At 37.7% G+C, this 60,948-nt stretch overlaps 2 protein-coding genes across 2 annotated transcripts; one reads left to right on the top strand and one right to left on the bottom strand.

Moving 5' to 3' along the window:
• The first annotated feature begins 719 nt into the window (after positions 1-719).
• LOC132544641 (protein lev-9-like) lies at positions 720-39,987 on the top strand. The gene is made up of 13 exons (XM_060208262.1): positions 720-1,210; positions 16,122-16,280; positions 28,340-28,537; positions 29,126-29,317; positions 29,584-29,766; positions 31,409-31,597; positions 32,092-32,265; positions 33,857-34,030; positions 35,076-35,160; positions 36,104-36,195; positions 36,877-37,053; positions 37,693-37,878; positions 38,099-39,987. Exons 1-13 carry the CDS (start codon positions 1,159-1,161, stop codon positions 38,377-38,379), a joined length of 2,142 nt encoding a protein of 713 aa, XP_060064245.1. The 5' UTR covers positions 720-1,158; the 3' UTR covers positions 38,380-39,987.
• A 2,432-nt stretch (positions 39,988-42,419) lies between these two features.
• LOC132544667 (putative tyrosinase-like protein tyr-3) lies at positions 42,420-47,560 on the bottom strand. The gene is made up of 5 exons (XM_060208290.1): positions 47,338-47,560; positions 45,979-46,116; positions 43,511-43,645; positions 42,995-43,129; positions 42,420-42,466 (listed from the first exon to the last, which is right to left on the bottom strand). The coding sequence occupies exons 1-5, from the start codon at positions 47,558-47,560 to the stop codon at positions 42,420-42,422; spliced, it is 678 nt and encodes a 225-aa protein (XP_060064273.1).
• Between the last annotated feature and the right edge of the window lie 13,388 nt (positions 47,561-60,948).

Here is a 60,948-nt window from a genome sequence, read left to right as displayed (position 1 = left end):
TCTGTTAACTCCGCCGCTGTTATCTGTTGGCAGTGTTGATGGTGATCCCGGAGATATTGCGCTGTTCATTGCCGTAATGGCTTGTATCAACACAGTTTTACACCGGCATAATTGCATGACACTTTTATCGTCGATTGTTTAGGTTGCTGTTTGTTTTTATTGACTGTAGCTAGTGGTTCGCTCGCCTTCATGTCTGATTCCTAATTTCTATCTCCATATCTCCCTTGCCTATTCTACGCCGAGATTAAATTCCCCAATGACAACATGAACGACGGACTATCAACAAGAAACATCACATAATCGGACATTGATTTCCTTCTTCAAAATATTTTCTATAAAATGAAAAATCGATTAAATGTTTGTTAGCTTCACGTACTATGTACCATATTGTCCCCTGGGTACCGCCCCGTCCAACGTGACAGAGGCACATGTCAAATGCCTTCACATCTAACACGTCCCAAGGGGACGGAAATACTACATCTCAAAATCAGTTTCAAATTCGTTCCACGCCAAACCCCATGAATAAGCCGTCGATGTACTGTTAAATCTCCTCTATAAACACTGGTGGGATTCGTCCAGCAGAAACGTCTAAACCAAATCGCAGAGATGCCTTTACATGTATGTGTTGTAAGGCTTTGAAATATACAATATACATTTGTATGTATCAAAACACAGTGAAATTGACCAGAGACTAGGAATGCGCGACAGTGAGGCTTACCAAAGAGGCGGAATGGAATTAGTCACTCTGTCCAATATTTCCTGTAGGGGAGCGATGTTCTCAGACAACTTAATTACAAACCACATATCTGTGCCGTTGTTTTAGGGAAACTTTAGACTGCAAAGTTAATTCCAATGACGCTGATGACTATTTGGTGGAAACAAGATTTCGTTCAACTCCCGTACTCCAACTGTCAACCACATGTACGTTAAGGATTGTCCATTATAGATAGAGAGCACGAGAGAGCGAACGTGAGTTTAGTCAATATAAGCACGATCTACAGAGAAATGTGCAAATCTAATTAGTTTCCTAGGTCGGGCATGTGTCAGGCGAGGTCTAAATAGCTCGTCACAGATTCGCTCCATTCTGCAGTGTAGTGTAGCGTGATTCAGTGGCTGTGAGCCACCGTAACACATAACTGCCTATTGTACACAGGAATTATGGAATTACGGAGTTTGTACCTGCTGTCATTAACACTTCTGTTTACATACGGTAAGTCTGCACTGATACGTAGACGCATGTACGTTTTACACCTGTGCGATGCACGTGCTTGATCCTAACTAGTATCTTACTTCACTCAACATCAAAGCCTTTTTGTACGACCTGTTGCTACTACTATATAGTTTCAGATATATCAGAATATGATTTATGAAATCTCTTTCGACTTTTGTTTTGCGCCAGAAAAAATGGTTACGACATAAACATTATCTCCATTTCACAACCGAATGACCGAGACAAATTCCAACTCATGATGCTGGTTGAACGCTATTTACTCTATTCTTGTTATGTGTAGTGGTTATCTGCCGTCGTCCTAAATACTTTTTTTTTGTCATTTGTAACAAAACTATTTCTCATTTAAACTGTTTGTCTCCCTTACACAAATATCTGTCGCTGTAACAAACCCAGCCTTCGTCATATTTATTTTGTTACTGTATAACAGCCATTATACAAGTCTGGTTAGAATAATACATTAACAGTATGTTCCCATGGGGGCGAACGTTTTGTAAACATGAGGAGCAATGACACATTAACAGTGTTTACACAATGGCAGTGATTATTACATATTATTTTCTATATACATAGAGTGGGATTATAAATTATCGGTGTGTACATTTGGTCGAGATTCTGAATGAAATGTGTGAAAACATGGTGTGATTACACATTAATGCTGTGTATACATTGGTATGAATTATTACACATTTTCGGTGTGTTAAACTTGGATGTGATCACACATTAACAGGTGTATACATTTGATGTAATTACACATTAACAGGTGTATTCATTTGATGTAATTACACATTAACAGGTGTATTCATTTGATGTAATTACACATTAACAGGTGTAAATATTTGATGTAATTACACATTAACAGGTGTATACATTTGATGTAATTACACATTATCAGGTGCAAATATTTGATGTAATTACACATTAACAGGTGTACACATTTGGTATAACTACACATTTACGGTGTGTACACATTTGGTATAACTACACATTGACGGTGTGTACACATTTAGTATAATTACACATTAACGTTGTGTACACATTTGGTATAACTACACATTAACAGTGTTTGTATCAGTGGACTACTCTAGTAGCGTTTGATCATTATCGCTGAACAGATATTGGTAAGACTGCAGTAATAACGTTTATTTTGAATACTCCAAACTTACTCATCTGATTAAAGATAAGACGATGTTCTTCTAGTGCTCGTATACTAAATGAACTTCCGTCGTGGATGTTAATGTAATCAAATATCTGACCACGTGACCTCGTTAGTAAGTCGAATCAGTTTCATGTTTTCCTTCTTTATTTTGCTGTCAGAATTATGACATTTCTTTTTCTGACTTCATTAATTCATCACCCTTACCCGGTAAAATGTGTTAGCAACCTAACACGTGTCAACACCCTTATCCGGTAAATGTTTTAGCAACCTTACCCAGTAAATGTGTCAACACAATTTCCCGATAAATGTTTTAGCGACCGTACGCTTGTCTACACCCTTACCAGGTAAAAGGGTTAGCAACCTTACGCGTGTCAACACCCTTATCCGGTAAATGGGTTAGCAACCTTACGCGTGTCAACACCCTTATCCGGTAAATGGGTTAGCAACCTTACGCGTGTCAACACCCTTACCCGGTAAAAGGGTTAGCAACCTTACGCGTGTCCACACCATTACCCGGTAAATGTGTTAGCAGCCTTTCCGGTAAATGTGTCATCACACTAACCCGGTAAATGCGTTAGCAACCTTACTCGGTAAATGGGTTAACACCCTTACCCGGAAAACGTGTTAACACTTTTATCCGGTAAATGGGTTAGCAACCTTACGCTTGTCAACACCCTTACCAGGTAAATGGGTTAGCAACCTTACGCGTGTCAACATCCTTACCAGGTAAATGGGTTAGCAACCTTACGCGTGTCAACACCCTTGCCCGGTAAATGTGTTAGCAGCCTTTCGCGGTAAATGTGTCAACACACTAACCCGGTAAATTTGTCAACACCCGTATTCGGTAAATATGGACCTTTATTCTATTTTTTGTATGGTAAATATTGGAAAGATTTGCTTTTGTTTGATTTCTTTGTCATTTTTTAACATCAATTTTGTTCTTTGCGGATGTTCTACATTATTGATGTGAGGCAGGATGAAGAAATGTAGCCTTTCGTCCATAACCGTCTACGTTATGTGTATAATCTACGCTCTTCTGCATTTCTCTTCCGAGCTAGCTTTTTCCTCTGTCTGACTGTACATATGTGTGTCTATACCACAGTTTAATGTGATGAACATTTTTGTCTGTACTTTAGTTCGTCGTGTTAAGATTTTTTTGCCTGTACCGGATCTTAGTTGGACAATCTTATATATTACGGAGACACATTTAAAATATGAAAAAAATTCCGTCTTTCTGTCAATAACACAATTTATTCAGATAAAAACCACACACACACAACGGTTGCCATATAACCATGAATGTTGTGAAGACCATTCGTCTCAAACATAGCTTCCCGTCTTTATCACGATTTTACACCATATTACCGAGTACATTTCTCTCTGTAGTTCAATAAAGAATGACAGCTTAAGCCTTTTTGATCTACAATTCACTGGTAGGTCAGGGCCTTCACCAGGACAAGGTGACAGTGGTTTATATATATCTACTCTGACACCAACCATACCCCACTAACTCCTTTTCAGGTTGATATAGTAGAACAATAAATAAAATGTTACAAAGCGAGACTGATCAAGGGATGTGATGTAACTGTGTGTCAGATTTATCCAATGGAATTCCACAAAAATCTTCACTTGTCGGTGTTTGAGACGAATGCTATCTCCAATGAAATATTTGGTCTCGTTGGAATAGTTGTTGAATCTAATAATTCAATGTTGACAATCGAGACCTGCCTATTGTGATTTAGATATACATATATGTATATGTAAACATGTTACACTGTATTTCTTAGTCTTAGTCTTGGCCACAAGGTAAGGACTCAATTTCAATCAGAAAACTTTGAATCAAAATTAATTTTTTGTTTGTTAGAATAAGCCTTGTCGTATCCCTTGTCTCCTTTTCTGTTTGGTGCCATATGCCACCAAGCGAGTACCCGTACACTAACACTAAAAAGCTTGCTTTGCCACCTAAAGCAGCGTCTGCACATGTATTACTGCTGCTTAAACCATGCACGTGATCGTACTATATTTAAAAATGGCATGTCGAAAATGGTCAAAAGCTGATGGCAAGCTTCTGGAATGATTCGATGTGGTATGGCATACAGGCAAGTTGCTGCACATTTCAATGTCATTCCTTTTTTGTCTAATTTCGGTTAATGCAGCGTCTGAACTCGTGTCGACGAGCGTCCCAGGTCTGATAGACATCAAAGACTACAGATAGACACTTCTGTATATCCTAGTAGACAGGCGAACCCCATCCGCCACTGCCAACAGGCTCAGAGGACAGTGGAAGGTCAATGAACAATAGTCGACATTGCTCTTACCAACCATTAAAACTTCATCTGTTGACTGGAAGGCACAAGCAGTATTTGATTTGATGATGGCGGTGTTAGTGTTTAGGTGATGCTTTTCTCTAAACCGTGACCTTCACTTGCATGCTTTATATTAATCTGAATGGGCATAGATATCGTGGTAAGATCCTTCTACCTTTGGTTGTTGCGCATTTTTACGCGCATCCATTGGCATATCGGCTTTTAGTTATAGACGGCAATGCAAAAAAAACACACAGGGCCAAGCATAAGACTATCTCCGACAAAAAGTTATAGAGATGCTCCCGTGACCTTCAGTGTCACCAAGAATGATTCCAATTAAGCAAGTATGGGATTTTCTCTGACAAGAAGTCAAAGCACGTGGATCCAAATTTGACAAACAATTGGAGAATTACGTGCAGCATTGATTCAGAAGTGACAGGGGTTTCCTCAGTACAAGCTTCGGCGTCTAGTCAATGGTATCGGTCGACGAGTGCAAGAATTGCACTAGAGGCGATACTGATATTTTCACACCCAATAACACTCGTTGATTAGTTAGTCTTATATCAAGTAACATGATTTGGTGATTTGGTGACAATAAGAGGCAGTTTGAGTAAAACATTTGTTCTGGACTTGGGGAATGCATTTTTGAGCACGTCTTTTAACATGATACAGTACTTCCGGTTCCATAAAGTTAATTTCCTGTCGGCTGTGTTTCGTAAAAAGCCAAAAACATTCCTGTATATCCTGTTGAATAATCGAATAATCTTATAAGGTTCTTAAATACAGAGAGCAAAATTAAGCCCACTCTAAGGTATGGGTGGTTCCTGACTTCTATCCTAGAGTGTATGTAGTGAGAGCAATCAGGCACCACAGAGACATTTTCGTTGCACGAAACTTTCCTGCTCTCACTACTGTGGATAAAAGCACATCTTCTGTCACCATATTATCATTCTTTATGATTACCAAGGAGAAGTAGCTATCGTCACAACGTTAAAAATAAATGAGGCATTTGTTTCCTTATTGAACGATATAGTGTGGCATTCATATTCGTTCCAGATGACACAACTTTGATGTTAACTCTAAACATTCTCGTGGTACTACTCTCAATATATCATATAATATTGTTCACTGTGTGCACTCTCTTCAAACTCTATATTCTACACTATCGTGTACTATCGTTCGATGTACTCTTTCTATCGTGGTAATATCGCTGATACGAAAAATGTAGTTCACTATGACATTAGCAAAACGAACCTCTCAAACTTAGTCAACTAGTTTTTGTGTCATCGTAACGCTTATGGATGTTAAGTAAATTGCGTTTGCTATGCAACGCATAGTGATGTTTTGTTGTATATTAGTTTGATAAATGTGATTTGAGTTTAAGTAGCTTAAAATGCATTGAAACACATAAGGCATGATTCGAATGTGTAGAAAACTGTAGTACAACCAATGTGTCCTTTGGTTAAACCAGAGACCGTGTAAGCATGCGTCATCATAGGGCAGTATGGCAGTCATTGGTTGGTGTTTATCGACATATGTAACCGTATATAGTAAACAACTTGACTTAGATAGAAGAACGTATCAAAGCAGAGAGCAAAAATCATTCATAGTCCTTCGATTTGTGAAATGTCTTTCAACAACAAGAAATGTATTAGTCATGTCCATCAAAGATAAAGAACATGACAAACTCTTCTTCATATATCGCTAATCTCCACCTTTTTCTGACAGCGAATATAACATTTGGCTGTCATGTTGTATGATATATGAGAGTCAACTTTCCCATTTTAGATAGTAACATCCCTCTTTCTTAGCCTATGGTATTTACATGTCAAAGTTGTTTCGATGTTGAAGTCTTTGTTCCCAATATCATTATTTAGATAAAAAAAGACGTCGATAGCTACATATATTAATGTGACATAATTTTGGTCACCACCGTGACCTCATTTGTAAATATTTTATTTTGTTGTGTGATATTAAGTTAGACCCGTTAATGTGTCTTGTGGTTTCGTCGTTGTTTACAATTTTCTCATTGAATAACGTGATATTAACATATTCCAGTTGACCAAGGTGATGGTCGATTTAGCGGAAAAGGTTTACATTTACGGACGCCTGGTCTTTTTCTCCTTATGAATTTTTAATCTCATTTCATCGATTTTGAATTTTGACTACAATTTCAAGTTTATTTACCGATATTTTCTTCCTTTCGTTTTACTGAAATGGTCGATGCACACGAATCTTATAAACATTAATCTGTTCCCTCGATACGATTAAAAACGTATAATGTTTATCCTTGGTTGTTATCCTTAACCAAGAAATACAGGCATGTTTTCTCGGGCAATGAAACAGAAAATCAGATTGAACAATACATACCTCTTGAAAATGCATCATTGGATATATAACCAGGCCTGTTTTCTGACACACGAGATAACATTTTCTTGTGGTGAATTTATTTATCGAATGAAATGCGTCGTGTAAATTATAGGAACTAGCTATAAACTACAGCAAAACCCCAGCTGGCGCTCCGACAAAAGCAAATTTTTCATTGAAGTAATTGGAAATTCAACACGAAGCTATGAACGATGTAATCAACGCTTTCCTGTAAAGGCAACGGCTTTGGGACTCAGCTAATTAGCTCTATTTAACTCATTATGGAATAGTTTTTCAGGGAAATATAACTTCACACGAACAGTTTGTAATGTTAACTTTTCACTGGCTTCTGATTAAATTTCTGTGAATAAAGGCCGTTATGTTTTACAGAGGTGGTCGAACCTTGATACCGGCGGAATGAATATAACATTGAGAAATTTAGAAGTAAACAGAATTAGGTCACCTAAAGTCGGTTAACGCGCTATTTATAGGTTCATTATAGAGAAAATGCTAAGTGTAAGATTGAACTTCGGTCAAGAGACACAATATTTGCTGTTGTTGCTTGCCTTAAACATCTACCGGGTTCACTCTCAAGCACTAATCTCGTTTTGGTGTGAAACTCAATCGACCCAGAGAAACGACCTCATTTAGAGAATCTTGTGTTTGTCACTAAACCGTTCGAGGAGTCTGGTTGTGATCTGGATCGACAGATGATTTTTATTATTTGTTATTTGTTATATGGTTTATGCCCTAAAACTGTCGCCAGACTGCATCAAACATGGTAAAATTTATGTCGGAAAGTCGTCTGGCAGAGAAATCAGACACAGAATCCATACAAATAAGCTTCGAGAACACTTCACATGACATGCAAACGATTTGACTTCAGTGCAGTGTTTGAGAAGCCATTTCCTGATTACCTTGTACATTTTGAAATGCAGGTCGTATTTAAACTTCCGGTACACAGTTTTCGCCGGAAATTTTGATTCATGGCAACATAAACTTTTGTAAACTCGGCGTTGATTGCTCAAACTCATGAAAATTCGGCATTAATTGTCACGTTATTCTGGGTACACCAATTTCAATTTCATCGTGCCAAAATGGCGACTTCATTAATAATGTGTAACAGGAGATTTAAATCTAAGCTGCTATATTTCACAGGATATGGATCGAAATTTCCACAAATTGGAACTGAAGTTGAATTATGTACATGTCTGTGAACGTGTTTTTAAAGGTAGTTTATAGGGATTCAAGGTCTTATTCACTGTCATATGACTTTCCGATTATCTGATATTTGACAACAATGTTTGACGAAGTCTGGCGACAGTTTTATGGCATAATTAAAAATAAGTTCTATACCGAATTACAGGAAAACCTATTTACCTGTCGAATCAGACCTCTTCCAGGGAAATATCTTGGTTTAGTGAACATTCACAGGTATCTCGAATTCTGGGTGTTTCATTGGTTCACCTCCTTACTTGAGGGTATTGACAGACGAGACTAGTACAATGTACCTGTGGTTCACATACATGAGGGTATTGACAGACGAGACTAGTACAATGTACCTGTGGTTCACATACATGAGGGTATTGACAGACGAGATTAGTACCATGTACCTGTGGTTCACCCCCTAACATGAGAGTATTGACAGACGAGACTAGTACGATGTACCTGTGGTTCACCCCCTAACATGAGAGTATTGACAGACGAGACTAGTACAATGTACCTATGGTTCACCTCCTTACATGAGTGTATTGACAAACGAGACTAGTACAATGTACCTGTGGTTCACCTCCTTACATGAGTGTATTGACAGACGAGACTAGTACAATGTACCTGTGGTTCACCCCTAACATGAGAGTATTGACAGACGAGACTAGTACGATGTACCTGTGGTTCACCTCCTTACATGAGTGTATTGACAGACGAGACTAGTACAATGTACCTGTGGTTCACCTCCTTACATGAGTGTATTGACAGACGGGACTAGTACAATGTACCTGTTGTTCACTTACATGAGTGTTTGGGCAGACTAGACTAGTACGAGTGTATTGACAGACGAGACTAGTACAATGTACCTGTGGTTCACCTCCTTACATGAGTGTATTGACAGACGAGACTAGTACAATGTACCTGTGGTTCACCTCCTTACATGAGTGTATTGACAGACGGGACTAGTACAATGTACCTGTGGTTCACCCCCTAACATGAGAGTATTGACAGACGAGACTAGTACGATGTACCTGTGGTTCACCTCCTTACATGAGTGTATTGACAGACGAAACTAGTACAATGTACCTGTGGTTCACCTCCTTACATGAGTGTATTGACAGACGAGACTAGTACAATGTACCTGTGGTTCACCTCCTTACATGAGTGTATTGACAGACGAGACTAGTACAATGTACCTGTGGTTCACCTCCTTACATGAGTGTATTGACAGACGAGACTAGTACAATGTACCTGTGGTTCACCTCCTTACATGAGTGTATTGACAGACGAGACTAGTACAATGTACCTGTGGTTCACCTCCTTACTCAGACTAGTACAATGTACCTGTGGTTCATTGACAGACGAGACTAGTACAATGTACCTGTGGTTCACCTCCTTACATGAGTGTATTGACAGACGAGACTAGTACAATGTGTATTGACAGACGACCTGTGGTTCACCTCCTTACATGAGTGTATTGACAGACGAGACTAGTACAATGTACCTGTGGTTCACCATGAGTGTATTGACCTTACATGATTGACAGACGAGACTAGTACGATGTACCTGTGGTTCACCTCCTTACATGAGTGTATTGACAGACGAGACTAGTACAATGTACCTGTGGTTCACCTCCTTACATGAGTGTATTGACAGACGAGACTAGTACAATGTACCTATGGTTCACCTCCTTACATGAGTGTATTGACAAACGAGACTAGTACAATGTACCTGTGGTTCACCTCCTTACATGAGTGTATTGACAGACGAGACTAGTACAATGTACCTGTGGTTCACCTCCTTACATGAGTGTATTGACAGACGAGACTAGTACAATGTACCTGTGGTTCACCTCCTTACATGAGTGTATTGACAGACGAGACTAGTACAATGTACCTGTGGTTCACCTCCTTACATGAGTGTATTGACAGACGGGACTAGTACAATGTACCTGTGGTTCACCTCCTTACATGAGTGTATTGACAGACGAGACTAGTACAATGTACCTGTGGTTCACCTCCTTACATGAGTGTATTGACAGACGAGACTAGTACAATGTACCTGTGGTTCACTTACATGAGTGTATTGACAGACGAGACTAGTACAATGTACCTGTGGTTCACTTACATGAGTGTATTGACAGACGAGACTAGTACAATGTACCTGTGGTTCACTTACATGAGTGTATTGACAGACGAGACTAGTACAATGTACCTGTGGTTCACCTCCTTACATGTGTGTATTGACAGACGAGACTAGTACAATGTACCTGTGGTTCACCTCCTTACATGAGTGTATTGACAGACGAGACTAGTACAATGTACCTGTGGTTCACCTCCTTACAGGAGTGTATTGACAGACGAGACTAGTACAATGTACCTGTGGTTCACCTCCTTACAGGAGTGTATTGACAGACGAGACTAGTACAATGTACCTGTGGTTCACCTCCTTACACGAGTGTATTGACAGACTTGAATAGCACCATTTTCTTGCACTGACAGACGATGCTCCCTATGGAGAATAAACACCTTCGGCGAGTTAATAGGTTACCATAAGAACAGTTGGCTGTTAAAATCAAAAGCGCACAAGATCTAAGAGACTTTTTCTTGTTCCTAACACAAATAGTAATGGCGGGAATGTTTCAAGAGAAAACAAATATCCGACTGTTTGTTAGAACATGTGAATATTCCGACATCACTTATGGTTTTTAAGAGGCTTTTTAGAAAATTGAACAAAAGGCACCATATATTACAAATTTACTCAGCGCGAGGAAATGGAAAGATAGCATGTGTTCTCTTATACAGTGTGATCGTCTGTTACATGGCGTGGATGGTAATTGTCTTTCTGAAAGTTGCAAGTTATAAGGACATATCAATCTTACCCTAGTATGTAATACAGTATCATAAAAATGAAAAGACAAAAATGTATTTTGAACATAATCAGCAAAGTTTCCAAAGTAAAATGAAAAAAAAAATCTTTTAAAATCTTTTTATTTTCACCGAAATAATTAGAATATACAGTGCTATGATACTGATATGCAATACTTAGCGATAACGTGAATGATGAATACTTACCAGCTAAAACAAAAAATATTTTCTTTTCCAGAAGAAAAGACTTAGCTAAAAAGTGAATAATTTTTTTTCGTAATCTTGGTAAGAAAATTCTACTAACATTGCATTTCTTTCCTTAAGAAGTATTTGTTATGTTGAACAAAATTACCGGACGAAGAGATTTTTATTAACTCCATTGAATCCCTACAAAAGCATGGATGCCATCAAATACCTTTTCCATGTGCAGTACCGGATGTGACGACTAATAAAGCAGTTGTCAAAGTTCTGAGTCATTTGGTGCTAGACCAAATGATTGTTTACTGGAGTATGATGAGTTGTTGTTGATTTTGTTTTATCTTTTACAATGTCGATAGTTCATGTTTTCTCAGTTTTAATGAGCAGTATTTTGTGTTTTCGTCTTCGTAAATATATAATTGCGTAGACGTACGTGCTGCAGTACTGTACATGGTGACAGGTCACATGATCATTTCATCACTATGACTACGAATATAGAGGAAATAGCAATTCACATTAATTATTTAAACTCATATTTCTAATTTCAAATATAGTCACAAATTGACAGTATGTTAAGGCACGTTTCCCAGATAGTTACTTTTAAAATCAATTTCCCCTGTAGTCTGGTTGATATATAAAATTTAATGCTAGAGCAACAGCGTATATATAGTAAAGATGGCGTCTCCGTACATAAACCAGCTTTTGTCGGGAGCATTACAAGGCCATAGTAAATTATCGTCGTATTGATCAGGTTGAAGGAAAACATTTCCTATAGGTTTAAAAGTGAAATCTATATATAGACACTTTCTTGAACAAGACATGGAACTGTTTGCATGTCTGTGCAGGTTAATATGGGATCATAAATAATGTTAGAGTGTTTTAAACAATGATTTAAAAAAAAACACATCTGATATTTTTAATGGAGTACACATTCTGGTTAATTGATGTTTAGTGGTTTGTATATACGTGTTTATTTGTATGATATTGTGTATACGAATCTTTCTCCTTACTTGGACAGGTACACGTATCAAAGTTATCGTAAGGGTGAGATTAAATAGAATCTGTTATCCCCCTTTATAGTGAAATATCGGATTCAAACCCAAGGGGATTATTTACTTGTCAAACACGAGACTTGCCGAGAATTTGATAGCTCAGTAATCGTCCCCCGAGGGTTGAGATCCCCATCTCACCATTAAGGAAGCGAATGATTATTTTTCTCCTATACCGTTTTCCTTGTTCAAGTGCAAGACGAAGCGTATTGTGTGTAAACAAAAACACGTGGACGGTGTATGAACAGTGACGATTCCTGCGCCTCAAGGCGCTTTACGCATTTAATTTTACACATAATAATACTGAAGCCGATTAGTAGCATAAGAGAAATAAAACTTATCTCGTTATAACGAGTTTCGTTATCATGTTATAACGAGTTATTAAGCAAGTTTTCTCGTTATTTCGACTTGAGCTATATAAGACGATTTTTTAAAAATATTTTTATGTAGTACTAATCGGCTTTTAGCTAACTAACTTGTAATAACGAGAAACCTGAAGTCGTAACAATGGGGTAACACGTAATAACGAGAATATTCATGTCGAAATAACGACTGTAAGGAGACAATGATTTGATACCACAGCAACAATCCATTGACATTTCGTCAGCAATGACAAAACAACAGCATTACATGTATACAAGGTCAGAGGGTAACAGATCAAATCATCGAGGGAAGATTATTAAGCTGGCAATCACTTGACAACCCTCGGACTGAAGCCACCCATTCTCACTCAATAGGAGGTGATGGTTTCATCATCTAATGTATGGATGTAATTAGGGCAGTCATGAAGATAAATCCTTTTGGTGACCTAGAAACCTTGACCAAGACACATATTCCCAAGAGAAATGTAACAACAAACCTGACGAATTAAGAAAGCAATATCCTTTTCCCACATAAAGTATTGCTATATTGTGTTGTTGTATTGTTAGTATTTTGTTGGTTACTAGGGATCACCACCTTAGGATATAACAAAAATCGACAATAACAGAGGGAAACAGATGGAAAAGGAAATGATAGTTTGAAAGCGGAACTGAATCCATACACTTTTTCTTACACGTGACAAATATTCTTTCTCCACATGACATATATATATCTATGTAGCTTTATATTAGAACGGAATCTTATTAATGTGGTAACACGTGTTTAACACTCTATCACGAGTAAAGCGACAATGTCACCAGTAGGATACCAACACGTTACTGATTGTGATAACACGAGTTTAAGACGAGTTACGACTGAAACACCAGTAGGATACCAACACGTTACTGATTGTGATAACACGAGTTTAAGACGAGTTACGACTGAAACACCAGTAGGATACCAACACGTCACTGATTGTGATAACACGAATTGTGATAGACGAGTTAAGACGAGTTACTGAAACACCAATAGGATATCAACACGTTACTGATTGTGATAACACGAGTTGTGATAACACGAGTTTAAGACGAGTTACGACTGAAACACCAGTAGGATACCAACACGTCACTGATTGCTATTACACAAGTTTAAGACGAGTTACGACTGAAACACCAGTAGGATACCAACACGTCACTGATTGTGATAACACGAGTTTAAAACGAGTTACGACTGAAACACCAGTAGGATACCAACACGTCACTGATTGTGATAACACGAGTTTAAGACGAGTTACGACTGAAACACCAATAGGATACCAACACGTTACTGATTGTGATAACACGAGTTTAAGACGAGTTACGACTGAAACACCAGCAGGATACCAACACGTCACTGATTGCTATCACACGAGTTTAAGACGAGTTACGACTGAAACATCAATAGGATACCGACAGTCAGTGACCTATTTTATATACTACTGGTGATTCATCCGTAACTCGTGTTAAACTCGTATTATAACCGTGTTGACACATACAGTGACGCCACATTTGAGAACACATTTCCCCCAAGTCCCTTATTTGGTATCATTGTTACAGCCTTGTCATTTATCTCTTCAAAAGACAATATGCCTTGTGTACTTTTTAGCTCCGAAGTCCGGAACATCTTAAATCTTTCATGAATTCAATATGACGTCGCCCGAGATTTTTTATATTCTATTTTAGCTATCTTCTATAATGACTTCATTTCATACCGTAGAACGTGACATCTTGGCTTGCCTGAGAAACGACCATTAGATATGACAATGTCTTTCTATATACACAATTTTGATGGAAGTTCGGTGAGAAAGCTACTGCGGATGACGATCAAGTCATGCAACTGAACATGTCACGTGCAATTTATGTCGGGTCTCTAAGAGCGTTCTCTATTATTGTTAAAGTACGTTGTCATGGCGACGTACAGTTAGAAAGGTACTGAATAGGTTCACAGACACGACATCTTTGTTCGGTTCTACACATCATCTACCCCTACACAAACATTGACATATGGAAAATTACATCAAACTGAGAATAAAGCGTGTCTAATTACCGCCATGTTAGGACCACGAGACGCCCCCATCTTTAACGCGACAGACTCTCCAGAGTCCTCAGACCTGTTGCGTTTGTTCCATTTGCTTGACGTGACATCCGCCGCTCATTAATTCCCGCCAAAATCTGCCTAGACTATTCATTTGTAGCCAAAGTACTGTTGATCCTGTGACTGCAATATTAGTCTGATATGACTTGGAATAGCACGAAGGTACCTATAGCCATGACCGTGACAACATAGTCCAATACATGTCCGGGCCTGACCTTGTATTTCCGCACTCACTGGCTATCATTAACTGGAATTCATGGTAAAAGAACCACAAAGTGATTCCTTTACCATGACTGGAATGTTCAAAGAAAACACCAGCAATGAAGAATCCTGTGTCGTGACAAGAGAGGAGTTCTATAGCGATACTAATGGAAATTCATAGAAAAACATTATTCATAATTCTATCTCATATTTTTATTTCATTTTAATCTATTAAGTGGATGATGTGTTTTACATCACGTAATGCGTCACTGACCTAGTCTCTTCTCTGTTGTTGGACAATACCGATTTATCTCAGTCAATCGATGACGTGTTGTCCTTTTCAGTAGGTTGTTATAAAAACGATATTTTCTTACTTCCCAACAAAAAAATTTTGCGGGTCAGTAGAACAGATATTTTCAATTTTATTGAAAAACACGCTATTCCGCTTCAAATCTCAACACATTACATTCCAAATAAGGAAACAGGAAATAGTTTTAGCTTTTTATACATTTGTCAAAATCCTCAGAAATGCAATGTCACTGTGTCGTTTTAACGACATAATGACAATTCAACTGAGGTTCAATAACCATAATATTCGGATCACTCGTTTGCTAGCGACGTATCAACGTTTGGAATCTGACAGTATCATTTAAACCATTAACGATATTTTTTAATATTCAAATGCTAACGTCGAATACTACATATTGTATTAAAATATGATCGCAAATGAGTTTGATTGTTAATTTAGATACTTTGCTACATGTAAATATTAAATTCTCGAACGAGTTTATAAATTACAGGCAAATTTCGAATCACATGGGAAGTTTTATTCATTGTCAAGCCGATCATGTGACGTCGTTTAGTTATGACGTCACAAAAACCTTATAATGTGTAGATCTTAACTATATTTGTGACAAGGGCGTATTATGTTGCAGGGCAGCGTAGTTATTTGATAAACAAATTAATGACGAATACATAGTCCTGACGTCAGGACTAAGGAAAAAAATCATTTTTTATTTAACGTTCTTTTATTAATGATTTCAGGTTATGTTCCTATATCAGCGATCGAAGAAGAGTGTCCACGACGGATTGACAAAAACAGTGGACGCACGTGTAAGAAGAAATGCCAAAACGGGACGTGTGTGAGTCCCCGAAAGGAATGCGTCTGCGATGGAGCATGTGGAAAAAGTTGTATCCTTAAAAGTGAGTCTTTAACAATTATCTCCCGTTAATGAAACATTTCCCGCTATAATGAGTATAACTCCATGCTTTATTTCGCTATAAGAGCTCGAGATAAAAGACTTCCGAATTCATATTTATCCAAAGAACAGTAAAAATAGGAGTTTGGGAGGCACAATCCTTGTTCTGTGAGCACTGGTTCTTCAGGATAAGTTCCTCTATGAGCTTGTACTGAAAACTTTTATACTCCGGGTTGAAAGGGTTTGTAGGCTTTCATGAGATTTCGTCCTTATAAGATTAGTAAGATATATTACCTCAAATATTTGCTCAACACACTTACCCCCCTCCCCCCCCCCAACCACCAACACACGCTTACTTACAGGTGCTATTTTCCTGCAATATGTGACATCCTTAGTATAACAGTTCACCACTGGTGTCGACCTATATCTTGAAACCCTTATTGGCCTCACCATGCAAACTCTAGCCTCCTTTGGATGTTTCGACCTTTCACACAACATTCTCAAGCTGGCGGGTCAGTACTGGTGATCTACTCACCACTCAGATATTGTAGGGTTTCTACAGAAGCTCGTCTGTTCAATGTCACAACCAGCACAGTGCTCTATCAGTGGTCTCAGCGTCCGATAACGTTTCTCCAGTGACTTCAATATTCTCCATGTTGACAGTGTTGGGAAATAAATATATATCTCTGTAGCCATCTTGTAATTTGAATAGCCAGACAGTCAATCCCTCCTCCCTGCACCATTCCGCCAAGCTCGTCTATAATTACTAAGCATATCCCGTCTCATTGGCTTCATTGCTACCTTTCTCCCATTGAAACGGTGAGTTCCATAGAGTCTGGATGGCACTGACCATGTCACATTATCACCATGTCAGGACCGAATGTGTTCTCCACAACATCTTTTCCAAGTCTACGATAACCTCTCAGTACTGTGAACTATTTGGGACAGAGGAAATCTCTCTTTGTCGTGGCCCCTCCTCCCCATCTCTCATCATACATGTAAACTACATTTGATTTTATGATCTCTTCGTCTGGTATTCTACTCCATGGATATCTGTTAGCATGCGTTATACATTGTCTCCAACAGACACAACAACTAAGGTCATGTGACAAATTAGTTGTCAGTGACAGGTAAAAATATAATACCGTAAAAAAAACAAAACAATGTCCACGCCAATACGGGACACACAAACGGCTTAAACTGACCCCACACCTGCTCACTCATCACCGCCGTAAGCTTCCGTCATTTCAGTCAGAATTCGTCACCAAATGTATTTTCAAGAAAAGCATTGCGAGATGAAAACAATAATGAAAAAGAAATATTACTTAATATCACATAAGAAATCAATCCTCATCATTGACCTGGGTAACGAGGAAATGTTACTTAACACAAGACATACACGAGAAAATGTTACTCTGCACATCAATCGTCATCACTGAGACGAGGATACTCTTTAGTAATTGTAAACGAACCACACGAAATCCACAACATTATTGGTGAGGACAATTGTAAAACATTAGGCCTACAACATAGTCTTTCATTTCAATCATCTTTGTTAAGGAGAAACAATGAAGTATATATTACTTACTGTATCTTGAGTTCTACGATTTAACATAATTCGTTATTGCGGCACTTTGTCACCACTAGCCAGAGCGGCAGGGATATGGGGCGTATATATTGATATAACAGTAATTATTCCACTGGACTTGTTGATACTATGTAAATTATATAGAATTATATAATGAATTTGGAGCTGTATCAAAGTCGTTATTAGAGTTAGGAGTTCCAAGGAAAAGTCGAGAATGCAGTACACCATTCAGTGATCACTTGAAACTTACTATAGTAAGTCACCTTTATAAATTACACTGTTCTTGTTACTACTCTCAGTGGCATTAGATCTATTCAGTCATCACGTCGAAATAGCAGGAACTGGTCTCTGTCAGAAACTATGTGGGAATTGGTGTAACGTTTAGACATGTTTTCCATTCCTCGGGGAATGTTTTAGAAATAGTGAACGATACATCTTTAGAAGGAATAGGACAGCCAAGACGGTAAACGCTTAATCAGACCACTCCCCTCTTTCTGTACGACGGTACTCAATCTTCATACACGTCACTGAATTAAGAGAAAAACATCCTATCTTCAAGCAAAAGAGGAAGTGCAGATGAAATCGAATTCTGAGTGTATTTATACAGAGTTGTGGTTCTTTGTTCTATTTTATTGAAAATTTTATACGGAGCGTAAAAAGAAATGGAATAGAAAAATAAAATGCTGGAAATAACGAGCTTTCATTTTTTATTAATTTGATTGTAAACCTGTTCAAGAGCTAGTTCGATATCTTAAGCGACGAAGATTGTGTGTTTTAGCAAGAAATGTTTACCTCTCTATACCTCTCTATGGTTCTTGTAAAATGCATGTTCATTAATCAAATCTGCAGTTCCATGAACAAACAACAAAACGGCAAATATTCCAAAAATCTGTAGATCCATGACCAAACAATATGATGGCAAATACCACAAAAACTGTAGGTATATGGAAAAACAGAACCAACCGGTAAATATTACAAAAATCTTTAGGTCCATGGCCCAACACTAGAACTGCAAATATAACAAAGTTCTACACTTCTACAGAACAACCACGAAACGTGATTATACAGATACATAATCATGAAAAAAAATTAAAGACACTAAAGTACTACACAAGAATTTCAGGTTAACGAGCCAAAAACAGAGTCGTAAAATATGGGAGTTGTCGTAAAAGTCAGTCAATCACCCGATATGTCGTAAAAGTCAGTAAAATATCCGCGACGTCGGAAAAGTAAAAGGTGTTGGTCTTGGCCAACATCTTACAGCACCTTCCTCAACCCACACTTCAAAAGAGCTTACAATTTAAGAGGAAAACTATCGAAGGCCCAAAAGCAGTATTGCTTTAACTTCCGGAGAAATACAACATTTAGCTTTGCACAAATTACACGACCAAAACTCAATTGATATTATTTACATACATATATCTCATCATGTAATCATCAGCCATAGTTGAGGCAGACAGTAATTTGTAACAACCTCAAATTGGAGTTAACAATCTCCTTAGACTGGCCCCCGGCTCTAATATATTTGATTAATGAAGAAAACATATAGACTTCTAATTCTGATCTTCCAGACACAGGAAGGGGAGATAAGCCAGTATATAATGCAGAGAGGAATTTCTTTCACTGAGGAGCTGGTAGCCAGACTAGGTCTCCCCATACGCTTCTCAAAAGCACACTATCGGTTTAGAATCACGTGTAGACTTGTGATTAAGGTTTTGTGACGTCGTTATTGTCTTAAATCTATATACTTGCATTTATATGAAATTGAGATAATCAAATATAGGATGCGTGCTTTGTTTCTTCTCTGTCTCAATGAAATGGCGCCATAGTGTATCATATATATCACTTATATATACCTTAGTGGCTTACATGGAACAATTTTCTCCACTTTCACTGATAAATGAGGTGATGTTACTAACTCAGTTAGTTTCGCCTCTACTGTCGACACCGGACCAGTATAATCTCGTTGCGTACTTCGAGAACTTGTCATCGTGATTCCGTGATTCCGACATGACGGACGCGGCGAGAGATGTCATTTATAAAGGTGATCAGTCGACATGTTGATACAGATTTAACAACTCGTTTTTTAAGGTTTTGTTTGTTTATTGCGAATCATGACAATCCAAACGTTTGCGATCAAAATATTTTTGTTTTGATAAAAATAAGACTAGGTTCTGGAATCATTTCTATCGCATACTATACTGAGTTAGAAAAGAAAATTTGTGCTTCATGCTACCTTTCGTTCCAACGTACGAAAACTAAGCTTAAGTCGTGATCCATTCTACTTTGCGTTTTAACAACCCTTGTGTCATGTCGTATTCATTCTAATTTTAGTTTTACCAACCCTAGACTTAACTTAAGACGTGATCCATTATAGTTTAAGTTCTTCCGGCTCTAGACTTATGACTTGTTAATTTTACTTCGAGTTCTACCACCCCAACACTTACAGATGTATGACCGGAAGTAGTGCTTAATTCAACGTTCATGGAATTTGCACTTTTTTGCCTGTATTAACGTGCTTAGAATATGACAGTATGTATATTTCTCCTTGTAGACTACGTGATTGACGTCGTGATTCACTGCTTAGTGCTAAAATACCTCCCTTGAGTATAAAAATGATATTTTAGGTAAATATTCCAAAAATCAAGACAGAATCCCTTCTTAAACATTGTTCTATCAAAGCATGAAGTCTTGAAAAATTCTAAACATTGTCAAATAATGGATCTGAGCAAGTTTACATTTTACGGTTGCATTGGGGATTTGCGACTGTCAAATTAAATATAAGTACTTTGAGACCATAATTTTGCTTCTTATCTTATACCAAATCTTTTGCAATTTTATGAATAAAAAAAAAGCAAAAAATAAACAAATGAAAAAAATGCATCCTTGATCCATGTAATGAATGAAAATAGTCATCTCATATTAGTTAAACGCATACTGTGTCATTGATATACAGCATCCATCCTATTGGTGGTATCTTTCAGAATGTACGTATGATTTGAATAAGTCTCATTTAAAAATCCACGCACCAGTATGGTATAAGCTTGTGTTTTACTTGTAAAGAGTTGCTACCATTTTTTTTTTTTACAAAAATCGACACTGTATGATGAGTAAGGATCAGAAACGTGTGTAACCAGGTACAGCCTGGCATCAGTCTGTTGCTATCGCGTGTGTGAGAAAATAACGATGCGTTCCTAGCATCGACATCTGAAACACGTGAGGCTGAACACAGTGCGAATATAAGACAGTTATTTGATAAAAAGTAAATTACCGCAGCTAAACATGAAAACCCAACTGATGTATTAAAACAACAGAGAGATATGTCTATGGTGCTGTGGTAGCGAAATTAAGTAGTATATGAAGGACTAGCTCAAATATATGTTAACCGACCTCAAATGCCGTTTATTAGAGGCAAATCTTGCTATTTCGGGACCCTATACGCTTTAGAAGACATAAATATATACAAATGTAAAAGAAGAAATCGCACACGTCTTAATACTGACGAAAAGAAAACGGTAAACAATATTGTATACGGCATTCCAGCTTCCCATATACCAACTGCACACAGCTACTGAATTTCCTTATATATATACCTGTAATTTAACGAATGCTATTGATACATAAAAAGATGAGACCGTAATATAACTGGTTGATTTAATAGAAACGTGAATTAATGACGAGTTATACGAGTAATTCCTTGTAGCGGTAGGAGGAATTCACAAAAAAAAAGAAATCACGCTCGTCGGAAAGACAATAGAACCTGTGAATTTTTTTTTACGGGAATCAAGATGTCAAATAACAGCTTACTCTTCTGGAACACATGGTCTTATTCTCCTTTTTACTTTCTTTTTCCGTGTTAATATTTCTTTTGTTGACATTTTGCCATAGTTTTATTGAATTTGAGTCTGGATTATGATTCTGTTTACATTTGATATTTTCTCGGGTTTTATTTCAACGTCTTCAATGAAAAAATATATTCTGACTTTGTGCATTGTTCTTTTTTGTTCGTTTATGTCACCGTGCGATTAAAATATATATTAGCTCGTGATCGCCATAATCAAATGAATGAATCGGACATTCGTGGTCGCCAATGTCGCTAAAAAAGAACTTAACAATATATTTGATGTACAAAAAGAGAAAGAATCAGTTGAAATTATCCTTCCATGTTACAATAAATACGTTCTATTTTAGAGTCAATGAGTAGTGTGATGGCAATACGTCTTAATATGGATCTAGAGGGGGATATTAGCTGCGGACGACCCAGGAACAATGTCAGGATGAGCGGGTCTAAGTGACGATTTATATAGTCAATCATATCAATCACGTGGACGTGTAATCAATATACGTTGTATCGGTTGTAGATCTGCCTGCTTGGTGTGATGGATGGACCAGGTTAGGCCCAGGGTACCGTCACTCACAGAAGTTACAGGTCTGTGTGGAAACAGGTGTCATACGGAACATTGCAAGCTATTTAATGGCAATGTTCTAACACTTACAAAATGAACATGTCACTCTTTGTTAATTTTGTGAGCTAAATCCTGATGTTAATCGGGTTTGATATATGACGGTTCAGCACGAAAGACCTTCTATCTGGGGCAATCCAGTGATTACTTGTTAATTTAAAGGCTATTCAGCAGCAAAGGAATGTAATCATCGTGCTGGCCGTCTATTCTCATCAACCATTTCTCAAGGGACGAACACGATTAAAGTGAATCAACTTTACAATATTAAACAGTTCAGAAATGAAAATATGTACAAAGGAAATAAGCATGTTAGAACTTGCTGTGATGAAAAGTTTCATTACATAGCAGTAGAGATTTATAAGCTAATTTCACCCTTTTCATTGTGTTTTCTAAAGCTGTAAAATTTCTCTTGATATTCAACTGTATTGGACTTTAGGTAATATATCTCTGTTATTTTGACTTCTGCTACAATACTTTAAAACATAGATCACTCCTCCGGAGGGGATATGTCTTAAAAGATACCATAGTGACATGCCAGTAATTATATTTTGTTTAGACACTAGTAAAAACTTCTCCACTAGATGTAAGTCCTTTCGTATAAGATTAAACATCTTTTGCTGTAGAGACAAACGTAAGAATATCGATGTGTCTGGGTCCTCTGGCGTATTAAAGGCAAGAATAACAGGTCTTTGGTAACTCAAGCTTTCCAATTGGTTACGACGAAAGACGGATGTACTTTAACGTCATCGCAGTGCACGTGCCCTGGTTATTTCCGGTTGAACTGCTCCCCCTGGAACGGCCTTGGTACAACAATTATACAGTTATCGGTCTTGACGTAAAAAGATATAGTTGTCTAGTAGTGTTATCTGGGACACTGAGACGAGGTCGTGAGTAACTTGTATCTTAAAAGGTATTTATAGAAACCAGACGTTAAAATGCTGTTTTTCTGTCGAGGATGATACCAAGCTACATAAAAGATAAATCCTTATATTTTGCAGCTCTGTGGACAAACGACATTAAGTTCTGACTGGATATCAAGATCTCAGTCTATCCGTTCTGGATTCTGTAATATGATCCTATTTATAAATCATCTGTGATACTGTCGATTCCAAAGAGACTGGGATAATCACGTCACCAGCCATTAAACAAAGATATGAAAAGTGGTATTGAGTAATTTTCTTTATCACTGATATGGCTCGCGTTGTTTGAGTGTGGCATCGATAACATAAGGCTACTTTTTACGCCTATCTTTATTTCAGAACTGATAGCAACTTCAGTTGTTAATAGCATTTGCACGTTTCAAAATTACATTTCCAGTTAATTGATAACCTCTTCACCAGACAAGATATGAACTATATGAATCCTAGGAATGAAACAAAAGAAAAAAGACATGAAACCCGAACCCGTAATTTAAAGAAAAAAAATGTGGACAAATTTGAGCCCAAGAAATAGTTACAAGTTAAAGGTTGATCGACCACAACAGTCGTGTAATTCTAGGTGTGGTTAAGTTTTGATATCTGCCCTGCAGGAAGGGCGTTATAATTGTACGTACCATCTTCGTTGAATGATTCAAAATAGGCAACCATTTTTAGTGGATAATTTTTATATCTCATTTCTAAACAATTATTTTCCACCTAATGTCTCTTGACACTGCCTTTGTTGGACTATCGCCCCTTTGCGAAAAGTTTCAGTCCCGTGGTCGAGACAAACACAGCGAGGTATCAACATAACCACTGGCTTGTTGTCAGTATAATGTGACCAGATACAATGTCCTGTTGCCTGTCTTAGGCAGTAAGCTTCAGTGTGATAGCACTATAAAGACTACGTCAGTTCAACGCTATCACAAAGATGGTTACATAAACAGATTGCAGCCTTCCATAAACACCTACATTCAACACGTGCATTCATCTTGCATCCGTAAAGAGGCCATTCTTAAACGCTGTTAGACGCTAAACAATATCAAACCACTACCAAACGTACTCAAATAAGAATCATATTTATAACAATAGAACAGCCAGACATACTAACGAGCATATAACAACTAGAAATTCATGTCGCACATTGAAATAGAAATGATAGTAACAATGTTACAACATTAAAGTAGGCTTGACGAGTCTAGATCTCTTGAAACAATATGCTGTGTAAGCATTCTCGTCAGTTGTTGTCATATATCACTGAAATCGTGATTTTGGACAGGAGGCGTAATAAGTGTAATACTGACTGAAATTGATTTTCGTTGCTATGGTTTCAAAAACTTTGAAACTACAATTGCAAGAAAGCAGTTTGTTACAATAAGTTAGTTTTTTAAACTTAAAAGTGTAAAGACAGCACTTAATGATGATGATGGTGATTTGACGTCACTTTGATGACATTGGACCGGAAGAAACTTGTCCGAAAGAGACATGGCGATGCTGTCACGGAATCAAGCCTGTCTCACGTTTGTTACTATTGTTTGAAAGGAGGTTTGTTACCAGTACTTTCTATGTGATAGAAAGTCTGTTTACCAGTACTCTCTTTGATAGGAAGTTTCCTTTCCGGTACTCCCTTTGATAGGAAGTTTCCTTTCCGGTACTCCCTTTGATAGGAAGTTTCCTTTCCGGTACTCCCTTTGATAGGAAGTTTCCTTTCCGGTACTCCCTTTGATAGGAAGTTTCCTTTCCGGTACTCCCTTTGATAGGAAGTTTCCTTTCCGGTACTCCCTTTGATAGGCAGTCTCGTTACCAGTACTCCCTTTGATAGGGCAATTCCATACCAGTATCCCCTTTGATATGAAGTTTCCTTCCCAGTACTCCCTTTGATAGGCAGTCCCTTTTTGATAGGCAAGTTTCCCTTTGATAGGGCAATTCCACACCAGTATCCCCTTTGATAGGCAGTCTCGTTACCAGTACTCCCTTTGATAGGCAGTCTCGTTACCAGTACTCCCTTTGATAGGGCAATTCCACACCAGTATCCCCTTTGATATGAAGTTTCCTTCCCAGTACTCCCTTTGATAGGCAGTCTCGTTACCAGTACTCCCTTTGATAGGCAGTCTCGTTACCAGCACTCCCTTTGATAGGCAGTTTCGTTACCAGTACTCCCTTTGATAGGGCAATTCCACACCAGTATCCCCTTTGATAGGCAGTCTCGTTACCAGTACTCCCTTTGATAGGGCAATTCCTCACCAGTACTCCCTTTGATATGACCTTCCCAGTACTCCCTTTGATAGGCAGTCAATTCCCTTTGATAGGCACCAGTACTCCCTTTGATAGGGCAATTCCACACCAGTATCCCCTTTGATAGGCAGTCTCGTTACCAGTACTCCCTTTGATAGGAAGTTTCCTTACCAGTACTTCCTATGATAAGAAGTTTCCTTACCAGTACTTCCTATGATAGGCAGTCTCGTTACCACTATTTCCTTTGATTGGAAGTTTCAGCATCAGTTCCTTATTAACTTGATATATCATACAAGACCTAGTTACCAGTCCTTTTTATTTGAGTTAATATGTGATCCTTCGTTAGAAAGTGTCGCCACCACCAGTTCGTTTGCTAGCAAGTCTTAGTTCCACCATTCCATTTTCTAGACTCATTAACGGTAGTCCGTTTGATTGGGATTTTGTTTCATCAGTTCCTTTGTTATAAAGGGTCGTTACCAGCTATTAATTTAATGGCAAGTCTTGTTCCAGCCGTTCTTTTGTTAGAAAGTGTCGTTACCATCGGATGATTCCTTTTACTAGTAGTTCCTTTAATTAAAAGTCTCGTTACCAGTAGTTCCTTTCATTGAAAGTCTCGTTACCGGTGGTTCTTTTAATTAAAAGAATCGTTACCAGTGGTTCTTTAAATTGGAAGACTCGTTCCCAGTAGTTCCTTTAATTGAAAGTCTCGTTACCTGTATTTTCTTTAACTGAAAGTCTCGTTACCGGTGGTTCTTTTAATGGAAAGAATCGTTACCAGTGGTTCTTTTCATGGGAAGACTCATTACCAGTGGCTATTTTAACCGAAAGTCTCGTCACCAGTAATCCTTTTGATTGGACGCCTTGTTGATAGCATGACTCACTGTAATGGGACAGACTTTGGTCATTACTTTCGATCGTCATCTCCAAGCGACCAAAGTAAGCAAGATATGCGTATGTATTATGACAGCTGACACGCTTTGCAGCCGGCAGCTATGATCGATTCTACGAGATTGAAAATTGTTTTTGTCTTGAGTCGCATGATGTTATAATCTTTCAATGACTGGAGGTCACACTTCCGAGTTTCCTGTAATATGAGAGTTCAAGGTTATTTATCACATGATGTCTAAAGATTTTGTTCCGATAATTGATAATTCGACTAGTTGTTTTATCGCTCTCTGCACCGTTGTCTCTGCAATTTTTTAAAGATTTGTTAAATCAGTCCAGTTGTTTAGCAAGACCGTAAATAGTACTTTCTCATGTGCTGATGTTGTTGGTTCTGAGCACTATGTATTGTTGATTCTTAGCGTCTTTGCTCTTTCCTGGCAGTATTATTGTGTGTGTGGGTATTTTTCGTGTATTCTTTCTTTTCAGCTGCTTATATTGCTGGTCGTTAGCTCCAAGTATTGTTGTTAGTTAACTCAATGTGTTATTGTTTTGTTAACTCCAAGTATTGTATGTTTGTCTCATGTTCTGTTTTTTCTTAGCTCCATGTGCTCTTGTTTCTTAGCTCCAAGTATTGATGTCTGTTAGCTCCAAGTATTGTTGTGTGTTTGTTTCAAGGATTTTTGTTTCTTAGCTTCGTGTATTATCTTTTAAGCTTTGTGTTGTTGGAGTTTAATGTATCAGTGTTTCTTCAATAACTGTGTTGTTGTTTCGTGACATTATTTTATGTGCTTTCATGTAAAGATATGCGTTTTCAGTATGGTAACTGGTGTTATTGTCCCCTTTGATGTATCCAGGCCATCAATCGACACCGCCACGCACAATCAGTTCCATGTTGACATTGTAACGCTGAGATTGACCCTGTACTGTAGAAATATAATAAACGATAGAAAGGAGTGTTCTTGTCTATTTTTCTCTTTCATGTTTTGAAATGGTTTCTCATTTTTACGAGTAGTTATAATGTCTGTATTCTATTAGAAGGCCTCTAAACCCCCATGCTTTATCTACAACGGACCCTTTAATACAAATGTATTTCATTATTTCACGAACTTAGTTTTCGCATTCATGTTAATTTATCGCGAAAGAGCGAAAATATCATCCCCGCCAAAATAACTTGTCATGCGGTATCCTGGAATACAAAACAGTATGGCTTATTCTCCGTAGGATTTCAACTTTGATACTCCCGAAAGGTAACTGCTACAGGCCGTCCCGACAGGAGTGGTTTGTGGAGAGATATATAAGCCATGGCATTGTTAGGGTATAAGTGGTTTTAATTGATTATTTTCATTGTCTCCAGAAGATAAAAACGGATCCTTCGCCTCTGAGTAGATCGCAAGGAGCTTTTATTCTCAGACCACTGGAATGAGATGTCAATCACAAAACGACCTGGATTTTACGAGTCCGACATCTGAGTACCTAGGGGTTAGGGACGGATAATGTCAGTGTTGAGATGAACTTTATTCTCATTACTTGTAAATATCACCAGAATCACTGCTTGTTTGTCTTCATTTGTTCAGCTTTATTGATGTAAATGTTCAAATCATGACCTTTCCTGGGTATGTTTATTGGTTTGTATTGATGTTAAATTAGTAGGAATAAGCTAAATCTTCGTTCTCAAAGAAAACCAGTGAAAATGTGTTTCTGTGTGTAAAAGGTGACCCCAGATCTCTCAATATGCATCGCATTTTACCAAAATTGCTCCTCTGGCATAAAATAATATTGTCAATTATAATTAGTCACGAATACATATTTTTTCTCTCTCTTTTTTTTCCGCATAAAATTTAATCAGCAGGAACTAGTTCCGACCGTTACAGCCGCCAAATATTAGGCTCCTGAAATCTGAATATCTGTAAAGTATACAGATTTTTTTTTTTTATATTTTTTCAAATTTTTAGAACTGATTTTGTTCTTTTTACAGATATGAAATGTACGACTCTCCCGAAACGGATCACACACGGATCTGTGCAGGTGGTGCCCTACAATAAGTTCAGCGCTGTGGCTCGCTACTCCTGTGACGATGGTTACGAGATTAGGGGCGTGGCCAGGCGCGTGTGTCAAGGAGACGGGAAGTGGAGTAACGAGGAACCGGAATGTATTGTCAGTGCTGAGGCCACAGGTGGGTCAACTTCACGGCAACGAAAGCCAAACAATATGGAGTATATGTTGTCATATTGTGTCATATTGTGGAGAGAAATAAAAAGAAACGATAAAATTCAACCAATCATCGGATACGTGTAGTTCAGGTGTATGGGAGTCAAACCTTGATAACCTTTATACACCACCAGATTTCAGGTCACACAGGCCAGGTTTATTGTGGCTGCAATAAAAAAGGGCAAATAATTTTTGATTTTAAATTATGTGTACATTCCTATTCTTAAAACTGAGTCTTTCCTCCAGGTAAAAGACGCAAACTTATTTGCGGAATTTGTGAGATAGATTTACTTCCTTATTTGATTGAAGAGATCAATGTCATTAAGTGTGACTGTATACTGGAGGTTACAATAATATATCAGAGAAAGGGTAGAGGCTAAAGGTTATGATACATTTATCACATGTGGTATAAGCACTGCTCATATGAAGTACAGTAAAGTCATGCTTTATCTATGTTTTTTTTATTAGTTTTGATAAAAGATGGCTTTATAACAACCTTATACATTGTAGATACTTTTGTTTTATGTTTCGGTTTTTTATTTCCTGATGTTAGTGAGCACCGAATGTGGACCTCCACCGGTGGTTCACAATGCTAAGCACGATAGAGAACCATGGCGGATGTCGTATGAACAAGGAGTCATGCTGCAGTACGAGTGTGATCCGGGCTTCACATCAAACAGGGGCAGCATTTTCCGTGCCTGGTGTGTGCGGAGTGGATGGGTGGGACCCAACATGACATGTAGTCGTGAGTAGTAATGGTATATCCTATAACAAGGCTTCAAGTTCAGTTACGATGTATATGTAAAGAGATAATACATGTAAATGGACGGGAAAGGACAATGTTGATGATGTGCATGATATGAAAAGTACAACACAGACATGTTTTACAAATGTATGGGTTCCTCATGCAAATTTCAACATTTAAATTACAAATCTGAACGAATATTGCATGAAATGATTTTATTTAATGTCGTTGATATATCCGGCAAACTACAATATCGTGTGTTTTAGATGCCGGATGTCCTTTAAACAACACTTCAATCGAGAACGGCGGGATTATTCCTCCTACCCAGATTACAACAGGAGCCAAACTGCAATATTTCTGTAAACATGGTTATTTCTTGGCTGGGCGCGAGGAGCGCGAATGTCTCGCGGATGGCACGTGGGGAGGACGGGAGCCAAGCTGCGAGAAAGGTAACTCATACGATACATGAATCATTTTACAATGTAAGCTAAATTGACAATGGCGGTATTTCATAATGTGAGGATCAACGGACAGAGAAGTTCAAACCTTGGTAACCGGGATAGCAAGTACGGACGACGTTGTCTTCCAATAACGGTGTTTTATTTCATATATCTCATTTAGACGAAATTAAAATTCGTCGAGGCGCGAAGATATTCTGGTTAAACGAGGTATGAAGTCGTCTTCCAATAACCATGCTTTATTTCACATATCTCAGTTAGACGATATTAAAATACGAACGAAGATATTCGGTATAACGCGGTCTGATGATGTCTTCCGATTAACTATTTGACGACGTTTGAGCAAGACGCGTTGTCTCGATTGATGACGTGATGCGAAGATTCGCTTATTGCATCAATACTCCACTATGGCGTCGTTTCGGTAAGACTCAGCCTCGTTGTGGTTAAGGGTACGCCTGATATAATCAGCAGCATTTACTTCGATGATGCGACTGATGACGTCAGTTGAATGAGCATCGCTCCACGGATATTTTACGACAGGCATACCGATGGCGCTTCACACCATAAACGTTACCGAGATCGGATTATTGATTGGTGATATATATAGAAGATAAAGAATGTGCAACTACTAGAAGACTGGCTTAATATGTTAATTTTAGAATTAATGTTCAATTCAGCCGGTATAACAATTAGAAATTCCGAAGTACTTTAAATCACGGTCGTACAATATATGGCGCTACAGGCACACGATCCATTTACTGCGAAATCAGTGACCTAATGTACTTTTAGCATCCTTGTCTAATCCAAATTACGAGTAAGAAGCATGATGTTGCTTTTGTGTGTCGTGTTACACGTCTCTAGTAACAATGACATCAACAACAAGACGTCTTTACCGAACCAAATGTTTGATCAAGATCAGTAAGAGATAGGACAGATAGTCAATGGTGTGAATTTCTCGATGCATAGACCGGGTACAAGAAAAAATATGGAACTGTCAAAATTTTCAACACGAATATGAAATAATTCTACGTATAGTGCAACATTGAATACGGTGTGTCTATCTTATGGGAGACTTCAGTAATTTACTCTCGGAATTTCCCGTCTTTCTAACGGAATTCCGAGTTCTTTCTTATGGAATTCACAGTCTTTTCCTACGGAATTCCCAGCCTTTCTAATAGACTCTCAAGACCTTTCTAACGGAATTACCAGTCCTTTGTTACGTAATTCCCAGTCTTTCTAATGACGTACAGTCGTAAAGGGAAGTAAATGACATATAAGAAAAATCTCAAAATAAAATTGTCCGAGAAAATGTCATGTCATTTTGACAAAATTATGTACGAGAAATATAATCTATTACTCGTATATGTTGGAGATCTATTTATCTTAGTCTCGTCTGATGAGAATTTGTTACAGAATGTCAGCACAACACAGAGAAAAATCGATCTCGAACACATACAGGTAGGGGATTCTCCTAAACCGGACAGTGATATATCAGAATGTTAGACTACATAGGAAGATATAGCGGAGAAACATCAGGACCACTGTACTAATATGCTGGTTTTACGTTACTTGGAAATAGTATATAACCAGTCAATTCATCTACTTCTAGTCACGCCCATATCCTCTATTACAGTGACATGTGGATCACCGCCGATTATCACGAACGCCATCATTATGGATATCGAGACTGGTGGGACGTTTTCATCCGGGCAACAGCTGACGTATGCGTGTGATCGAGGTTACGACATGGAGGGAGATCCGAGAGCCATGTGTAACACGGACGGCGATTGGACCTGGCTAGGAATAAGACTAATATGTAGACGTATGAAATCTGATGACACATTTTTGTATTTTTCCCTGTTGCATGGTTTCTTATGGAGCTTCTTTCACGATGCTGTAGTGTAATTCAGCCCACCATCATTATTTGATGGACTATTTAATTATTGCTAGCGCTATATCTGTTAAGTACTAGAAGGTCATGGTCCTCTATGATCTCACGACTCTTATGTTGTACATATAATCGTAAATGTAAGATTTCCATGGTTCCTGTCTATACTTACTCTCACAGATCTGGACCAAAATGGTCGAGGTAATTCGGAATGTGATATCTGTGTCTGCATAACTTGTCTAATATTGATCGATTTTGTCGATCGACCTCTTATTGGAAAAATTAAAATCTTTTGTTATAAAGGAAAATGGATGCTACATTTATATGCATTTCCAAGAATAAACAATATCTTACATTTATCTTACCTTTGACATATATCGAAATCAAAGTACCTTGGTTATCTCCCTTTTGTTTTCATCACGTTGCAGCGATCAATTGTGGCTTTCCCGGGAACCTCGTGAACGGTTGGCAGTCGGGGCATCGCTTCTTCTTCGGAGAATCAGTCAATTACCATTGTAACGAGGGTTACGAACTTATCGGACAGAGAACTCGGACCTGTGAGGAAAACAAGAAATGGTCGGGATTTCTACCAAAATGTATAGGTAATAAGACAGTGAATTAAATTGCACTATTTCGTCCTTCTAGGACGTGTCACTGAAACTAAGGGCCTAAATCCGAGAAACCCAAGAAGCGACTACATGGAAATATAAACTGGTCGAAATGAATGTCAAATCTCAGATGGGGGGATGAACTAATTCCCAACTTCATTAAAGTTTATGACTTTACATTGCTGTATTTTCTTCGAATAGATTGTATGATGACTTCCAGTTACAATAGCTTACGCTGACGATGATGCTGATGCTGAAATATTAGGAGCAAATTATGTTGATGATTTACCTGCCAAAATACAGATAATCAGAAGTTTGACTATAGTCATCATAGTAATTCTGAACTGGTATAACACTAACACTCAAGATAACCATATTTTTGACAATAACCATCTTTCAGGCTCAGAACATCTGTGTAGTCTATATTCGTAAGGGGAGTAACTCCTGCATTAGTTGCATCTCGACAGCTCTCTCAAATACACTACAAAGTGGAAGTAAGCTTTAGAATAGACATGTTTGCACCATTTCCTATTATGCCAACATAGCAAAACTGTTCTGTTCAATTATCCATTGTGGCGTCCATTAAGAGTATCGAAAGAATCTTACTTTGAAAGGAACTGTGAATTCTTGAATGGCTTACGTTGAAGACTACATTAATATTGATTACTACTGCATTGCAAGGAAGATTCTGTTTCTAAAAGAGTCACAAGTGAAATATATCGAACAAAGTCAGCTTGCTTAGTGTTCATTTTTTTCCATTAAAACATTTGCCACCTCTACGTTGTACACTTTCAGCATTCCAAACTCCACTTCACAACTCTCTTTTCTAAACAATGGAAAATTAAATTAAATGACGATGATATCGTCAGAATGATTTAATACAATTAACTCTGCAAATACAGCCAAGGAACCCTCGTCAAATGTTCAAAACAACAATATTTATAATAATGATAATGTGTAAACAACAGCAAAGAGAATCATGCAAACAAAGGAAATATTTCCATCCAGACTTTTGACAAAGCAAGAAAAGAAGATCAGAAGGACAAAGATTTACTATGTTACAAATTTTCTTTTGACCTTTGTAGAGTTAACGAGTACCACGTTAGTCTTATCATGGATTCCTTGTATTTTTATCACCATAAAAGGAGGGGTGCGATAGTCGGTTAGAGCATTTGCTTGTGTAACTTGTCTTCAGCCGAAGATACGAGGCGCGTGGTTCGACCCCCATACCCATGGTGGTTTGTGTTTTACATGACACTGATCAAGTGACCGGTCTGTGTCATCGGTGTTGCGTCCATTGCAAGATGCTTCATTCACCAAATTTACCCAATTGTTCGGTAAGGTTGCCACCGAGTGTTGCAAGGAGACCCCTACTTCAAAATAAGCGATACTGTTCACAGGCGACAAACCCAGCCAACAAAGAAAACATCATCCTAAGAACCAGTAACTATGGAAACTGTATATCCTTTACTTTTAATTTGTCGCGTTAGAAATAACGCAGCAGTTGATACGCTAATTATGTATTCATTATCGTGTTAATGAGATGGACATGCTTAAATGATTGTGATATCTGTATTTGATACAGCCGTTGAGTGCACAGAACTGAGAGCACCTCTCGAAGGGACGATGGTGGGCTCTGGGAATGCATTTGGAACTGTTTTGCGGTTTGAATGTAACAAGGGATTCCAACTGTCAGGTTCTGTGGAGAGGCGTTGTCAAGCAGATCGAACGTGGAGCGGCGATTCCGTTCTCTGTCAAGGTAAAATACATGTAGCCATTAGAAAGATAAACTGAAAACTCTCCAATAGAATACTGTTGTAATTGTGGCCTTTTTCCTTTATTTCAAAACATTCTTCAATTCTGAAAATACATCATCGTTCATTACAATAATTCATCATCAGACTAACCAAAGCATAATTATAGACTGAATATACTGTAAGTTAATTTCGAGAAGGCATTTCGAGGTCAGAATTGTCATCATAGATAACTTAGATAAATATTAACTCTTAAAACCTGTTAATTACTCATTGAAAAAAATATTTCCCGTTTCGTACAAGCCAATAGCACTGAAGATGTATTTAAAAGGGAAACGTCAGCATTTGTGACGTTTCTCCTATTGTTGACTTCTAGCTCGCTCTCCAGGTGTCTCCTCTCGAAACAAATTCTCGAGCTCGAGATGGGACTCGCCCAATAGTAAGTTTCATTAAAAATTACCATGTCTCGTACACGTCCAGACAGACTCCGAAATCCTGAAACCAATCGGGTCAGAGTTCATCCATTCAGATTAATTAACTTAGAAACGGGATATGTTTGTATTTTGTTTCCTTTCAAAAGTCTGAATCTTACTTAATGTGTGTAGTAGAGGGTTCTTCGAGGTATTTAAGATATAGTTGTACCAAAGGATTTTCGTTTACAATAATCAAACTGTTACTATGACAATGGCCGGAATATACACGGTAAAGGTGTATGTGTAGTTAGTAAATGCATGGCTGCACTATTTTATTTTCTGTTTTGTTGTAAACGTGTGTCTATTAACACCTGTATATTTCTCCAGGTGTTAAATTCATTGTGATTAAGCGTCTAGTTTGAAATGCAGTTTGTACTTATTTCACTTGTGTATGATACCAACAGTGTTGTGACTAGCAGGAATGAACTCTGACCCTACTAAGGTTTCCGGAACTGGAGTATGATGTGTTGGTGTAGTCATGTCACCCAAAGCTTGTGCACTTCCCCCGCCTAACCTTCCTATCTCTTAACAAACCTACCAAGGCCTTGCTTACTTACAGAACAACTTTTTCTCACAGAGGTTAGTTGTCGCCTGCCGGTGCCGTTCTATAATGGTTATGTCCTGGGTAAAGCAACAACAGTCGGGTCCGAGCTTTTCTTCAGGTGAGTGTGACCTATCGACTATGGGAAAGACATGCATGTCGGGGTTTTAAATTTAAAGATATTATCACTATGGTTAAATTCCTTGGGCAACTTGACAATCTTTTTTATCGTCTTTATTAAAAGCCCTTCTTTAAGTTCCAATCATTGATTTCAAATGACAAAACATTGATTAAATTTCGTGTTTTCAAACTTTAGTTTATTATAATGAAATTATATTGTTCACTCTGCCTAGTAGTGCCTGACACTATGGCCATTGAGGAAATCCGTTTTAATGTGGTGAAGAAATGAAATTTAGAAAATAATGGATTTCGTATTATTGTCTTTTGTGCCCTTTATGACCCTTTACCGTCAATAAGGATGATGAAAAGGCGACTGTCACCAATCAGTGTTTGTAATTGCTAATTCAATAAACGAATAAACACAAAGCGAGCAAGAGCGGACATAGATATACCGCGCACCCTTCCATCTTTTTCTTCCTACGTAAAACTCTTGAGGGCGGACCCAAAAGGAACTTTTGAAATGCAACAGTATAATTATGATTAATATGTTTTGAAAAAACGAAATATCCAGATGAGCAATACAGGCCCATCGTTTTCTCTTATCGATAGGGAATCTAATTTTCGCGATTTTATTCCATCTTCGAAAATAATGATATATAAAACCCTACAAAAATCAATGTCTCGCATTTGATTAGTACATACTTTGGAATATGCAAGAGAAATGGAGTCACTGAGGACCTGACTAGAAATAGAGGCTAGAGTTGTTTAGTGAGGGACATATTTGTGAAAGATAGCTGTTGTGGAAGGGTGGTGTGTGCGGGGTTGTGTGTGGCCTGTGTGTTTTTGTGTGTCTTTGTATGCTTGTATACACAAAACAACTTTCCGATAGATTCGCGTTTGTAATTTTGTACGTCTGGTGGTTAACGAGTATTTCGTTTGTACAGTTGCGCAGTTCGTACCAATTTTGATGGAATCTCGCTGTCTACGAGGTGTTTAGAGAACGGCGAGTGGTCATCTCCTCCACCTACGTGCTGGGGTAAGTAACGTTATGCCATTGCCTACTGCTTGGTGATGAGGAACAATGGTTTTCAATGTTGCAGTTTTAGAAATATTTGGGTTCACTAATTTGCTCAATTTAGTATAATACGAGATGTAAAGAATGATTAGTAATATAATCCTTGTATTCCAGTTGCATGAAAGCACACACACCCACCCACCCACACACACACACACACACACACACACACATATATATATATATATATATTTTTTAGAGTTTATCGTAATTTGTTGATTACTGTCCTCGTGAGTCATGAAGTTAGATCATCTTTAGCAAGGCTGGCGGTTTCGTTGTTAACTTTGTTGTCATGCGAGAAAACGACATTGCTTAGCAGGATTAGCCAATGTTTGAATTGTGGGTTTTGCCGATGAAGCAGAAGATGCTTACCCTTCCAGACCACACGGCTTTATTCTCCGTGTACTTTTTCAATGATCTACTGACAAAGCCTTCATTTTTACTCTCTTTGGTTTATTGATTATGAGTTTTATTGCGTTTTATTGTATCAGTATTTTAACAAAACACAATTCTTGGAAACGTTCAGCAGTCTTAGAATTCCATCTAAGAATCTTGTTTTCTCAAAACAACATAAATTTCTAATGCTTGCACATGATTCTGCCACTGAATGTGCATAGACCTTTTAGATTATTCGATTACCAGGTCAATGTCAGATTCCAAATATACTGAACGCCTCTTTGGAGAAGTATCGAGAGGGCGAATGGGTGCGGAGTGGCTTCGAGCTGAATTATCAATGTACGAACGGCCTCGTCCCGGATGTAACCAATCGTGTGCAATGTTACAACGGCACATGGACTTCAATGCCAGGTTGTGTACCAGGTAATTAGATTGAACACGAATAATAAGCATAGATTTTTTTATCAAGAATGCACAGAAATGAAATAACTAATTACTTTATGTTCAACACTCAGTGCGTTTTTATTCTGTAATAGAGACAGACACAAAACCTGTCTTGCAAATATATTCAGGTAATTATTTTAATGATCGTAAAAATAATAAAAAACAAGACAAAAACACCTTACAATTAAATTAAAAATTAGATAAGGTAAAGATAAATAGATCATAAATTGATCATACAGCTGTTTTGTCCTAGGATTCGTCAATAATACTAAGGCTTAAATTATTCAAAGCTTCTCAGACAGTCTATCGAAATAGATATAAAAACCTTGACGAAGAGATGCATTAGCGCCATGATTCAATAAATTTCACCCTTTTTAAATATTAGGCGTATTCTGAAAACGAAATATTGTATTGACTACCAGACAATGAGTTCTATTTGGAATTTTAAGTCGCCATGTAAAGAAAAATATGTGTATTGATGTGTTCGTTCTATATAGAATTGGTTTACTGTAAAACATAGGACAAAACCAATCCCATTTGCAGTTTTGAATCTTAAATCGATATATTGATATTGGTTTTCATGAATTGTATTGTATCTGCCATAATTTGACTTTTTAGCCTCGTGTCCTCGTCCCCCGCCTCACGTTGACAATGGTTTGAGAGTGTTCGACGGTCTACGGCACAACAGTCGAGCTAAATACATCTGCCGGAATGGCTACCGTCTTCGGGGCATGCCTGCCGACAACTCTTTTCTTACCTGTAAATTCGGCTTATGGACAGGAGGAAAACCAGTCTGTAAGGAGTGTAAGTACACATGGTATTATATACTGTATGAATTGGCTGTTGAAAGGTTTATTTTTTATTCAAACAACCAAACTGACGTTCCCAAATATGCCATTGTGTTGGCGAACTGTGTGTTTCCTTGAACTGACAGCACATTTAAATTAGTATCAACGCTTCAATTATATCATTTTTTGTATTTACAAAGTCAAAATTATTGTTTTAAAATTCGATGTTATTTCAGTTTATTGTCCAAACCCTGGAACGATTGCACATGGAAAAATTTACAAGAATGGTCTTCGTGCAATATTTGATTTCCGACATTACATGAAAACAATACGACATGGAGATCGGATACTATTTAGATGTAAGGATGGTTTCGTATTGGAAGGACCAAGTGGCGCAACGTGTGTCAATGGACAATGGCGACCTCCTATCAGTGACCCGGATCACAAATGCAGACCCGCCACGCATGCGCCGTTTCCAAAAATGTGGGTACCATTAGAGGAAATGCCTGAAAGATAGAACCTGGATTTTATGGTTATATTTTGTGAAGCGTATGATTTTCTTATGCATTTACATTTTTCGAGTTCATGCGATTGCTTTTCTGAAGAACAGGGAAGCGCAATGAATATCCGAAATTAGTTTAATTTGATAGTCTTATAAAACGTAGTTGTGTTTCAAATTGTGTTGTGTATATAATTTTAGTCAGGATTTATCTACATATTTGCATCCACATCTTTGCTTTTGAAATATGATAATATAGTTAAATTCTCAATGAAAGAAGCATATTCATTGATTATTTTCTTTTCATGTTATCACCACATAACATGAAATATCAAAGTAGTTTTGTAAGTCATGTTTGATTGGCCAATGCGGCTCTGTAATAGAATTATGAAAGACAATAATCCATTATAAGTACAGAAGATATTGTAATCTGTGATCATGTAAAGTACAATGCAAAATATTTTCAAGCAAATTGTTTGACAGATTTGAAGTGTACTTAATGAAATTGTGCCACGTGGCAATTTTCCATATCAGTATATATCATGTGCTCTATTTTCATATTTCCATTGCTACGTCATGCGTTCCACAGTAATGTTGTTTTGCTTGCACATCAAAAAACTAGCCCTAAGACAACACCAAACATGCGTGCTCATATCCCTATCATAGCACAAACGCTTGTCATTACATAAAAAGATATCAAAAATGTATATATGATCATTGCTTAAAACTTTTTCTTTTTTTCTCATTTTCATAAACCATGTTGGGTTTCATTTTTTATATTTTTTTCAACACTTTTGAGTCTAGAGACGAGAATCTCAAATCAATGGAAAATGATACGTTGTAAAACAAGAAGCTTGCCAGTGTTTACGTGCTTAATATGCTTAGGATCACCCGTATGAGGTAGATAAATAATGTCTCTTACCCTGTTGACATTCGTATGCATGCAATGTTGTCATCCGAGGGTTTAAACGGATGACATCAACTTTCCATAAAATACGTAACGTCAACAACATTAAGAATTAAGATGACTAGCAGGGTGTGAGAAAAAAGTATATTCATTCACTTCTTTGTGGATGGGACAAGGGGATTTCAACCCTCGGGCAAAGCTGATCGTGCTAGAATATTCTTTGTTTATTTTTTTCAATTCATTTCAAAATACAAAATTGTATTGGTGATGAAATTGTATTCGATTAAAAACAATAGAGAACGTCAGACCTTCAGTTTTTATGTCGTTATGGTAGGACATTGAGCAATAAAAATTCAATAATGTCGTAGATTAATCCCGGTCGTTAATGTGCAACATATAGGATTTCTAAAGAGGTGACAATGATTTGCGCGTGATAAAAGCTACTTGCGCCGACATCTTTTTTGTCTTCACTAAGATTGATCAATACACGAAAGTTAAAGATACAAATGCTTAACTGTAAATACATTACTAAAGTTATCGGTTTTTGATGCAAGCATATCTTACGATATTTACATCACAAGGAAATAAATCTGTCGCAAAAACTAATTTGCAGTGCCCGGAAAGTGAACCTGATTACTGCATTATTTTGCTAAATACATATACTTGTACATTGTTGTACACTGCCATATTTTTGATAATTAAACTATGTGATTTTTTCATTTAACGTGTCTGTTATCTCTACCGCTGAAGTACACTTATTTCATAACTGCTATGTTTTAGCATGTATTTCCTACCTACGCGTTCTTCGTTGGGATTACATAGTATCTAATAATGCATCTGAGGAACTCATGGAACCGTTCTTATTAATTACATAAACATCTTAAAACCAACCTAATACTATCCCGATTATTTTCTGTCGGTGATTGTACACAATATTGTGCAATAAAAGAGAATAACTCATTTAGATACGTAGAATTAGATACAGAAGAGTTATGTAATAACTAAGCTGCATCCCTGCATGAAACTGTAGTCATATCTGTCTAGGGATCGTCAATGATACAACGTGCCTAAATTAGAAAGCTTAGGAGGCGACGGAGGAAAATTAAAATCGGTCACAACGAATTTCAAAAATCAGATGGAGCGGTACAGTGAACTCAGACTTAAATACATTTCAGGATTTTCACAATCGAATCGAAAAAAAAACGTCAAATACGCACAAAGTATACATGATTCATTAAAGAAATTGAGACAGATATGATGTTATGATGTAATGGTATTTCTGTCATCTAATACGCAGAGGTATTGTGTGCTGCAATTGTTAAACAACATTTAATACCATTTATTTCTCTGGATATCAAAACTCAGTTTCTGTTGGATCGTTAGCTCTTGTACCAGGAATATAATCATTATTTCATACGATATTCAGAATTTAATAGCATATGTAGCATAGTTTGGCTTTAAAGCATTAAAACGTATAAGAGATGGGAAATAACTCTTTTCGTGATATTAGTGTCATTTACGATTGTTCATATACATCTAAACATAATTTCTATCTCTTTATTCCTGTCAGGATGCATACCCCATAGTTATTTATCACTTTCAGGATGCATACCCCATAGTTATTTCTTTATCATTTTCAGGATGCATACCCCATAGTTATTTCTTTATCATTTTCAGGATGCATACCCCATAGTTATTTCTTTTTCATTTTCAGGATGCATACTCCGTAGTTATTTCTTTATCATTTTCAGGATGCATCCCCATAGTTATTTCTTTATCATTTTCAGGATGCATACTCCGTAGTTATTTCTTTATCATTTTCAGGATGCATACCCCATAGTTATTTCTTTATCACATTCAGGATGCATACCCCATAGTTATTTCTTTATCACTTTCAGGATGCATACCCCGTAGTTATTTCTTTATCACTTTCAGGATGTTTATCCCATGACTATGTCTTTATATTTTCTTTATACTACCAATATACAAGCCCCAAAGCTATTTACTTTGTACCGCTAAGGGTTATCAGAATGTAGATTCATTGCTATTTTATACAGTATATAGACCCCATAATTAGTTCACCATACACGTGCTTAACACAATATAGGTTTAAGGATTTCAGAAATGCTGTTTTTAAACCCTTATAAATTTTTTCGATGAACATTATCTTGTCTGTGTTTTACCAAGAATTTCATTCATAAAACATTATATAATGTTTAAAAGTACATGACTCCTCGACACTATTTTCTCTGAAAGGAGGGATGCCAATCTGGAACATTTTTTCGCTATTCAGGGATAAGCCTATTGTTATACAGAATGATAGCTTTTATTATTAAGACTTTTCATTTTTCACCCTCAGTTTTGACCTCAGATTTTTGAAGCCCACACTAATTCTGTTGTTTGAAAAGCAGACTACATGCAGTTGACGTAAAAAGTAGAAAGGTCAAAATTGTTCTCCATCATTAATAGATGGAGCATTTCATTGGTCATTTTCATGAAGAAAACAAATCTTGGTTATTCTTTTCGTCCCTATGTAAGGATCAATAAATTGCTTCAGCGCATTAGGAAATGCCTTTGGTAATATAATATTAATATAAAATTACGATTCCTCTGCCAAGTCTATCATATATTTTTTTCTTCAGAAAACTCTCTTTTATTGAAATCACTATGTCCAGATGTGTTCTGATCAAATACTGTTTGATTTATACCTAACTGGGTTTACTTGGTTTTCAACATGAAGTATGAGTGTAGACATCATTGGCTAGATATTTCTTAAGCTTTTGACCACTAAATAAACATCATATTTCCTCGTTCATTGTATAACTAATTGAAAATGATATTAACCGCAAATCTTTTTCATGAATGGAAATTTAATCAAGTTAATGAGGTAAAAAAGTACTTTTTAAATTTTTGGTTCTGATTAGCCTATTATAGCAGTTGAAGATGTTTTGCAGTTTTCCACGGGAGTTCAGTAAGCATACTAAGATGAAACCCTATTTCTTATGGTTAAATAATTATGTTTGTCCCCAAAGGATTGTGTCAAAATTATAGATAAAACCGAAATCGAGTACTTTTATATATCGATGTTTTATAGAAATAGAATCCTAATATAACAATATTACATATACATATAGTGAAAGGATTAGACACGTCACTTCCGCCCTACAGCAAGAGGCCTCACGGTGGGTGGCTCTAACACTGAAACAGAATATAATAGAAGGCATGAAATTTGAATTATTTTCTCTTATTTTTCGTTACAAAATCGAATCGATATATGTTTATTTAATTATTTTTTGTGTATATTTATAAAGTCGGACACATATAGCATAACAACAAAGGTAACCTTTCGCTAGTTGCTACTTTATTGTATAGCGTACATGAGGCTTATAGTGTGCCATCCAATTTAACAATTTAAATAAAGCGTCTTTTCCATTGATACAGCCACATTAGCACAGACTGACCCGTCTCTTAGTTTCCTTGGAACCACAAACCGCTACTAGTAGGGATCATCGAAAACTCTTCGGGTCTTCACATCAGGTTACATTTGTCAACTCTCTTCCGACTGAGCTACCTTGGCATCTACGTAAACTTTGCATTGAAAGTCATGGGGGAATATATTTATTTGGAACATTTCTGTTAATTTATCAATCTTAGTCCTTTTTTCTGGAACGGACGATTAATAGGGAAATTGTAGAAACACAAGATGAAAATATAGGTAATATTTACCTGTACAGACGTTGCACGTGAATCTACAGCTTTCCGAAGCCCATTTCGGGAACTCCACACAAGCCTGTGGGATGTCAAATGAACCACACGTGGTCAGCGTATCAACACACAAGGGCGTCGGTGTCGTCGGACCTCCTGTACGAAATTAAAAGTTCCCACATATTATTCCATTTGGACAGGACGAACATGGCTTCCTCCAAAATAACACGCATGACTGACCCTGTCAGGGTTACACATGATTTACTACGATAATACGCATTACCCCGAAAGGCACACATAACTAACCACGAGATAATACGCATGATTTACCCAGAATTGACACCAATGACACCGACGTGGTACCTATGACTGACTTCTTCCGAAATTGACACATACAACTTACATACAACTCCAAACTTACGCCGTCAGTGCATTCAGAACTTAATCCGATAAAACGTGCATTAATAAATCATTGCATGCATAACTTAATTAATCAGGGCACACATGACTGAATTCGCCATGACACACGTGGTTTACCTTGACAAATACTACACGTGCGACGACATTTCTCGGCGGCCCATTTGGGGAAATCAAGACATGCCTTGGGTATATCGAATGTGTCACAGTAGTTAAGCTCATCCACGCAGACATGCTCTGTAGTAGTAGGTCCACCTGTGACCCCATGAGGATAGTTTAGACAAAAAAAGAAATGTTAAGATACTCATTTCAGCAGAAAGATAGATGAAATGGATTTATTGGTCCACGTGGGGCATCACATGTACCATGGAAACATGGAATACGAAAGTAAGATTTTTACACATTTATATGAACACGATGGTGGATTAGTAGATGTTTCACTGGGATTGCACAATGAAAATCACACTAAACAAACCGGCGGCCCTGCACAGATAGTACAACAAACGTTTATAGAAACAAAATATAATGATCATTTCATTATCTAAAGATTTTGTCTGAAGTTCACAAATCATTTTATCTAAATAAAATTGCTATTAAAGCAACAAAATAAAGCCAGTTAGTAAACGAACGTGCTAGTATCAGAATCGCAATCCAGGACAATTAAAACAGTTATGATGAAAACATTGAACATTGAAGAAAATATCTGGCAACTGAACGACATTATCAGAATGCACTTTCTACAACATTACTACTTCTACAATGACAACAAATGCAGGAACTCCATAAGCTGTCATGGTGCTAACTCTAGAAATGTACTGAAACTTTCTAGTAACTCGTGTCTCTTTTGTACAACCTTTGAGATAGCAGGAAGAAGATACTGCTAGTGGACTTCTCGAGGTTTGTCGTTACTTGCATTTCAATTCATTCGAATAGTGCAAAGTTAAGAATATACACATATGACTGACGCTGTTCTAAAATTATCGCACATATAAAAGTCATGATATTTATCTAGTAACGAGGCTAGTGCACATCCCCGTCTAGATTTTTACTTTGCTTTCGATTACTTTTTACTTTCTCTGTTGCCTCCCATGATTCCAAATTAAGGCCCTTAGCATCAATGACGAGTCCTAGAAGGACGAAACAACCGTATGATGCAGCATCAATGACGAGTCCTAGAAGGACGAAACAACTGTATGATGTAGCATCACTGACGAGTCCTAGAAGGACGAAACAACCGTATGATGCAGTTTATTTCATTGTTTGGCTCTACTGTATTTTTCTCTAGATTTGTATTAAAAGGTGTTGTTCGCCTTTTGTACAATCTTTGGAGTTGGTGTTCTACATGTGTATTTACAGACACAATCAGTCTTAATCTCTATGCTTCGCGATTGTAGGCAATGGAGAATTCTATTGAATCGACACCATTTGAGTTGTTGACGCTTTCGTATTTTACGTTTGCAGCTTTGCTAAGAAAGCCACGCTGACATCTGAAAAAACAACCCCTCTTGTGTAACAAGCCTTTCGAAACAATAACAAATATCATCACGTAAAAGACGACCAACATACAACACAGCGACTGGATTCTACAACAACTCATATTTGGAGTCCTTTGTGATGAATGTAACAGCTATGTGATATAGGTAATAAATTACTTCACAGATCAAGCGTAACTGTTTCACGAAATTATGGTGCTAAATAGCATAGCTCTAAGCGGAGCTAAAACATACAACAATGCGAGACGTAAACTGTTTTCAAGTCAGGACATTAGAAATAAGACACCAGTATTTCAATATAAACTAAGCAAAAGGGACAGTAACAGGACAGGAAAGCCGCTTGAAAACCATCCTTGATAATATCTAGAGAAATATACACATCGGAATATTGTTTAAACAGAAACGAATGGAAAACGTCAATAGATTATTTAATCTGATAGAAAGTACCCTACAACAAAGTGGGGATTACAACATTATAATGATAGCAGGGAAGACCTCAGAAATCAGGTTAAGTGACAAAATACGTAAACAATATTATTATTGGTTAGAGACTTGCTATGTAAACATAAAAGACATGAAGAAATAATGGATTTTATCACATTATTAGAGCTCAAACATCCATCAAATTCGCAAAAAAACCCGGAATAACACTGTCGACTGTCAAAGCACAACGGACCGAAACTGATATCTTCATTTGAAAATAAGTCGTGCTGAAACACGAATATAATGATTATTTCATCTAGAAAATTACTTCCGTCGGAAACGGCAAAGTCGGGTTAGGAGATGATTTATTCTGATAAATAACGATTGTAGGAATAACAACATTATGATAGTAGCAATGAAACCCTTAATGAAAAGAGATTAAAAGACTTGTTCAAAAATCGGAAGCATCATATTGGCCGGATACTTCAGCTGTTCATACATGTAAAACTTAAAAATAAAGAAAAATACCAGGTATATCTATCTGTAATATTAAGTTACTAAATCTAAGTCGTATATAGAACCACAATTACACACATGTGATTGGTGAAACTTCAACAATTTGACCTTCACCTGACATTCGTTACCTTTAATGTTTCTGAAACCTTGACTGACCTTGACAGACACCACAGGAGGCCTGACAGTTCGTGGTTGTCCAGCCATAATACGGAGAGTCTGAACTGCAGATGGTGCGATCGTGGTCAATGTAGTCCTGACAGTTAGTTCTATTGTCGAAGCAATTAGGGTTCGTACCTGTGACAGGCGACATAAATTGATCTCAAAATAGAAATATTACGTATCAATTAGAAAACACTCACTTAAAATGTATCTGACGCAAGGTTCCATTTGATATGAGACACAAGAAAAGAATTTTGAATTCTACCGAGCCTAAAATAAGCGACAATCTCGCCTGGGTTTCTACGCTTAGTACGGAATAATGGTTGAAGGACATTAAGTTTAAGAGATCCTTGTTAGAAGATCTGTTTATTTTCTGTATTGAAAATGGTTTCTTTATTTCAATTAAACAATATTTATTGATTAGAAACGACAATTACCGTCCTTAACAACATATTTGTCGGGGATATCATCGGACAGATTGTCTAATTATTCTATCAAGCATATAATTTTGCTTCATATTTGTAGGGCTCTGCAGATTGTCTTGTTACCTAGTGGTTGATGAAATTACAAAATTAAATAATCTTTTTCTTAATATCTAAATGAAATTACTTGTGGTACAGACCTGTGCACGTTTGCTGTTCGATCTTACGGCAATGCTATGGTGCGGTGGTGCTACGGTAACACTACTGTAATACTACGGTAGCCATACGGTTATAGTGCGGTGGTGCTACGGTAACATTATGGTTATAGTGCGGTGATGCTACGGTAACACTACGGTAATGCTACAGTAACCATACGGTTATAGTCCGGTGGTGCTAAGGTAACACTGCGGTAATGCTACAGTAACCATACGGTTATAGTGCGGTGGTGCTACGGAAACACTACGGTAATGCTACAGTAACCATACGGTAATGGTGTGGTGGTTCTACGGTAACACTACGGTAATGCAACGGTAACCATACTGTTATAGTGCGGTGGTGCAGTAATACTACATAAGTAAGACGCAAACAGAACGGTTGTGTGACGTAAATGTTACTGATGACTCTTTAAAAGTTATTGATTCCTTTTTTCAAAATCGGATTTTGTAAGAATTAACAATATTAAGGTAACGGTTCATGTTACAAGTTAACTGATAAGCTTCTCGAAGATAATTAAATTTTATAATTTCAGTAATGTAGTTAGATGCCATCATGTTCATTTATTATAATACGCAAGTCACCAGAGATGACCGTTTAAACTCTTAGAGTCTGTATCAATTTGCAACCGTCTCTAGCCCCTCAGCCAATAGCAAATAGAATTACATATATAAACGATGCACAGGTTTCACGTAAGAATTCAAAATAATTACAAGGTTACCTTTGGCGACATCAAACATCTTGTTCAAACTGTTAAATAGGAAGGCACATTTCTTCTCCGATTCTGCGACTATTGGATGAAAACATGCATGGTTACAAATATATTCCTTTGATTTCACCCAACTTTGCGACTGTCCTTCACGCTGTGACCTTCTGGGTGCTCGTGCTTCATGTGGAGTGAAACTAGGGTGGAAGGTGGCACTGCTACGTTCATAGGAGGACATTCAGCCTTAGCTTTGTCATTAAACTCTTCTTGACCAGCAGATTCATTAACTGATACCTTTTCAGAACTTTGTTCGGTAGGGGTGGCCTCGGAACACAAGTCTTTTTGTCTTCCCTATCACATCAAAGTCATCGTCGTTATCACCTGGTGGGCGGTGATGTGCAACTGATTCCAGCGTGGCTGGTTAACGCCTCTGACTCGCGTTGTCCTTGTCTGGGTGCTGGGCATGAGCGAGCTACATCCACAGGCTTTCTCATCTGTAGAGATCCATCAAGAAGCAAGCTGTACCTGTGCAGTGTCTTATCTGCCACTTCTATCCTCGTACACAGGGACGCCCGGGATGTTCTGTACTTTGGCGACATCTACCTCTGACTCCCATCTGTTCGATATGTTGCCTCTCAAATGGCAAGATCTTTATTTAAATTCGATCACCAACGTCTAGGAATGCATGTCGAGCCTTCATATCATAACTGGCCTTCCTGCTTGCCAACTCAAATGACTGATGCATACTCTTTTACTTAATCTGGTTCCTTGTCTGGATCCACATCCCCAGCCAATCCAAAGTCCGACAGGCGACCCTCTTCTGGACTCTTCTGGTCAGAGTCCAGTGCCCCTAGCATATTCCTTAGTGTCCGGTGTAAACGCTCACATGTCCCATTCCCACTGGGATGATATGGTGACGATCTTGGTTTTTCAATGTACAATAGCTGACATAGGTACCGAATGACCTACCCAAGGATGTAAGCTCCTTGGTCCGAGTTAAAGCGGTGAGATATACCATAGTGCTAGATATAGCCAAGTAACGCGTCTGCTGGCGTCCTAGTAGACTTACTGCGCGTCGGTTTGGCTTAGGCGGACCCCGTGAAATGGTCCGTCACCACTAAAACGTAAGAATATCATCCTTTACAAGTCTTCAAGCTGAGGTAGTCAAGGCATAATAACTCCGTGGGCTGTGTTATTATTATCTTAACTAACGGCACACGCTGTGTTGTTGACACTTCTTGATCAATCAGTCCACATCTATAGACATACCAGGCCAGAAGATGAGGTCCTTCAGTAACGATTAAGTTCTTTAACGCCTAGATCATGAAGGTAGGTCAACACTTTCATACATGCTGCAACCACAAGTTGATTCACAACAATAAAACACTCCGCGTTTCAATGTCAAGCTATCTAGACCTTCATAAAGGAAGCATTCTCCGCAGTTAAAGAAAGTATTTTCTTGTCTGGACGAATAAAGGGAGTTATTTGGCTGATGAGTGGATCCTGAGACCCCAGTTGTCTCCAAGTCTAAGACGTCTTGGCTGGATTGGATGTATTGCACGTCATCACCCAACTCATTACCATTACTCACAGCACTGCCAGGGAATTTTCTTCTGTATATACTGGCAGAAATTCCTATATCCGACGAAGCTGGAAGACTTGACAATACTTCTACATCCGAGTTACTTCTTTAAGTCTCCGAGGTTTTCTGTACCCTGCATGACACCTTTTAATCAATCCGAATAGTGGCACGGCTTAGAATATAGACATGTTCTTGACGCTAAAATTATCTAATACAGTTTATTTCATTGTTTGGCTCTACTGTATCTAACTCTAAATTTGTATTAAAATGCGCTATTCACTTTTGTGTCTTCCGTACAATCTTCTACACTGACAGTTATATGTTGATGAAGCAGGCAATCATCTGCTTTTCTTTTGTAGAATGTATGTTAGTTGGTTCTTGTCTGTGAATAAATTATAGGTCCGCCCGTAAAGGTAGTCACGGAATTTCTCTGTAAAGGCCTGCTTCAAGATCCGGATAATTCCGATCAGACTTACTTTTTCACCGACTGGCACAATAAATAAGACGACACTGGCCTTCCTCAGTCCTTTCCTTGAAGCATCAACATGGAGTTCGAAGGGCAATGAGAAGTCTGGACAACATGGTACCAGTGGACTGCGTTATATTTCCTTTAGCTTCAATATGCTTCTATGTCTATGAACACTCGACTACATTTGGCGTTGTTACTTTCTCTTTCTCTTCTTTCTCGGTCATGCGATCTGACTGAAATTGCTGACAAACTTACTCCGCGAATCCCAAGAAATGGCGACGTTCATCGGCATTGTTCGTGGCAGGTCAGTCACGAACCTTCTCAATCTTTGATGGGACAGCCTCGATACCATCTGCACAAACGACATGTCCCACATATATCACATTGTCCCAAAAGAAGTCAGACGTCTTTGGTGACAAATTCAGATCACTCTTCCGAAGACGCTGAAATACCTGATGGTCATCAGATGTACTAGTAAAATGATAAGATCGCCAATATCTACAAGGCAAACGGTTTAATTTAGATAAAGGTCGTTTCTTATCATTATTTTCATTATTACAAGCAACACGGAAATTACATATTGATGTATGCTTTTTTTTTTAATTTAATAAAAAGCCGCGAGCAGGATTCATAATCATAATCCAAACCGAATTTCAATAAAACTAGATCAAAATACGAAAAAAAAGAAATGTTTATAGGAAGACTCCTGAAAAATTATACGAATAAGACCATGTGTTCCGGAAGAGTAAGCGTCTACTGCTTCATTGACGACACCTGCCATGTAAATCTTGGTCAACTCAAGTAAGCAATGTCACGTTCTCAATCGAGAACAAGGTTTATAACAACGGAAACAACAATCAAACTAACAAGAACCAAACACCTACAACTTCATAACACACAAAGAAATACAATGTTTCTTAATGAGATCACTATGGCGACCGTTAAACTTCCCCATCATTTTCATCATCTTGGTTCTTTTGAATTGCTGTGTTGTGAGTTCGTCTGTCAGTTGACGACATCTTACACGATCCATTAGTACAGGAAGTTGAAAATCAATATATCTTGTCATATTCACAAAAAAAAAAAAAAAAATCTGTTGTATACGCAATGTTTTAGATCCTGACTCGATTGACTTCTAAGCGCTTGATACACAGTTTGCAGTAAATGGCATTCAAGACAAGATGCGACGGTTACGTGCACTTTACAAACTCCCTTCAGTATATGATCTACGTGTCAGTCTACCAAGAAGTTAGGTCAGCTATTGACGCCAGTGTGAAAAAACCAGTCTCAAGTATATTAATCCAAAGAATGTGTGGGTGGGATCTACTCACCATATCTACACCTTTGATAGAAGAATCAATATACAAAGTGCGGAAGTCAAAATCCAAACTTCTGATAGGAACTAGTACACTCCAATCTAACAGAGCTATTTTTTTTACCGATTCTCGGGCGACCAAAGCTGCATGGTGTGTAACGGAACCAGGAACACGTGATCACTTTATCGGTGAATGTTCTTACACTGAAGAAACGAGACAGTTGTAGAAACAGACTGTCTGGAATCCGTAATAGCTACACCAAGGACAATCTTAGCCTGGCGATTGTCAACAATGCAGACAATTTAAGATAACTTTTATGTCCCTGCCCCAGATTTTGATAGAGTTGAACTAATTTTTTTTCGGTCAATTTCGGTTTTTCTAAGTAGCCACCAAGATTTCGATATTCAAGCATTTAGCATTACGGATGAGTCCTAATAAGGTTAAATCGCTATAGGATACAATTCAATTTACTATTCGGTTCTACTGTATCTCACTAATGTTTTCTTATCGCTTGTGTGTCTTTTGTGCATTTTCCCACATAATTTATATGGAAAGTCCATCTGTCAAAAAGGAGGAAGCTGGATAACAACAACAACAACCTAGGAACCTTTTACCATATACGCAATGTTATAAAATGAACTGAATTTAATGATACCTTACTGACAAGTAAGCCATCTTTACACGAACCTTGTATAAAGTGTAAACATTGTGTTAATGGTTCCAGCTGGATTTGCCTCTTGGATATTCATTCAAGGTTCTTCACAAAATTAAGGGAAGAATTTACCAATATCAAATAACAGATCACCCGGGGCATGTAGGTGGCACAAGTAATTGACACGCCTGATTTCTGATCGTCTCAGATGACTGCATTGAATTAACTAGCCTGCTCATGTCTGGCCGATGATTTTATACGTAACAACTTTTTTATTACCGACCATGTTACACCAAAAACAAGTCTGAACGGATGTGACATACAGCTGATAGGGTAAATACTTTGATTTAATTACAAATTTTACATTTCCATACGAACTCTTTCGAAAACCATTTACGTCAAATATATGAAATTTTTGATATTTTCAATTAGATAAAATTTTATTAGATTAAAACTGAACGATCCTTAACTTCTTTACAAACGGTTTTGACCGGGATGTAAAAGACGCAAATGCTATGGTCCTGTGGTAGCACTATGGAGATGGTTCAGTGGTATGACGGAAACGCTACGGCGGTAGTGCTACGGAGATGGTGACGTAGTATGGCGGAAACAATACGACGGTAGCACTACGGAGATGGTACAGTGGTATGACGGAAACGCTACGGCGGTAGTACTACTGAGATGGTACAGTGGTATGCCGGAAACACTACGGCGGTAGTACTACGGAGATAGTGACGTAGTATGGCGGAAACACTACGGCGGTAGTACTACGGAAATAGTGACGTAGTATGCCGGAAACACTACGGCGGTAGTACTACGGAAATAGTGACGTAGTATGGCGGAAACGCTACGGCGGTAGCACTACGGAGATGGTACGGAAATATGCGTTTAAAATGAAACAGAAAATGGGTCTTCATGTTCCATTTGACCAAATTGTAACACTGCACACTTACCTACATGAGATGGTACTTGTCGTTTTACTTCCTCGGCTTTGTAATATCTACCCTGTACAAAGGACCAAATCAAGAATCTACTAAAGACATTTAAAGGGATATTTTGCACAAGTTAGGATTACATGGGGTTCTTTTAAAGAAAACTGTACAAAATCATATACTTATGTTCTTATTGGAACCGTACACCCCAATATACTATTCAAACAAACATATGTTATTTAATTTGCAGAAACTATGTACAGATCTAGCTAGATCGATTTACAAACGTTCGTGTGGCCCTGATTGCATCATAACAGGTTTGCGGTGTTTTAAGTCGAACAGAATGAAATATTTGTGTATATCATAAAATCAACAAAAAATAAGCATAGATTTGATAAGAGTACAACAACGTCAAACTATTGAAACTCTGTCTCGAAAAGGTTTAAAGATATTACACCAAGTTTGAAACTTACCCCGACAAATGTAGTGAATATGGACAGGAACAAGAGAACGAGCCAAGTATTTACTGCCATGCTGACCGTTAACTATCAAAGGCAAGACAGCAAGATTGTGAACACGATGTTTTATACTGAAGAAAGAAAAAGAGAAAAAATACTGCCATATGTCTCGACCTCAAACGCACTTAACAGTGCAGAGTTTCGCAAGGTGAGAGATAATAAAAACACCGCAGATAAGTCACGGTAAACATGACGTAAAAAACACAGACAACATCTATTAGGCGTTCAGCTTTCCAATTATGAATAATGAAATCGATAAATCGATGTAATCTGGTATTATTGATATATCGTTAAGATAAAGCTGTATCGTGTTTTCTTAGACCTTGGGCTAGGACGAGATGCTTGTATTCATTTTTACCTTCAGAATAGGATTGCTGGTAAGAGAAGACTTGTCCGTGACGTCACAAAACGTGGTCCCGTCGAACTCGTTGTATCTAAACAATTACCTGTCATCTTATATAGGAGACAATAATCAAGATTTAAAAGCTCTGTTAGCTTGATTGTGATTAAGTTAAATCTAGGATTGGAAATGTCATCCAATCAATCTGCATCATTGTTACTAATTAGTGTGTCCTCGGTCATTGACACCAATAATGCATGACATTTTTATGTCATTTGCTTTGGACAATATATGATGATTTATTTGGGTTTAAGACTTCACTGCAACCTGCCTTTAAGCTGGAAAAGTTTTATAAAACATAACCTAGATAAAACGGCACATTTGACGTCATTACTGACATGCAGACCTACTAGGTGAGTGCGGTACCGACTTTGGACGGTGTATAATAATTTGTTTTGATTTCAGTCTTCAGTGCAACCTGACATTAATCTGGAAAAGTTTGATAAAATATAACCCAGATAAAACGGCACTTATAACGTCACTGCTGACATGCAGACTTACAAAGTAAATGTGGTACCGGAATTATAATAAGTCATTGACCAATCAAAACTGTTCAAAATAGGTCGCTAAAATTGTCCTGGCCGAGATATGCATAGAACTCGAGTGCATTGTGTTCACTGCCGCATACATAGTCCAGAGGGGACATACTCAGATGACGTATTAAAAACAATGTATTTAGTGGGTTGAGGGTATTTTTGTTACTTACTCTTTTAGACGTCATTAGTATATAAACATAGACAAGTAATCAAACTGGAAATTGAATTATTCTTCATTTTAAACTAAGATTTATCGGAAATGTACCAATGAAGGTGTGACTTTCCTAAAACTCAGTTATATGCTTTATATGCGTAGATAACTACAACAGCATGGATTTGTATTGTTGGGTCCATGCGGAATGCTGTAATATTTATTTACATCATTTGTACGAATATCTATTTGCACTATAAAGTGAAGTCATAATGTATCAATATTTTACATTTATTCAATTAAAATAACACGACATACAAGAACGAAAAAAAATCTGGGAATGGAGCGGAGTACTAATTGTAAACAATGGTAAAAGTAGAATTTTATTTAATAGGTCTGTAACGATGTTCATAATATTGATATGAAATGCTTAAGAGATTGCAGATCTGCCAGAATCAGATCTCTACGAGGTGTTGAACGCTGCTAGTGATTTATCTTAAAAAAACCAGAAAGAAATGTTATTGCATGGAAAAGACTTTCATGGGTTATTTCTGTTGTCCTATTCCTTTTGCCATCAAGATCTTTACAATGAAATTATTTGGTTACTGTTCTAAAATATGAATGCGTGAATTGCATTTCTTGGGAATACGCAAATTCATCATTGCACTGAATTGGTTCAAAATTTATATTTCGTTAAAATTTGCGCCGAAATAAATACGTTCACAGCATTCATCGGTGACAGCTTGATCCTCTATATGCTTCGATATTAAGACAGTTTGTACTGTCGCCGTCTATTGCAGTAATTAGAAGTTCTAATGGAGAAGTGATTGATGTCCCTTCCAGTCCCGTAAACACTTCTATCTTGTCTATTAAAGTAACACTGCCGTGTAAATACATGTGTTATAAAACAGAACTCAGTCATTGACAGCGACGCAAATATTAGTTTGCTTGAGCACTAGACATTCGTCAACAAGGGGCATTGTCCTGAAGTCTTCTTCGTTAACAGAAAATCTGCCCAGCCGAAGCTTGGAAGCCATAATTGACATCAAACCCGCGTCCAGACGTTCAATACCTGACTAATGTATATTTTTTTTACATATAACACTCGTTAGGAAAGCCGTATATCTGGGCAATACAAGGATGCTAAATCAAATTCTGACTCTTAGATAATAATACCGAGATAGATCAACAAAGACATCATTTATATATGAAGACAGAATCTGTCTCTGACAATTCCATTTATCGTTAAGATAATGTTGATTCAATTTACGATACAAACTGCTGACATTTCAACGAAGACAAAATTCCCCGAATATTGGCAAAATCTTTTTTTTATGAAATAAAGTTGGTGTATGGTTGATAATGACTTTGTCTACTAATATTATGCAACAATGTTATCGGTAATTATAACATACAAAAGAATCGGTTCATTAAATAAATAGATTGTACTCAATAAGAAGATCATGGGTTCTTGATCTTGTCAGCACTTGTTTCTATTTTCTTTGTGTTCTTCGTGTAAGTACATATAACATTTGGGGGGTATGTTTGTTATGTTGAAGTATTGTTTGTATCGCTTTGACAATTTTGTTACTGAATCTTAATCTGTTTCAGAGATTCTTCCTCTTGATCGTCAAACCGGAAGTAATCAATTTGGGACAAGCCTGTTGCCAATCTCTTCCAAAGAGTGCCGCGGCTTCCTTCACAAAACTTAAATCGCTACCAGAGTTGTCGTCCCTTAACAGTCATATTGCACCTCTGTTTTTGTATGTCATCTCACAGCGTCAAAAAGAACACATCGGGGTACTGTAATGTACTCTGGAAGAGGTTGAACACCTCTTTGAACCGCCATTTCAAGATTTTTGAAAAACGTAGTTATGTCAAAGAAGAAAATATTTTACAATTTTTCTGGTCTGTTATTTGTATTTTATTTTGGAAATATACAATGTATATGTTTGTTTAGCTGGAAAATGCTTATATTAGTTTGTTTGGTTATGAATTATATCGCGGAAGATTAATTTTGAGTAAATAGTCACAATCGTCGAGTTAACATTTTGTACTTCCACTTGTCAACCATCTACATGTTCTCGACATACATGTACTTACACTGTGACATCAGCGAAAACTGATGGTAATTTGGCAACAGTATTTGTACATTTCCTGTCCGAAAGAGCATCGATAGCATAAAACACAGCTTACATCTGTGTCCTTCGTTGATTTTGTCAGAAATACCGCCTTAGTTTTGCCGGATGTCAAGCTCTGACCCTGACCGCAAGGTCAACTAATGGTGGTTTGTGAGCCGTTTAGACAGGTGTATTGTGACTGTTCAAGAACGACAACTCTGGTAGAAACCGACTTGTAGTCGCAGATAGCTTCGTTCTACATTAGAAAATGGTGGATAAACGTTGATCTTTTACATACAGTAATTAAATAGATAAATATTCATTTTATTTTTCTGTGTGACATATTTGAATGATTCATATTACGGTGACTACATGTAGTAACATCAGCTTTCCTTTGCTTCAACTATCGTTCCAATATATACAAACCACAGGCAGGAAAAACACTCCGTTCAGCCTTGATATACAGGAGTAAGTTTATCACATCTATTTTATCACATAGACATGTTACAAAATGCGCTTTCATGTCGGTTTCATTGCTTGTAAGGTCGCGTGACCTAGACAATCTATAAGTTAATATTTAAATTAGGTTGTTAATTTGCATACACAAAGATTTGTCGAGTGATGTCTGGTTTTCATTTCATTACCATGCCGATTTCAATTTATGGATCAGCTTATGCTTGATTCGATTCGATTTACAGCAAATAAAACGCAAACTTCAATAATTCTGGCACATTTTAAAAGAATTAACATAATAATAACTTAAAGATTCCATAGTGTTTGAAAGAATTCAACGTCATCATTTAAAAAAAATTTAAGAACAAAAGGATTTTGACAAAACGTGAAAATCAATTTAAGAAAATGCATGGATGGTTTGACAAGCTGGTTATGTCTTGTGCTAGCTAGTCGTTTAAGAATATGTCTTACAAACTGATACACAAACAAATGTAGGCCCATCTTCTCCCAAGGTCAGACACGCCCTATTACTTAATAATAATTACAGTAAAAGACAATCTTTGATAGAACGTTTTACGTACATGGATAAAACACGATAATGACAAAAATACCGGGGTTCAATAGAAATAATTGGCGTAGTTAAGGATAATCGATTTGCTTGCTAACGTAACTATAAGTGGGTCCGTTATGAAACCACAACAGCTCGAATTGTTTCCATTAGTTCTGTTTAATACAGGTATATCGCTATTCTCTGTCGCCAATATAGCTTACATGCTTTATGTAAGAGATGCAAAAGACTCTATCGACACAATTTGAATATTTTCCCACGGACCAATTTCCAAACGACTGATCGCTTCGAACATGAAGTATATAACCATTACCGCGATGTATTTGACTTGTATCCGGTGTCAGTGTCTCTCGTGTAAACAATTAAAGTGTGCACGTTAAAGTTTTTCCATTCTATTTCAAACGATCCATTGTATCCGTTTTAACGGACATATCTGGAATAGTAACATGATTCCTTGTAAACAACTTGATTATGAATATTACTTATATGGTTCATTGCTGAGGTTGAGGTGATCCATATCAATTATATAGTTCATTACTGAGGCCGAGGGTATCCATATTAATTATATAGTTCAATGCTGATGTCGATGGGATCCATATCTGTTGTAGGGGTAATTGCTGAGATCGATGGGATCCATATTTGTTGTAGGGTTACTTGCTGGGGTCGAGGGGATCCATATTTGTTGTAGGGTTAATTGCTGGGGTCGAGGGGATCCATATTTGTTGTAGGGTTAATTGCTGAAGTCGATGGGATTCATATTTGTTGTAGGGTTAATTGCTGGGGTCGAGGGGATCCATATTTGTTGTAGGGTTAATTGCTGAAGTCGATGGGATTCATATTTGTTGTAGGGTTAATTGCTGGGGTCGATGGGATCCATATCTGTTGTAGGGGTAATTGCTGGGGTCGAGGGGATCCATATTTGTTGTAGGGGTAATTGCTGGGGTCGAGGGGATCCATATTTGTTGTAGGGTTAATTGCTGGGGTCGAGGGGATCCATATTTGTTGTAGGGTTAATTGCTGAAGTCGATGGGATTCATATTTGTTGTAGGGTTAATTGCTGGGGTCGAGGGGATCCATATTTGTTGTAGGGTTAATTGCTGAAGTCGATGGGATTCATATTTGTTGTAGGGTTACTTGCTGGGGTCGATGGGATCCATATCTGTTGTAGGGGTAATTGCTGGGGTCGAGGGGATCCATATTTGTTGTAGGGGTAATTGCTGGGGTCGAGGGGATCCATATTTGTTGTAGGGTTAATTGCTGAAGTCGATGGGATTCATATTTGTTGTAGGGGTAATTGCTGAAGTCGATGGGATTCATATTTGTTGTAGGGGTAATTGCTGGGGTCGAGGGGATCCATATTTGTTGTAGGGGTAATTGCTGGGGTCGAGGGGATCCATATTTGTTGTATTTGTTGTAGGGTTAATTGCTGAAGTCGATGGGATTCATATTTGTTGTAGGGGTAATTGCTGGGGTCGATGGGATTCATATTTGTTGTAGGGGTAATTGCTGGGGTCGAGGGGATCCATATTTGTTGTAGGGGTAATTGCTGAGGTCGAGGGGATCCATATTTGTTGTAGGGGTAATTGCTGAGGTTGAGGTGATCCATATCAATTATATAGTTCATTACTGAAGCCGAGGGTATCCATATCAATTATATAGTTCAATGCTGATGTCGATGGGATCCATATCTGTTGTAGGGGTAATTGCTGGGGTCGAGGGGATCTATATCTGTTGTAGGGGTAATTGCTGAGATCGATGGGATCCATATTTGTTGTAGGGTTACTTGCTGGGGTCGATGGGATCCATATTTGTTGTAGGGGTAATTGCTGGGGTCGATGGGATCCATATTTGTTGTAGGGGTAATTGCTGGGGTCGATGGGATTCATATTTGTTGTAGGGGTAATTGCTGGGGTCGAGGGGATCCATATTTGTTGTAGGGTTAATTGCTGAATTCGATGGGATCCATATTTGTTGTAGGGTTAATTGCTGGGGTCGATGGGATCCATATCTGTTGTAGGGGTAATTGCTGAGGTCGATGGGATCCATATTTGTTGTAGGGGTAATTGCTGAGGTCGATGGGATCCATATTTGTTGTAGGGTTACTTGCTGAGGTCGATGAGACCCATATTTGTTGTGGGGGTAATTGCTGAGGTCGATTGTTTGCTGCTCTGTTTGTTTCCTGAGTTTATGCCCCATGTACAGCCTGGATCACTTTGAGGAGGAATATTTGTAGTAGACAATTGCTATATCACTGAACAACATACGGGAGGCCCGCCAAGAGTAATTAGGATAAATAGAATAAACAAAACCAGTAGAAGATTTGAATATCACGTCTCGATGACTACACGGTCATCTTCATCAGACAAGTTAGCATTATGAACCGTACTAGTATACGTAGTGTGTGAGATGGCAAGGAAAACATATTGTGACGAAATGGTTAACCGCTGCGCGGAATGGTCTGTAATTGCCGATTTATTGATCTCGGACTGAAAATGTTTGCGCTCTAATCTGGTGATTTTTTGCCTTCTTGGGATCTCACGTCTTCCTAATTTTCAATGAGTCAGACCTCGAATCCCCTGCCATTTTCTCCGATATACGATGTGTTGCAGTTCTTCCATCCGATCTTGTATACGCACTCCGCGACATATCTTTGTCTGTTTCATCTTCCGGATGGAATGGAACATTTCGGAGAGTCTTGTAACAATACCATGACTATGGTAAAGCCCCGAAATATTTTCTGAGAGGCATTTGATGTAAGGAATGACTACCTGTCCTTTCATTTCATTCTTTTTTGGTGTTTCGTCTCCTGGCCTTATCTTTGATCTCCCAAAACTTGTTTACAATCTCTGGATTGCCAAAATCAGAATATCCACTTGTTTCGGAGTGCTTTGGATTATTTTTTCTTGCTTCTTAATTTGTCCTTCTTGGCAATAGCTTCACATCTGTTGAGCAAAGCTCGTACCACGTGTAAAAAGTGGTGAGATCGGAAGTTGAGGTATTGGTTCGTGTGTGTAATTATTCTGCAGACCAATGCTTTGCTAGTACCGTCATTTTTCGTTACTAGATGGGTATCAAGAAATAGCATAGGGCCTTCGATTAATTCCTCACATGTGAATTTGATGTCGTTGGTGGTGTTTACAGGTTCAATCTACGAGGGGGTTTGGGATTGAGCGGTTGTATGGTTATCGCCTCTTTCACCAAGTGCTCCATGAATAAGTCTGATACATTAGGAAACACTGGGTTGTCCATGTGTCAAACCATCGCTGATAGATGACATGTTGGTAAGCCTATGATTTTTTTTTTCGCTGTGAATGGTCTTGCTTTAGGCTGCTTCGAATAATATCGGAAAAGAAGAAAATATCAACATGTCAAAATCATCACAATTCAAACTTAAATTTACCAAAAATAGGGCAAATTATGAACTAAACAAAAGACTTACAGAGAGGCTCCTAAAACAAACAAGGAGAATAAGACCAGGAGTTTCGGGAGAATAAACGTCTTCTGCTTCATCGACAGAACCCACCATGCAAACTTTGGTCAAAGCGAGCGAGTAATGTCACTTTTTCAAATGAGAACAAGATATACAACCACGGAATCAACAGGCTAACTAACGAGCATCAAACATATTAAGCTTCATATCGCTAAAAGACAGAATATTCCTCAATGAGATTCTGAACCTTGTGGTACGATTATGTCCCCAGTTGACGACTTCTTCCACGAAAATGGGAACAGGCCCTTGAATATCGAATCATATCTGACATGTAAATGCCACAGGTTGGGGATGCAGGGATATTGCTATCCAGAAACGGAACATTCACAAAAGGAAAAATGAAAATCATCATGCTTATCGTATAACCAAGCGGAAAACTGTCCTTGTTGGTTTTGTTGTAGTAAAAATATCAAGATAAGCGACTGATGTCTTTGATTTC

This window comes from Ylistrum balloti, unplaced genomic scaffold (assembly GCF_031769215.1).
Source record: "Ylistrum balloti isolate Yb309-2 unplaced genomic scaffold, AGI_CSIRO_Ybal_v1 Utg369806, whole genome shotgun sequence".
Taxonomy (NCBI): Eukaryota; Metazoa; Mollusca; class Bivalvia; order Pectinida; family Pectinidae; genus Ylistrum; species Ylistrum balloti.
This window is presented reverse-complemented; position numbering and strand designations above follow the sequence as displayed.

Bases quoted from the DNA above. Each gene is read 5' to 3' on its own strand.
- LOC132544641 (XM_060208262.1), top strand. From the start codon at position 1,159: ATGGAATTACGGAGTTTGTACCTGCTGTCATTAACACTTCTGTTTACA. The intron at 35,161-36,103 runs GTGAGTGTGACC...TCGTTTGTACAG, and splicing joins GGGTCCGAGCTTTTCTTCAG to TTGCGCAGTTCGTACCAATT. The intron at 37,054-37,692 runs GTAATTAGATTG...TTGACTTTTTAG, and splicing joins AATGCCAGGTTGTGTACCAG to CCTCGTGTCCTCGTCCCCCG.
- LOC132544667 (XM_060208290.1), bottom strand. From the start codon at position 47,560: ATGTCCTCCTATGAACGTAGCAGTGCCACCTTCCACCCTAGTTTCACT. The intron at 43,130-43,510 runs GTAAACCACGTG...AATTTCGTACAG, and splicing joins CACGTGTAGTATTTGTCAAG to GAGGTCCGACGACACCGACG. The intron at 42,467-42,994 runs GTAAATATTACC...ATTCTGTTTCAG, and splicing joins CACGTGCAACGTCTGTACAG to TGTTAGAGCCACCCACCGTG.